The sequence below is a fragment of the Falco biarmicus genome, chromosome 16 (genome assembly GCF_023638135.1).
Source record: "Falco biarmicus isolate bFalBia1 chromosome 16, bFalBia1.pri, whole genome shotgun sequence".
NCBI classification, from domain to species: Eukaryota; Metazoa; Chordata; class Aves; order Falconiformes; family Falconidae; genus Falco; species Falco biarmicus.
Genome location: NC_079303.1, coordinates 9756227 through 9825562, shown reverse-complemented (window position 1 = coordinate 9825562; position 69336 = coordinate 9756227). Strand labels below are relative to the sequence as shown.

The 69336-nt window shown below is 49.9% G+C and overlaps 3 protein-coding genes and 1 long non-coding RNA gene across 4 annotated transcripts; all 4 read left to right on the top strand.

Annotated features, from left to right (window-relative positions):
* Positions 1-16531: 16531 nt before the first annotated feature.
* Positions 16532-21159, top strand: LOC130159865 (heat shock factor protein 5-like). Its single transcript, XM_056361897.1, has 3 exons — positions 16532-16683; positions 17193-17710; positions 20545-21159. The coding sequence occupies exons 1-3, from the start codon at positions 16532-16534 to the stop codon at positions 20991-20993; spliced, it is 1119 nt and encodes a 372-aa protein (XP_056217872.1). The 3' UTR covers positions 20994-21159.
* A 16673-nt stretch (positions 21160-37832) lies between these two features.
* LOC130159627 (maestro heat-like repeat family member 5) lies at positions 37833-43618 on the top strand. Its single transcript, XM_056361435.1, has 15 exons — positions 37833-37901; positions 38234-38326; positions 38701-38805; positions 39243-39411; positions 39979-40076; positions 40488-40637; positions 40834-40988; positions 41326-41470; positions 41586-41723; positions 41929-42102; positions 42199-42354; positions 42531-42632; positions 42911-43013; positions 43330-43389; positions 43477-43618. The coding sequence occupies exons 1-15, from the start codon at positions 37869-37871 to the stop codon at positions 43611-43613; spliced, it is 1818 nt and encodes a 605-aa protein (XP_056217410.1). The 5' UTR covers positions 37833-37868; the 3' UTR covers positions 43614-43618.
* A 4967-nt stretch (positions 43619-48585) lies between these two features.
* On the top strand, positions 48586-53212 carry LOC130159642 (uncharacterized). The gene is made up of 3 exons (XR_008825808.1): positions 48586-48680; positions 49882-50079; positions 52643-53212. It is a non-coding gene; the product is annotated as an uncharacterized LOC130159642 (long non-coding RNA).
* Positions 53213-63886: 10674 nt separating this feature from the next.
* LOC130159637 (ankyrin repeat domain-containing protein 26-like) lies at positions 63887-68631 on the top strand. The gene is made up of 3 exons (XM_056361453.1): positions 63887-64021; positions 65965-66178; positions 68353-68631. Exons 1-3 carry the CDS (start codon positions 63895-63897, stop codon positions 68543-68545), a joined length of 534 nt encoding a protein of 177 aa, XP_056217428.1. The 5' UTR covers positions 63887-63894; the 3' UTR covers positions 68546-68631.
* Positions 68632-69336: the final 705 nt, after the last annotated feature.

Sequence of the window (69336 nt, the reverse complement as noted above, 5' to 3'; positions counted from 1 at the left end):
GTATTACCCAACCCTTTTGATTTATTTTGAAAACCGTGTGTTAGATGTAAAGTAAATTCAATGAATCATTTGACAACCAGTAAACAACAAATAACAATTTCTTAACAAACATGAACTAGAAGTTGAATAACAGAATGACAGTCCAGCAAAGTCTCATGTGAGGTGGAAAACAGGCTTCTTCACTCGTGAGTCCAGCACGGTCCTGAATAATGTCAGGGTGGTAACTCCATCTGTTCCCTCCACGATAGTCTGTCTGGTCCTTGGTATTTTTCTTCACGAGGTAACGAAAATGAACAGAAACAAATAACAAGTCACATGGTAACTGCTGGAGATCAACAGTTTTCTTTTGTTTATGTAACAGTCTCTCGCACTCTGCTTTGGTATCCCATGGGTTCCACTACTCGGGGCGGATTGCGAGGAAGAGATCCCACTCTTCTGTACCGGCGTGACCAAAAACACTCACAAAAGCACATGCTGATGGTTACTGTAGTCACGATGAGGCAAAGGCTGAACAGCAAAACCGTACAGAGTGTGTCGTCTCCTGCTCCCATCTTTTCCAAAATGATAAGGATTGTTTGTGGCGAGACAAACAAATTGGTCCGTGACCCTCCTGGTCAAGATTCAGGCTAATGCCCTGACCAAAACTGCACAATGAAAACGCATGCGCAGCCTAACCTTAAAGGGGCATGAAAATTTACCCCTTTAAATGCCCACCTCTTGGCTCTTGATTCTTAACCCCCACAAACAAACCTTATATATGCTAAGAAATGTTGTATTGTGTTTTGTTATGTAATCCTGTTATGATAATGTTTTGAAATTAGCTTATGACATGTTTGAGTTTTGAGTTGTTAGCTAACGTTTGTTAGGGATTTGTAGTTCTTGTTAGTCATTTGTAGTTATTGCCTGTTACTGTTTATTGATAATGGTAAATGGGTTTAATGCTTAGATAAAGATTGTTAACCTCCTTTGTATAGTTGGCAGAATCTTTTCTCTATCTCTATCTATGCCACCCACGGAGCAGCAATGTTGAGCCACGGGGCGGTGTGAAGGACGTTATTGGGACATCGCTATCTGTCTCACCATTGCTGGCTGACCGCAAAACAACACAGAGACGGAGATACCCGAATCACCCAGAATAGGAGATCTCCGGGGAATACCCTGCTTAAAACACCCCACTTCCGGACATTCATGTTGGGTTGCTTGCCAATGTCTAAATTGTGATAGGGATTGGTCCTGTGTTTCATTTAAGAGACAACCTTACTGTATGAAATGTCACAATGATTCGATACGTACCAGGGGACCAGAGGATCAAGTGGAAATTTGTAAATTATTTTGTGGATGGGAACTGTCAGTACCTGAACTTTGGGAAGTACATGAAACAGACTGGTGCAGAGTTTTAAGACTGTACTATAAGATTTGCCTGGAAACGGACACAGCAACCAAACAGGTGGAAATATATTTAAGAGATAACTAACTCTTTAGACCTTGGAAATTATTGACAGGATAACAGCAAAATTCCCCTGAAGACTACCTGCTGCTGCCAAGAAGATATTGATATCCCGTTGTTCTCTGCAAAAGAGTGGACGAGGAAGGCAGAGAGGTACTGAACAGTGGGGAAATGAAAGCTAGTATCCTATTAATGGTATTGGTTACCATGACTTTAAAAAAAAAAAAAAAAAAGAGCATTACCCTTCAATTGGACCTTAGGTTGATGGGAAGATTCAATAGAAGTTCGGTATAACGATATATTTGATCCCCAAAATTCCAAGTTAAATTGGAAGATTTAGTCTTTTATGAACTAGACCTACCCGGTCGAGGAGAAAGAACAATAAAACCTTTTTATCTCTGCCCCAGTTCGAATCCAGGGAAAAGCTATTGCAATTTCCCTAATCACTATTACTGTGCATATTGGGGATGTGAAACCATAGCTTCAAACTGGGACGTAGCCATTAAAAATAGATTCTTAAATATAACATGGGGACCCAGAGGATGCAATCCACCAGCTCCTAGCTGGGATAGACACACAGAGGACCCCCATCTTGGCAGCTGTAAGCACGTTATGTACTAGAAATCCTGCAGCCTAATGACCACGGATGGCTATTAGGACGAACCTGGGGAATAAGATATTGGGAACCTGGAGCTGATAGAGGGGTCTTAATATTTATTCAGAAACATGAACTAAAAACGCCACAAGCAGCGGGACCCAACAGAGTTATTAAAGAGCAAAAAGGTAAAAAGGAAAAGAGAGTCATTAAGAGAGTTCAGCCAGCACAGCCATTGCCCTCTATCCATTTTCATGACAGTTAAAGCCTGTACACCTTTTTGTTCAGGAATGCTATTATCTTACAGATTCTTCCATTCATGTAAAGGGGCTCTCAGCTGGGCAGTAGGCAGTAGGTACTATCACAAAATAAGAGATTCATAGGAGCAACGGCCACAAATACCTGACTTTCTAGTATAAAAATCTTGGGTTGTTGAGGCAGCATGGTGATGTTACAACAAAAGGCATAGGGAGAAGTGTAAAGGGAAGCTCTTAAAATCAGTCCAGTTTTAATGAAAACAGAATCCCATCAGGTTGCTTTGTCTTTCTAGCTTTCCTGTTCACTGGAACACTTGAAGCACACATCTCTGTGTTGTCCTCATCAGTATTATAAGCTGTCCTTGTAAATGAAATTGTGCTATTCTCCTCAGGGATGAATCTGAATTTCTCAGTTCATTTGGGTCTGAAAAGAGCTTACTAAGCTTACTCTGCCATTCGTGTCTCCCTTCTGTTGCTCTGCACAAAACAGGGTATGTATTAATGATGCTGGCCCTGATCCTGAATGTCCTTTTTGCTGATGGTGGGACCAGGGGGGAGACCTCGTGTATGCTGAAATAATCACCAAACCCCTTTGATCCACTTCAAAACTCCCAGGTCTTTTTTATCTACTTGTGTTTGAACTAGGAGACATGACAAGTATATACTCACAATTAACACAGTCCATGAGGATTTAGATGGGGAATGCAATTCGTTTGCCTTTTAACTGTCCAATTTTGGACATTTTCATAAGGGAAGTGAGAGAATTACTTTCAGAGGACTGATAACAAGCAATCTGTAGAGTGACAGATGTCAGAAACAGACAGCACCATCCTAAAATGGAGTGGATGCAGAGCACCTGCATCTATGTACACCTGTTCCTATACACATATTTCAGGAATGGGATTGCATCAATAGATAAAATAGATATCGCTATGAGACTCTGCATCTCAAAACTCCTTGCAAGTCTGCAGGAGGACTGACCAAAAGTCTAAAGATCAGATTCAAGGCTAAAAAAAATTTGCATGACAGTCAAAGACCAGCACTGATTTAAAAGAACTGCATGTGAGGAGGCCAGTAACAGAGGGAACACAACCTAGAGACAGCACTCCAAGTTTTACAGCCTGTTTCATGGCCACATGTAGGTGTGGCAGTTACCTGGAGGACACGTGCTCTCCTATCACAAAGAGTAAATGCCTCACAAGTTTGTGATCCTGATGGAGGAAAGGCTGTGCTACTGCCCCTTAGCCCCAGCTACCCTTATGCCTTGTCCTGTTTAATGGCTGCTTTGACTGTGTTTTGGAATTGTTAAATAGGTGAAAACATTGTCTGTTTGTTATTTCTGTTATTGCTGTTGTCATTTCATAGAATGCTAAAGGCTACTCTCAAAAATAAAGATGAGGTTTACCTTCCTATTTGATCCTTACAGTGATAAACAATTTTAGGTTGCCATAATTTCAGACAACCAAGCTTAAGAAATCCTAAATCAGTCTGTGCAGTGGGAGAGAGGGCACTTACTCAGCCTCTCATGACAATGAAGCAACATTTGAGGACTTACGAATTGGATATGCCAAAAATTTCAGCCTTGAAAACCATTAAGTGACCTGTGGAAATGCAGGCCTCCTTAGGACAACAGAAATACCTCTGTTTCATTTTGCTTTCCAGTTCTAGTGGAAGCAAATCAGCTGTTCTGTAACATGCTGCTACCACCACAATCAGTTCTGGTGCTTAAACTGGAGTCCCACTGTTATAAATGCTGGTGAGCTGCTGGTCAGGCACTCCGCACAACACATTTTTCTTTGGATCTCTCTTGGTGATCTCACCAGTTAACAGCCTAAAAATTGTATGGTTCAGAAGACAGTGGTAAGTTCATGTTTTACCCTAGTAGCTTTGTGAGGAGAAGAATTCTGAATCCTGTTGGTGCTGGGAAGATTAAATTTAACCTCCCATTTTCTGGATTTTGTTGGGTGTGAAGGAGGAAGAAGAGTTTGAGTTTAGTAAACATGAAGAGACTCTTGATGAATGTTCTAGAAGCCAAAGAGCTGTTCTACATTTTTTTTACTTTACCATCAAATGAAGAAACATGGGGTTCTGCTCCCCATAATAACAACTCAAGCATCATATAGCTGTAGAGATGGCATTTGAAGTATTTAAGTAGAGTCTAAAAACTGAGGCAACAGAACAGGAGATAAACTGCAAGCACAAAGAAATCATTGGGACCATGCCCACGCATTTCAGAAGCGTTATCAGCCAAAGGCCAGCCTTAGAAAAGCCTTTAGGTACCTTATACATCTGTTGATGTACACGTAGGAAACATAAATAGAAATAAATTCCCTTCATCTTAGTAAATAAGCAAAGGTATTCTTCAGAAATGCTAAACCCATGTGTTTGTACGCAATGTTGAGGGCTAAGCTGACAATGCCCCAATAGCACTCCGAAGGTTAATTCTATAGATAACCCCTTTTCCAGTCATGCACGGAAACAGCCCAGGAAATTCAGCGCCTCTGCAAACAGTAAGAGTAGATCCCAGGCAATATACAGTATACTCTCATTCCAGGTAGCTGAGGTGTCTTTTATTTCACTATACCTATCTGTTCTCTTGTTACATAAGAAAATTGTAATGATAAACCTAAATGTTCCTGTGACCTTAAAGATGTAATAGCAACAACTCTTTGTTTTGACAGAGAGATGACTTCGTGGTTGTAACAAAGAAAACAAAAGTCTGTTCAGCTCATGCGTTGGTATGATAAAGCCTGCTGTACTCAGAGCCAGCTTAATGAACCTTGGACACAATCAGTCTTCACTTAATAGCAGGTCTCCCTTTAGTGTGTTGACAAGAGATGCAAAGTCAACAAGTTTAAATCTTCCCTGAGCAGTGGGTTTTGGTTCATAATTACCTGGTGAATGGAGCCTGGTGGCTGTTACCGCTGATCTCTTAGGGGGTGAGACAACAGGCCTGTTAGCATCCTGATCTTTTTGTACTTCTTTCTCCACACCTTTAGGGAAAAAAAAAAAAAAAGGTAGAAAGAAACCTGTTTTATAATTCTGTTTGCAACTGTGCAGAACTATGTCACTAAGATACATACCAGAATGGCGAAATACCAGTATTTCATCCATGCACACCCTGGGCTTTGCACAGAATGATACTACACAGTACTTCTGTGTTGGATGTCAACCTGCCCCTTCTGCAAGCATGACTGTGTGCATGTGGCTGAGCTGACACGCACAGCACTAAAGAAGGTCAGAAGGTGCCTTACACACTATCTGGGTTCTCCAGCCACCTGCACGGTGGCAAATGCCATTAAGGCACAAACAGCTACATAGGTAGCCCATCCTACCTGTTCTGAGCTCTGTGTTCTCTCTCTTTACCTTGCTGTGCATCCTCACCCTGGGCTGGAGGAGAAGCTGAGTAGGACTATGCAAAGCTGACTGAAGTTACCTGCAGGGCCCTGCTCTATCAGCTTCTTCCCCAGGTTGGGAAACGGCCTTTTCTGGTGGCCAGCTTTCCCAAGAGGGTCTCACACAGGCAAGAGACGGGCTTCTGCAGAACCAGAAGCAGGCAGGCTGTGTCGGGGCTGTGCTGGATGTGGCGTGCCAGACAGGAGAGGGGGTCTCTGCCTGTGCACTAACTCAGCCAGGGCCAGAGAGGTGCAGCACAGGCAACGCACAAAACCGACAACACGCTGTGCCAATGCAGGATACAACAGGGCCACATCATTTTCTTGATGTCCACAAGGCCGAACCAAAACCTGGTTCATGCTCATCTATGACCCAGGCATGTTCCAGGCTGTCTGCCCTCCCTCCTCTCCGCTCTGTGTGTGTAGCTCTCCACATTACTCTTGACCTCTGCATTGATCCCTTTTTTCTGCAGCCACTAATTCTTCCCACTGACAGCAGGATGCCCCAGAGCTCTTGGATTATGACCTCCAGAAACTTTGCGCTAGCCTTTCCTCTTCCTTTAGTTTTCCAGAGGGAGGCAACTGGGTGTCTGTTATTATCCCTCCCATGGCTGGAGCTCTCTGGTGAGGGGCTCAGGGTGGTCTGTCAGTTGTCCAGGCTCTGCAGCCGCCGACTGCCTCTTGTACCAGGGAGATCCAGCTTCATCTGGAAGCCAGAGCGGCCACCCAGGCTCAGCTCACCCCTCCCGCCCACCCACGATTCTCATCAAAATAGCTGTGGGGACCATGCTGAGTGCAGGAACGTGAAAGACTGGCCCTGCTTGTTTTTCCATGGTGTGACAGTCAAGCCACGGGATTTCATGTGGAAAACGCTGAGGAAGTAAGAAGAAAGAGCAAGGAAAAGCAAATCTCCGAGACGGTAAGGGATTTTTCTGTATACTTTCCTTTTTTATCGTTAGTGTTTGTTGGGGGTTGCATTTTGGTCTGCAGGACTGTGTCACAGCCCCCGGACACACAGGAGAAACAGACACTTAAGGCAAACAATGTTTGCCTCATTAGCTTGCCCTTCTCTTGAGTAAGTTCACAGACGGCTTGTAAGAAAATGTCAACGTCCCACAGAATCTGTAGTATCTGAAGCAGGAAAACACACTCCTATTTTCTTGCTGGTGCTTAAAGACGGTGACAGTCCAAAAACTAATGCTCTCTTCCATTTGGCTTAATGCATATGTGGTACGTCTCTTTCAATAGTGGAGAAAAGTGATAATTTTATAGGGAGATCAAAGCTTCAGGCACACTTACTGCATGACTAGTTTTCTGCTCTTTCCAAAGCCACAGCTAGTCACAGCTGCAGTACCAGATGCATCATTCACCCTGCCACTTCCGTCTGCATCGGGACCTGCAAGCAGTGAGCTGCAGACACAGCATTTGCCGAGCACCGAGCTTCATGTTTTCTAGCACCACATCTCAGCATTCCCTTGCAGAGTTCTGCGAAGAACACGTGCACACCCACCAGCCCCGAGCCCAGCCATCTGCAGGAGGATAGCACAAGAGGAAGTCTAAGACCCTCTCTGACTCCCTTCCACCACTCAGAGGCAAATCACACCATCAGTCTTCAGGGGCTGGTAAAGACTGAACTTTTCTTCATACCTTTACTTTGGTCCATCTCCATTTTCTCTGCTGTTTATAAATTTGACATGTTGAGGCTACTGCTCTCATTTGTCATTAATACCTTTCACAGTGAAGTGACTAAGAATATAAATTTCTTGTGTCTGCCACCTACTGCACTGTGCTTTACTACAGAGCAGGACATAAAACAAGTTTATGGTGCCGTTTTATCACTAAGGACCAAGTGAAAGCAACCTGAGATGGGAGCTGTGAGAGAAAAGCAGAGCTTGTTTTATAAGGTATGGTTTATATTCTTACAGATTTGAGCATTACTTTTTCATGGCAATGAGACTTTGGGTTTTTTGTGGTTTCCAAATTAAAAATACGATGCACAAATGGGCCATACACCAAAGTCCTCTGTAAATTTTGCTATGGCAAATGTCAAACAGGGACAATGGTAGGGAAAGTGTGTTTTCCTTTTGCTTTCAGGAGTAACAAGGGGCATATAAATACTTAACTACTTTTGGGTTTGGGACATTTTCAATAAGGAACACCTGGAGAACTAGTTCAGCTTCTTAACCTTAAGCACAAAGCAAGGAACAATTCCCCAGTTAGAGCTCAGGCAGAAGAAAACAGAGCAGAGGCAAAGCCGCCCAGCAAGCCCCATTGTTCCGCAGGGGGCAAGGTGAGGTCTGCGGAGAGCAGCAGGAGCCACAGGCAGGTGCAGGCAGTGGTGCCTGGCAGGGGCGGCTGCATGGGCGACATCGGCCCTGGAAGGTGGGAGATCAGCAGGGCGAAGGTGGAAATAGTATCTCGACAAGGACAGAGGAGTAGGATTAATAGCAAGAGTGGGAAATGAGGATAGCCACCCTCCTTCAGTTTACAACATCAGGAGAGCTCCCAAGGTCTGGTAGGGGCAGCAATGCAGCAACTGGGGAAGCGAGGAGGGGCTGCGTAGCAAGGGAAGAGCCAGCGCACCTGCTGGGAAGGGTACGGAGAGAGGGGCACATGCAGCTAGCAATTACTCAACTTCTCCTTCACAACTAGAAGGGTCCTGGTGGCCTCTCTGTGGCCCTCATTAGCAGGGAGGGATTTGGGAAGCACGCAGCTAGCAAAAGAAAGGACAGTCCGCAGGAGCAAACCGTTCCCGTTCTGCTGAGCTCAGCAGCCACAGGGAAATCTTAGCTGCTTCCAAAGCTTTCAGTGAGCAGGAGCGTGCTGCGGCTGGACTAAGGCTTCCAAACAGAAATGACCTTACGTGTTTAAAACCTGTGTCTCAGCCTGAACTTTCTTGGCCTCAATATACAGCTGACGGGTCTTTTTGTAACTTTGCTGACTGGGATATCATCAGTTAGGCACAACATCTGCTGTCGCTTAAGAAGAGAAGCTGTTCCAAGTGTCCTGAGGGGAGCAGACCATAAGAAATGGCTGCACCGTGTCTAACCCTGTGTCCTGTCGCCAGTCGTGGCCACCAGCAGGTGCCTGGGGATGCAAAGCCTCCAGTGACACCTCCTGGTATGCACTCTTCCAAGAATGTGCAGCTTATGGACCTCTCCAGAGGGATTCAGGAAAATCTTTGCATTTAATAGCTCAACAGGATTTCCTGTCCAGGCTTTTACACAGTGTCCTCTTGAGATCGTGTAAGTGCTATCATTCATAGCATCCTACAGCAAGGCTTTCCACCAGTTTAACTACATATTGTATAAAGATTCACCCTGTTTTGTTCAGTGTGAACTTGCCTCCTGCGAGCTTCATTGGCTGAACCCTAATTGTCCCACAGGGAAAGAAAATAAACAATAAACTTCTCTGGCTATTTATGGTTTTATATGCCTCTGTCACATATTGGAGCTTTTCTGGGCTGAAGAGTCCTGGTCTGCACAGTCTTCCTTCACATGGAAGATACTCCATACCCATGATCTTTGCTGTTCTTCTATGAGCTTTTTCCCACTCTGTCTTTATGAGATGAGGCAAATAAAGCAACACATTTAATAACTGGGTGCAAAATACATCTAAACAGTTACTCAGTTTTGTTAGCAGCTTCTTCAGTCCTTGACAGTTGCTGCATCCTGAATAACTTCATACTATTTGTAAAGACTGATACCTCATCTGTCGTTGATACCTACTCCTAAGTTGCTCGTGAAGGCGAAAAACAGCCTTCTGACCACTTATTGAACGTTTACCCTTCTCTTCTGTTCCCTGTCTTTTACCCAGTTATTTAACCATGCAGCTGCCTTCCTCCTTATAATGTCTGAATTTCCGTAAGAGCCTTTGGTGAAGGACCTTGCCAAAAGCCTTCTGGAAAACCAGCAGTCAAGCCCGTATCAATATGCTTGTCAACTCCTAGAACCTGCAGGTTGGTGAGACAGGACTGCTCATCACAAAAGCCACACGACTCTGGCTCAGTATCTTATATAATGGTCCAAATCTGCATTAGATACAAATTAAACTTCTAATACAAAACCAAAAAGTCCCAGACATTTGATGTGCGAAAGGAAGAAGACAGAAACAGTGCAGTCAGTAATACTATTGGAGAAGAGTGCTTCAGCAGAGATGGTGTAAAATTATGGAGGATTAAGAAATATTTCAGAGGGAAATAGAAGTAGCAGTGATGAAATTTAACTTGAAGTAAATAAACACACATTAGCCTGAAATAATCCCATACTTCAATTACTGAGCACAATTACTGTGCTCTGAGTAGGCAGAACCTCTTCATAGGAGCAAACATAAATAGCAATATCAATTTCTGCCCCCCCTCCACCAGAAGTTAACAATACAGATAATGTATTTTTTAAATGAGCAGCGGAAAATCAAACATATGACATCTTTATATTCTTCAATGCTACTGTTGTATTTGAAATTATTTGCTAAAACAAAGATTTTAAGACAAAGGGACTAGCTGAAATGGTAGCAGGCAGCAGGAAAAACAAGCTTTTACTGTAATATTTAGCAGTGTGAATGGAGAGAAAGAAAAGGAAAGAAGCGGTGTGTTTTACAATTATTGGGAAATATATTTAACATGTGTAAGTAAACTGTGGGATTCACTGCTGCAGGAGGCAAAATGTCTGTGATGACCTTGAATGATTAAATGATACATCCCAAAATATTGTGAAGGAAATCATATGGGCAAGGCCACAAACAGGAGTCAGAAAAAGATATTCCACATTAATCTGTAATATTAGAGAACTGACTAACAACAATAGGAATTATTAGTCTTTGAAGAACTTTTCACTGGATGGATCGGGACATGGTGGGGGGGTGATTTTCCTTTTGAAGATTGCGAAGTAATAAATATGAAATGTAAAAAAGTTTCTAGTTTTCAAATGCTAACTTAATCCCCCCTAAATTATAGAAGCAGCTAAGCCAAGCAATGTGTGATCAGCCAGCTAGCTGTCTGCAATATTTATGGGTGTCATGGGAATAACAGTAAATGTCAGAACTGAATGTATGCTGTCATGGCCACTAATGCAAAGTCACAGCAACTTAATTCTTCCGGTCTTCTTTTTAGTGATACAAGGCTTAAAATGGTTTTAAATGCATTTAGAGAGTTCTTTGTTAAAAACCATATAAATGTCCAAATGCTGGCATGTTTAAAAGATTTTGGAATAACGTATTATGCTAAACTGTTTGAGAATGGCTATGCATCGTTGTAAGTATCAGTCTGGCTTATTCATCTCCCAGACACTGTGAATTTGGACAATGAAGCCAAATCCAGAATTCTCATTTTGTTGTACCTGCCCTGACTTCAGTGGAGGACCTTCTTGAGCATGATCACAGGATTAACTGAATATAGGAACTTAAGAACACATTCTGCGTGATGGTGAATGCCTTTAACTTGGATTGATTTCAGAGGAAATTAACTTTAGGAAGAGCTAAGAATCCTCTAGGGATGACCTCTTTAAAAAAAACAACCACCAAACCAGCCACGACCCCCTACTCCCCCAAATACAAAATCAGACAAAATTCCTGACAATACGAGTATAGAAGTCCTGATTCGGTCATTCTACAACCTTGGCGAAGAGTGGGCTACCAACTCTTCCTTGAAGATGATCATACTCTGATCTCATAGCCATTGATACATGAGAGTTTCAAAGATGTGTAAAGAGAGCAATGAATTTCACTGCAACAATGATGTAGCCAGGAGATAGCTTTTAAGGACCAGATTATATGAGCATGTAACAAAGCCACTGACTTCCCTATTGTCATATTTTGTTTGCCATTTTACATGTAGTCATATTACAATAACGATAATTTTTCATTTGTGTGATTGATCTGTGAGGAACAAAACTTTGGGTTTATCTTGCCTGAGGTAGTTCAGATATTTACCCACCTGGATCTGAAATATCTATGCTCTTACGATCCAGCCACTTGTCCTACATCTTGGGAACACTTCAAAATTTTGCCAAAGTATGTCAAAAAAGAAGATCTGTATGAATGGATAATTACAAGAGACAGTCATGTAAGGCTTGTCCTACCCTTAAAACTTTTTGTATCAGAAGATGCTTATCTAGCCAAACTGCTTTGCAACTCAGGCTGACCAGAACACACCCGTTGCTGCTGTAGCTCAGCTGACAGATAGTACTTTATTAAGATGCATTAGCTGGGTGGATTAGGACCACCGACTAAATTCCTGCGCTCTGCACCCAAAAATCATGATAGTAGTGCATGAATTTTTGGGAGCATGAATTTATAGAGCACTCATCTTGATAAACATCAAAGTCATAAACCTCTTTCCTCCACAGACAATGGAGTAGAGCCCTATGCTGGGAGCCCTCACCAGCATCTTCTGTTCTGGTTCTCAAATGCTGACTTAGGGGGGCTGCCTGTCCTTGGAGCGAGTGTGCCCTGGGCTTGGGGGGTGTCACCTCGGTACCCTTCCTGCCCGCCCCCCCGCAGACTGCTCACCCACCAGACCCCAATTCACAGCACAGAAGGGTGCTGTCTGCATCCTGCTGACCCCACACCAGGGAACAGCAGGGAGTGAAATGAAACCGGTTTTATAGAGGGTGCAATTAAAGGAAGCAAGGGGCAGAAGTTCATCATCCCCCTTTAACAGGTGCTGAGTTTAGGTAAGCTGCTCTGATGACAGGACTGCTGTGCAGTTGGATAGCCACAGACTTCTGAACTTTGTGGAAGATAGGTCTTTGGTTTACATTTTGGTCACAAAGGATTTTTCTTCCCACTGAAAAAACACCTCAGTTACTTGTAATATTATTTAAATGCAGTCATTTTAGTACTGGCGAACACTGCAACAGACTGACAGCATGATAGTCTTAACAGGTCTATCCTGTAGAAATCTTTCTAATGTCTCAGAACACATTTTACAGTATTTCTTAGTGTAAAAATATCATCTTAAACCTCAGCTTTTAAAAAGGGGGGTTTTTTTGAAAGAAAAAAATTAAAAGAAAAAAAAAATCCTGCCACAAAAATAGAGAATTCTAACATGTTTTATGGCAACGGTTTTAAATTAAACTGTTTCAGAATTAAAAATCCATTAATAGTGGAACAAAACCTCCCAGCATAAAGACATCTATCTAGGGATTCAATTACTGAAACTGCTTGCAATCAACTTACTTCAGTGGAATATCCTTTTTTCAAGCTTACAAGAAAAAAAAAAATTGAAATAAATCAGAGAAGTCAACACCAAAGTTTCTCTACGTCACAAAGCAATAAGGCAATTTAATGTGGTATTAACACATGAAACAGAAGTTAACTATGCTTTTCAAAGATCACTTAAAACAGAACTGAGAAAAATGGGCTGATGATATGTTCTTAGGCTCCCGTTCTAAAATTGTCATGTTCCATAGTTTCAGATGAGTCAGCCGAGTAGGAAAGTTGGTTGTCTTGTACTATGCTCGTGCTTCCAGACCTAATCCCATCCATAATTAAAAATAGAGATTATTTGTCAAAATTTGTCAAATCTGAAAACAGTTTTGAGTTTCGCCTTATCTGACTTATTAGCAAAGCATCTAGGTCCTTCTTTCCTTCCTAATTAAGATGACATGGATAGAAATATTCAATGTTTACTTATGTTGATTCAGAACAAATTAAAATGTAGTAGTATGAGACTCTGCCTTAGCTGTGTTACAAGAGGTCTGGAGCTCAAAGATTTGTACTGCTATACATCAATAAGAAAATAATATCCATCCTTCTGCACTAGCTAATTATTTCTTTAACTAGAAAAAAAAATGTAAGAAAAATCACTTTTCTTCCAAAATGTTAATTCTCTAGGGAATGTTTTTCAACTTTCTTTGTTACCTTCCTAACAAAACTGAAACTAATTACAGCAACACTTCTTACCACTCACAGATCTAACAAGCATATAATCATGGTAAGAACAGTTATTTTCCAGCTTTATAGTATATATGTACATTCCTCTTATGCATTTAGAGGTGGACTTTTTCAGCCCAGGAAGGGTGACTGTACGTAGCGTGTCTGGCCTTCTTCAAATTACAGGCTTGATAACGTAAACTGGTCACTTCCTCAACTAACTGGTAGCTGAACAAAAGCACACATTGATTTAAATTTTCCAGGTGATGAAAATTCCTCCACTTAACCTGGTAAGACCTTCCAGGGATTAAGTGCTGCCTTTACTAACAGTAGTATGTCCTTGGATGGTAGTCAGGGTCAGCACACCGCATGGAAATGCAGCTGTCCTTGCCCTGACATACAGTAGACAAGCTAACAATACCATTTTTGTTCAGCTCTGCAGAATCAGTTTGCAAAATGTGTAATTTACATCGTTCAGTTGGTAGGGGTTTTTACTATATATATATATGTATAAGCAAGGGAAACACAGAAAACTAGGAGGTTATTACAAAAGGTTGGAATGGAGATTAAGCACTGGCAGGAGAAGAGGATTATGAATTTCTGGCAAAGGCCCACCTTCTCGTGTGTAAAATAGGGACATCTCTGGTGTCCCGCAGCAGGGAAGGAGGAAGAAAGCTAGCTGCAGAGAAAGGCACAGCTGTGAGAGAGGCAGACACCAGGGAGTAACTGCCATGGTACATGGCAAATAGGGGCGTGCGGGCTAACAGCAATTTGAGTTCACATGGGTGAAAAAGAAGGAAAGCACTGAGTCCATAACACAAATTAGTAATAAGCTATTTCTTCTTGCAGCTCCCATCACCTTTGGCTAATAACAATCTTTGACAGCAAAGTAACGATTAAAGTCCTCAGGACCAAATTTAACCCACTGACCATGAAGTGGCAAATGAATCCGCTCTTGTGGCTGAAGTCAAGAATGGCCAGTGGTACCAAAGGGACCGATGTTTCTGTGTGTTAGTTCTAGGGAATCATGCTCTGCATTTCAGTTATGGACTACGTATTGCTGGCTCTGCCCTGAGTTACGGATGATACACTAAAAACCTCACCTGTCCCACCATCAGGTAGTCATGGTCTTCTGGCACTCTCGCTGCACAGGGGGAGAGAAACCCAGATTCATTTCACTGAAGTAATGCAAAAGACAACCTCAGGAATGCCGAGAAGAATTTTTTGTGAAGTGGACATTTTTCTGGATTTTTCAGATTTGCATTCAGTATGCTTTACTTAAGTTTTAGCTGTTTACACTGAGCAACATAATTCTTAATAAATTATTACCGAGGGGAAAAAAAATGCAAAGCCTCTTGGGAAGACGACAGCATGAGGTTACTAGAATCGCAGGCCGTTAATTCCTTGGGTAAAGCAACATCCTTCTGTGGTGCTGGATTTAGCTTTGATGACAACATTGACAAAATTTCTGCTTCTGGTTTAATTTGAAGTGTGAAACTCTGTTAGCCACCCCGCCCAAACACCATTTTCCTCACTTCAGCTATGCGGAAGAGCAGAGGGATATTACTTTCAGTTTAAAAATAGGAACGGTTTCCCATCAGTTTATTCAATTTTGCCCCCTTTCTGGAACTTACTGCGCTTTTACTTGCCTTGGTGGTTAGGGGCTGTGCTGTAAACCAAAGCAATAAGGACGACTTTAGGTAAAGAAGAGGTTTGGGTTTGTACCTTCTTGCTAAGAAATTTTACGACAACTCCAAGATAATGTACTTGAGGTCACGAAACACACAGGTGCTCAGTCTTCTCGCTACTGTCTTGCTTTGAGGGCAGCCAAGAGAGAGGAATGTCATTTTCTTCCGCCACTGCTGGTGACCTGTGGGCTAGATGCAAGCAGAGAGAGAGATCACCACACTCTTCCTTCCCCGGCTCCCTGCTCTTCTTTGCCTGTTGGTTCGTAGCAGATTCCTGTTCTGCAGCGGTAAGGATGGTTCTGCTGGTTCCTGCAGTCTGCCTGCAGTCACAGCTGGCAGCACAAGGCTGAGGAGAGGGCAGATCTGCACCAGTGCAGCTCAGGCACCGCCTCAGAGCTGTGCCAGCGCACAGTGCAAGCACTCGCAGTGACAAAGGTGCCGCTTAAGAGTTCTGGCCTTTGTGAATATAGCTAATCTTGTTCTTTTTCTTTTTTCCTCTCTCTTTTCTTCACACACACGCACACCCCCACACCCTCCCTTAGCCAAGTAACATTGTGGTACCCAAAACATCCTGTGGCAATTAGTTCCCCGGTTTCCCTGTGGTTAAGTACCTGATTTGATTTCTCCTATTTGAAAACCTCCAGTAGTCGTGCTTGCCTCCTTTACACTAACTACAACTTTACTACCTATGTTTTTATACAATAACCGCCCCTCTGAAGATTCCTTCTTCAGTTATTTCCTTCCGCTGAAGCTAGCTCTTACCCTCGCTGCTGATTTTCTCTGCCCCATTTTAACCCCACCTGATCTGTTCTGGCGTGGGGATCAGAGCTGCACAGGTCTGGGGGGGTTTAGGGCAAATGTGACACAATTCCCGATTTGTTCCGCGTTCCTCTGCGCTCCTCATAAATTTGCTTTTCCTTTTGTGAACTGCCAGTGGTTTTTAAGCCGACACTTTGCAACACCTGCTCTGCCGGCAGCATTCCTCCCGGCGGGGTAAGCACCAGCCCGGTGCACCCCCGGCACATGGAGCAGCTCCCCAGCCCCCCGCTGCCCGCGTCCCCCTCTGTCCCCCCCGTCCCCTCCGTCCCCGCCACCCGCGCCCCCGTCCGTCCCCTCCGTCCCCGCCGCCCGCACCCCGCGACAGCGCAGCGGCCCGGGCAGGTCCGGCTGCTCAGCAGAACCCGCCCCCGCCCCGCCCCTCCCTGGGATGCGAGGTGTCACGTGGCCCTGCGGCCCCGCCTCCTTTCCCGCGCGCGGTCCCGGTGCGGCGGGCAGCCATGGCGGGGCGCGGGGCTGCGGAACGCGTGCTCCCCGCTCTGCCCCGCCTGCAGCCGCTTTCCACGGCCCGGCGCCCGCCCGCGCCGTGGTTCGAGGACCTCCAGGCTGCCGCCGGGACGGCTCCGGGCTGGCGGCGGGGCCGCCCCGAGCGGCAACTTTCGGCCCCGGGCCTCAGCCGCCCGGTCGCTCACGGAAGCTAGGGGAGATGCTGGTGGCAGCGGAGCTGAGGGGCCGGCGGGGTGAGGGGACCGGCGGGGCGGAGGGGGTGGCCGAGGGGACCGGCGGGGCGGAGGGGGATGGCTGAGGGACATGGCCCGGCTGAGGGGACTTGGGGAGCTGAATGGACGGCGGGAGCTGAGGGGGATGGCGGGGCTGAGGGGGGCGGCGGGGCTGAGGGCACCGGCGAGCTGAGGGGGGGCCGGGCTGCGGCCGTGCCGTGCCGAGGGACCGGGGCGCTGCGCGGACCAGCGCCGCGGCGGGGCTGAGGGCCGGGGGCCGCGCGCGGCGGGCGGCGCCTCGCAGGCGGGGCACGTGCCGTTCGGCGCGTGGCGGGGGGAGCGGAGGAGCGGGGCGGCGGTTGAGCGCGGCGTTGGCGCCACCTACCGACACGGACGCGTCGCAGCAGCCCGGCCCCGTCAGTGCCGACACCTTCCCCGCCAGGCTGCGGCGGCTGGTCAACAGCCCGCGCTGCCGCTCCGTTCGCTGGGGCGCCTCCGGCCGGGGGCTGGTCATCAACCGGCCGCGCTGTGAGTGCGAGCTGCTGGGCGCCGGGCCGGCCGTCGCCGCGCAGCCGGGTGGCCGTGGGGCAGCGGCAGCCGCCGGTTTCTTCAAGACCACGAACTTCAGCAGCTTCATGCGACAGCTCAGTCTCTATGGCTTCCGCAAGGTGGGGGTGTTGCCGGGGAGCGGTGTGCTGGGGCCGGGCCCAGAGGGTGGACAAGGCAACGGTGGCAACGGCACCGGGCCCCTGCATCGCTTCCGCAGCCCCCACTTTCGCCGCGACCGCCACGACCTCCTCGTCCACCTGAAGCGCCTGACGAAAGGCAACAAGGCGAAGATGGCAGCGGGCCTGGATGTGACCAGCCGCCCACCCAACCGCTTCCAGCGCTTGCTTGGCACGCCACTGGCCGGGCAACCGCTGCTTCCGCCCTCGACGCTCAGCAATGCCAACAGGCCTGGTGAGTCGGAGTGGGCCGTGTGGGGCCTTGGTGGGTTTTTGAGAAGCGCTGGGTGGCATGGGATTTGGAAATCAGCACTCCCCTGAGGGAGAAGGGTTACCTGTCCTTGCCGGTGGCATCTCAGTTCACCTGGTGTAGGGAAGCTGTCGTTGTTTATGCAGGTAGATCTGCTGCCAGTAAGCATGAGTAGCATGGTTCACATGTATTTCAGGCTGCCTGTAGACTATAGTACAGTCTCCATTGCGTACTACACTAAGAACACCCTTGCCCGATCTCTGTGGAGCTGGCACAGCTCTACCAGATGAACGTTACCGCTTCATGCCCGTCGGTAAGGATGCCCATCAGTAGGGGTGCTTAATAAGCTGTCATTAATTGTGTGCGAAACAGTGAGTCTTGTGAAGTGATAATTAGAGCATCGTGTTAGTTTTGTGCAAAGGAGGCAAGACCTGGTAGTAAGATTTTTGTCGGTTGTCTCCTGAAAAAGAATTCACAAGCTATGCAGTTTTTAAAACGGATTGCATGAGTAGGTGAGAGCTAATTAGAAAATAATACTGCTGAAAAGCTCTAGAACGTGTTTTCTTTTTTCTAATGCTCTTTGAGAGGATCTGAGTTTTCCCAAGACAAGTCTGAGCCCTCAGGATTATTCCACACGTTTTGTATCGGCCCGAAAGCTTTGTAGCTGGCGCTGTGTAAGGCAGATGTGAATATCTTGCTTTGCAGTGCTCTTGGGCTGCTCTAACTGTGGGCTGCTGCCAGAAGAGCACTCCTGCTTCCCATTCCTTTGGTGGCGTGTTAACTGTCATCTTCCTTGCAGCTGATACAGCAACATGTTGGTTCAGCGCAACGATCGGAGAAGACTTCAACAGCCTTTTTGTGGCTGGCTCCTGGACCCGGGTGATGCACCCCGTGGGTGCAGAGCTGTAAGGCGCGGTGTAGGAGGAGCGGCAGGACTGTGCGACCAGGGGAAGGGGAGAAGCAGTTGACGGTACTGCTCTCTGCAGCACCGGCTGGCATTTAGAGCAGAGTAGGGTATCACCATGCTCGTGGTTACTGTGTCAGGGTAGGGACTGTCATCTAATTCAAGTGGTGTTTTCCGTGATGTGTGTGGAACTGCACGTGCAATACCAAGAAAACAAAATGAAGCATCGGAGAAGGGATGGAACTTATTTCGGTAGGGAGGCTAGGAAGCATTTAAAGTAATGACTTGATGTTAACGTTGTTAAGGCTAAGGTGAGTCATTGCAGACTTCAGTGACATGTGGTTTGATGTAATGCAGACCATTGGTAAAGGAAATTATTAGAAAGAGATGACCTGTTCATTTTTTGTCCTCTGTTTTGATGGCTGCAGTTTCAGAGTTTTTGCTCTAGGAGTCTCATTTTCTAGAAAGACGAACAAGGAAAACACTGGGGTTTCTATGCAGTCAAGTTCTGACAGGCTGACAATGCACTGTTGCGCTCTGTACTGACTATTTAGGGACACGTCTTTGCTGTAAATGTGAGGTAATTTGATAGATAAGAGATACTTGTGTTTGCAAAGCGTCAGTCTGTTCCCAGTGTCTTGCAGCGTGTAACGCTGTGTTAAACATTCAGGAACAATTCCTGGACAGCAACGGGAGGTGGGTAACTTGGCATCCTGTGGTGTCTTGTGTATGTGTTAGAACTAGATAATCTTCATGTCCCTATCCAAAGGTAAAATATAAACAAAAGGATTTTCATACCCCTGTTCCTTCTCTGTTTATAAATGGTGAAAGTACTGAACAGGAAATAAACGGTCCTATACGTTAAGTCTTAGCAAATCTTCAGGGTCAGCTGGTATTTATTTAGTGATTCTTAATGGTTAAATGTGAACTTGCAGAATAATGACTGTATGTTACTGATTTCTTGAATTAGCGTCCGTCAGAGGAGTGCCAGAGGTAAATGTGAGGCTATTTTTTTTAAAAAACCTTTTGAGTGAGAATTGGAAACTACAGGTCTGAGAAAGCCTGGCTTCTAGATCAACCCTATTGATGTGAACCATCCTGAAACTTGTAATTCTCATGGCTAAATGCAATCCTGCAGGGGAGTCACAAATGCAGTAGTTCTTAGAGAAATCAATGAGCGCAGGCGTTCGGGGTGTTACTGTCAGTGTTTCAAGAAAGGCCCCGAAACAGAAATTGGGCTGTCATGGTATAAAAGCAAATACCATTTCATGAAACAGTAACTGTCTGAGAGAGGAAACTGTAAAATAATAGAGAAGAATAAAAGGACTATCTAGGAAATAACAAAATGGCAAAGTCTGGCATATTTTAGTCTGCACTGAACTAGTTGAGCTGACTGAGGAAAAACTGGCTTTGAATTTTTTTTCTTGACCAAATAAATGACTTGTCATAAAGTACTTGCAAAGTCCTTTGGAGGATTTTGACATTGCCCTTCCCTTAGCTGTTTGTGAGCTGTCAGTAGTGGAGTTTGGTCAAATCTTGCTTTATGATGTCCCTTTTTTAAAACGTATTGTCTGATTTAACACACAGTACTTTCAAATTGCTTTTGTTTGGTTTAGTAAGTTACTACACTTTCCGATGTATGGCACATTTCTAAATATGGGTAACTCGTTACTGCCAGTTTAAGGAGGTTGAATGCTACGCAGACACCTGTGTTGGCGCTTCACTCGTGTGCCGCACAGCAGTTACTGCATGCTCGGGTCTAAGAGTACAGTCTCCTTTCTGGGTTAAGTATGCTGGAGCAAAGGCAGTCTTCCCAAATCATGTTGTAGAGCCTTGGCTCCTCATATTGCCTTTCTTTGCCTGTGAAAACTCCTTTCCTTAACACTTGTTTCGCTTTATTTTGTACCCACTGCAGGACTGCTGACTGTAGGACAGTTTCATCAACTTTACGGTCAAGGTGTTTTCCCTCCTTACTCCTACACGGCAACCTCGTGCCGAGCCCCCAGCACTTCACCAGCACAAAGATTAGGTCCGACTCCAGTCCCTTCCACTTGGATCCAGCAGGGACCACTTGGGTTGCTGCCAGGGCAAGGGGCTTCCCCAGCTTTTCCAGATAAAGGGGCTGCCTTTCCGGTACTCCAGACGCTTCCAACGGGAGCCACGTACACACTCCAGCCTGTGGCTTCTCTTCTGCCACTTCAGCAAGGGACTCAAAGCGTTGCCGCATCCATTGCAAATTGTAGCAGCTCTGCATCTTCAGTGCCGTACTCACAAACCTGCTATCCAACAGGTATGGAAAAAAATTTCTGCATTTGCTTTTCAAAAATAGATTTTAAAGTGAGACTTTCAAATATTTTTCTATAATACTCTGCCATGTGTATATCTCAAGTGAGAATTAGAAAGTGTCAAGTCTAAAAGGAAGATGGACCTTTAAAGCAAAAGGAGTTTCTGTTTGCTATTCGTGTCCTTCCTCCAGATTTTGCGTGTCCCCTGGTGATTTTCTGGATAGCCTTTCTGTTGAGGTGAAAGGGCGAGGAGAAAGACATTTGTCCAAAACTAGTCGGTGTGAGGCTAACTTTCATTTTTGTTTTTTCAATTAAGCAAAACTTGGACAATGATATTAAAGCACTGAGACCTTGTTAAGAAGTAGTATCCTAGGCCTTGGTCTCATGTTTTTCCAGGTTAAGGTTTTAAACCTTAAAGATCAGTCAAACGTATTGTGTAGAACAGGGGTCCTCAAACTTTCTAAACAGGGGGCCGGCGCGCGGATTAGGTGGCCGGAAGTCATCTGCGGCTGCTTGGTTTCCCCCTCCAACCCCCGGTGGTGGTGGTGGTGGTGTGGGGGTTCTGTAAATACGGGGGGGCGGATTGAGGACCCTGGGGGGCCATATCTGGCCCACGGGTCGTAGTTTGAGGACTCCTGGTGTAGAATATTTCATTCTGCTCGTACTGTTTTTGTATCTAATTTTTTTTTTCTTGCTTAGCTTCTTTATGTTGTATTTTTTTATGCACTGAAGACTAGAAAGTACAAAAGTCTTGGCTCCTTTCTTTTTTCGAAATTATTTCTGCCACAATTGTCAGTCTCACTTAATCACTTGATTACAAAATAAATCAGTCTCACTTCAGTGTTTTTATTCTTCAGAAGAGGAGTTGAAGCAAATTACTGTTCTTTTCCTTGCCCTTACCTTGAATTGGAAAAATCACATGATAGGTTATTTTCTGGGGAGTGGTGGTCTGTTTGTTGTTGTTTTGTGGTGTGTTTGTTTAATTTCCCTAAAACTTCTGAAATTCAGAACAGTGACCCTTTCCTTGAACAAACTAAAGCTCAGTTATTATTCTTTCCTTCTGCCTGCTCCTCCTTTGGCAGCCGCACCTTCACAAAGACAGCTATCTGTCCCTGTTTAGAAATCCTACACAGTGAAATCATTACATCTTTTGTGCATCTCTTCTGAGACCTCTGCTGAGAACATTTCAGGCAATAATCGCTAGTTTCCATAACGTCATTTTTGTCAAGGAAGGGTTCTGAGGAGCTGGGCATTTCTTGTAGACACACTTAAATGTTTAAGAGACAGGCAACTTCTGCCACGTGCTCCTTGCCTTGTGCCCCTTATGCAGAGATTACTGTGGTGGCCAAAGTGTGGAGCCTGCCTTACCAGCTGCTAACTATTAAGTCTTCTCCCAGGAGCAGGTGTCCTGAGAATCACAGAATGGTTTGGGTTGGAAGGGACCTTAAAGATCAGCAAGTTCCCACCCCCCTGCCGTGGGCAGGGACACCTTCTATTAGTCCAGGTTGCTCCAAGCCTCATCCAGAATACTTGCTTCATTAGGGTGGGAGGTGGGAGGTGGTCCCCGCTTTGCGTTTCTATTGGTTACAGAGCATAGGCTGAAACTCATCATGATGAATTGTAGTTGTCTCTGTCTCAGCTAAGGCCCCAGCCCTCTTCCGTAGTCAAGGGAAGGAAAGGGGCGTCTCGGGCGCGGTTCACGTTGCTCGGTTTAGAGTTTGTCTTGGGGTAAGATTCCTGGTGTCCTGGAAGTGCCTGTTTTGAAGTACTGCCTGTAGGGGAGCTGAGGGAGACCAGCGTAGATTTAGACATGAATATGGAGATCTCTCTCGCTGGGTGACGCTCGTTGCTTTAAGTTTAAAGGATAACTTGGCTATGTTGCTCAGGTAGAATCTTCTGGGGTGGGAGGTGGGTGTGAGAATGCGGTGAAAACATACCAAATTTTGCAAGGTGTAATCAAAACTAAAATGCAGAAACTTAGGGAATCTAAGGCGTTTGAAACCCCCAGTGAATTAATTAGCGTTTCTGAGAGTGTAAGTGACATTTCACTGGAGTATGATAAATCTTTTAATTTTCACTGTCACTCTAGGACTGTCTCAGCGGTTTTACTTCTGTGCCTGTGTATCTCTTAATCTCTCCGCTATCCTTTCTTCTGTATATTATAACATACAGCATGCTGAAAGCGTGTTTCTTCATATGTCCACATGAAAAAGTCTGGTTTCCTTCATCATGAGAGCACAGCAGCAAGATTAGTTTGTTTGGAAAGTGATAGTTAACCTTAAGATACGTATTTAATAAGTGAGAGAACTGAAGAATGTATGTTCAATCTTATTCTTGACTCTCCATTTCACTTTTGAAGTCCCATTAAATGAAATCAAAGTAGAACTTTCTGAAAAGATTTCTTTTTATGTGTATTCAAACTTGTTTGTTAACTTCCGTGACAAAAAAATTCCCTGGTTTTTCATTATGATTCTTATTGAAAAGTCAGTAAAATAAAATATGCTCGTCTAAGTCTCTTTTTCCCCACTAGCCTTAGACCATAATTATTGTAAGGATTTAGTTCTGTTTACTTTCGGCTATCTGCAAAACCTTTGACAGTAGTAGAATCGGGTGAAAGAAATGCGTTGAAGCTTCATTATCTGAGAGTGTCTAATAATGAAAAATCAGTCATGGAGACCATGTGAGACACATTAGTTATTGGTGCCACCTGACAGTGCAAGTCCAATCGCGCCTTTGGCATACATCTGTGCCTGTAGGGTTCATTTACATATGAAAACCTTTCTGGTGAGTGGTAGTTCAGGAGTAGTCATGATATTCTTCGGAATGACACACTCTCGGTTAAGATAATTCATTTTCTTTGTAAGTCTTAAAATTCACATGGTCACAAGTGTGTATGTGTGTATGAACACCTAGGCTCAGCTATGTGAATGCACTTTGTGGTGTATTGTGACAAGAAACTCAAGCAGCCAAATCAGGGAGGTGATATTAAGACAGAAAAGACTGATGATGAAGTTTCTGCATGTATGTGTGTGTTTTATCAATTTTACAATATATATTTTTAATATATCTATACATATCTTAAAATAAGTATTTTTAAGATTAAGAAATTGGTCTTAAAATGACTTGGGAGGTAACAATAAATTTCTGGAATTTCGCTTACTGTGTGATTATTGAAATGTTTAATCGAAGTAAGCAATAGAACTGCACACCAGACACAAGTTCCGGCAGTCTGATAGCTGTGTTTGAATTCTTGCAGCCACACCAGAGCTGTTCAGCAGCAGCCCACACAGATCCTCTGGCTGGCTGTGCTGGTCCTACTGCTTCAGCGTGCACCCACGACAGCTTTCTCCAGGTGAGCGTAGCCTACTGAAAGGAGGTGAAAGCGAAGGAGACTGTATGAATGAGCTGCAGGTTTATACACTTGTGAAATTAAGGATATAAATTTGAAAATTGATCTGCTTGATAAAGTGAAAGTGATGTGGTTTACAAATACCTATTTCAAAGAACCACTGAATGTTAAACGGGTAGTTTTGTAATTCAGGTTAGGTTTCAGGGTAGCAGCATAGTGGGTGTCCTCATCAGCGGAGTGTTTTTTTGCTTGACTTCACCAGAATCACTTTTAGTTAATGAGCCTGCATTTGTATTGGAAGAATGTTCTTGCCTGGACAAAAAGAGATTCTTTAATATTATGAAAATACTGAGAAGCAGCTCCAGTTCTTTGTCCCGGACAGCTTCCTGCAGTCCTGAGTTTCATTTGTTGAACGAGAAAAACTAAGGTGACTTTGTGGAATGGGCCCCGCCTCAGAGATCTCTTATTAAAGATAACTCCAGTACTTCCTGTAAATGCGTTATGTAATTCTAGTGGAAACTGCACCTTATTTGGAGGGCCTGGCTTATCAGATATCAGAAGATCTTTAGTAAGAATGCAAGGGCTTCCTTTTCTATTACAGCGTAACACATATACTTTTTTCCCCCCTCACAGAGGACAAGCGAAGCAAGTTATGCTTATGTGTGTTGAAAAAGGGTTGACCTACCCAAGCTTGATCATCCGGTTTCCTATCTTGCAAATATCAACCTTTGTCTTTTATTCATGAGTTTTTTTAAAAAATAAGCTTATCCAAGATGGGCAGGTTATGGCCTGGATAACTCCAGCTGCTTGCCAGCAAAGATCAGCCGCTGCTGGTTGGGGGGAATGCCTTCCTTGTCCTGGATCTTGGCCTTCACATTCTCAATGGTGTCACTGGGCTCGACCTCAAGGGTGATGGTCTTGCCAGTCAGGGTCTTCACAAAGATCTGCATGCCGCCCCTCAGACGGAGCACAAGATGGAGGGATGTCCCTGTTCGGGCGCCACATTGACGAGCGAGGGGAAGCACGCAGCCGACTCAATATGAGTGATAGAGCAAGCTTCGATTTATTACGGCGCGATTATGTCATATATACAGTTCCAGTTAATTATGCCTACTAGTCATCTGCTGATTGGCTAAGCTCTAAAGGGTTACATTTTCATACGTCCTCCTACTTGCGGTTTCTGCGGATAGCTAGCTACATATTTTTTTTTCCTCTCTTGTCTACGCAAATTCCTCAAAGTTATTTACAACATTAGGCACAAGGTCAGTGTTTTTCTCAGCTTCCTTATCAGCATGCCTCAGCATAGCTGCAAGGCCTGCTTCAGCTAACTTACGCTAACTTTGTTTCACAAAGATCTTTAAGGGAGTCATGGCCATGATCACACAGCCATTCTGCAACAGATAACACGTTAGTGTAAGGCTATAAATAGCCAACAGCCAGTCATGCCGTCGATATTGTAGTATTTATTTTTCGCGCAGTGCATCTTTGTCCTCTCACTTTGATCGTGAGCTGCTTTTTTCATCCAGGACGCGAGGATCCATCTGAGCGATGGGAAGTCACAATTAAATAGCTTATCTCGGAAGGCCGAGATCAATGGGATAGTAAATCATTCCAAAGGAGTTGTCAAAGGTGGTGTTGTGGCTAGATTGAAGGGTAATATACGGTGTCCAAAGGGTCTAGTAAAACTCAGTTGTTTGGAGAAGCAAGTCCGTGGGCAGTGTGTGGAGTCAGAAGAGCTTTAGGCCACTTGCTAGTGGTTGCTTTGTTTCCTGGAAACCCCCAGCAAAAAGCTGCCGAGCATCTGGGCAGAGACTGTGGGAAGGCGATCCTCTGCGTGAGAAGGCCAAAGGGGAGCAGTGCCCTGTATCAGTTCCACCAGGTCAGTAACCGGCTGTCTCTGAGCAGGGTAACACAGCTATTGTACCGCGTGGATCAACGGGACTTCTAGAGATTTCTGAGTCTTAGCATAGCCTAGGTCATTTCTCCTGGAACGTGGTGACAGGCTGTGCAGGTGGTACAGAAGACAGCAGTTTGCCTGCGGTTCTTGCTGAGCTGTGGGGAATAATCAGTTTGCCTTTTGTGTGTTCTGGGGCATATACTTCCCCAAACTTCTGCTGGGGGATGTGGCAAGCTGCAGTATTGAGCATCCTGCCCGGCTGGCGTATTGATCATCCATCAGTAACCACTTGCACAAATCCTCAAAAGCGGTAAAATTCATCAGCCCTGGCTGACTAAGCATTTTTATTGTTCCTCACAAAAAATAGAACTATTGCATGGTATATTTCCTATCGTTCCACTCAATACCTTCCACCAGTTGCAGGAATTCAGTGCAATGCTGTTGAAGCGTGGTTTGCGGGGCGTTTTAGGCTGTTTGGTCCCGCTGTGCGCTGCTAGATAGGAGTGGCAAAGCCTATACGAAACTGCCGGGCCAGTCCCGAAGACAGCGAACCGTATCGGCGCACTAGTAGTCAGCAAGCTGGTTACCAGCCCCGTTTCTGTTGGATCCAGACGGTGCTTTGTGGTCTCAGAAGGAAAAGCTGGCACTCTCGGACAAGGAAGCTTAAACCTTGTGCTGTTCTTACTGGGTCTTGCAGAGAGCATCACTTTTTAAGTTTAGGAGAGATTAAGACAGGTGGAGTTTCTGGGTCTTGGAGGCCAGCTGCTGGGCTTGTACAGTACGCACCTGAGCTGCTGAAAGTGTTAGGTGACCCTGCCTGGAACACGGGCAGACCAGGCCGGTAACTAACTGGTTGGTTGGCTGCAGTTTGCTCTCCAGAAAAAGCTACAGAGAATTACTGCGTGGAATGGCAAGGGGGCAGAGGTGGTTATACCCAGACATGGTGGCTGATGATGGTGTATCTCACCAGGTTTCTGAAATCGGGGTTTCAGAGGTTTGTATTACACTCTCATCACAGTTGGTTACAAAACAGGGAGCTCGGGTACAACTTCTTACCCGTTTTCCATTAGGGTTCTCTTAAGTGGGGTTTGGATTAGTGTGATGAATCGGTATCCTTGGGTAGGAATGAGTCTTTTGAGAGACCTCCTGCTATCTTCTGCAGCAGCAGTGCTGGCAGCTCACAACCATTAGCTCAATACTTCCCCACTGCTTTATCATAGATGTGAACTGAGGCTACATGTTGGATTTCAGCGATTATTTTTTTTTTCCTGCCCTCACCTCATTTTTTTTTTTTTTTTTTTAATAGCAGCCCTGCTGTTTGATTATTGCTATTACCATGGTTATTAAGCTGTCAGTATTTCCTTGTGGAACTGAAGCAAGAGGTAACAGGAAATGGAAGAAATAAACGTGCAAGAAAAAAGAAGAAAAACTTTCTGACCTTAAAAGCGAACTACTTAGGACTGCTTTTATTTGTAATAAGGAATGATAATCAGCCATGTTATTTCAAAAAGAAATCAAGTCTGAACTAATTCCAATTGCCCAAGCACTCAAGCCAGATTTGTGTAGTGCTAGCAGTCCCTGAAAGTCCCATGTAACTCTGTTAAACATTCAGGAACAATTCCTGCACAGCTTCACTTCACCCGCTTCAGCACTTCCTGGACCATGGCCTCAGCCATCTCTTGAAGCTCCTGGTCTTCTGCCACCATAGTTCAGCAGCCTAGGCGGTGTGCTCTTAGATGCTTTTTGTCCGGCAGGCTTGGAACGCTAAAATGGGGAACAGCTGATGAGTCAGTGTGTTCCTTCACCTCGATTTGCTTTCCTCTTCCTCCCAAGACCCACGTCCAGACAAGTCCCTAGCAGTCAAGCTTGAAAAAATCTGGTTTCTCTGTACGCCACCTGGCACACGCAGGTTTTGAGAGCACAGAAGGAAACGATCCTTTTCCTTGCATGACCTGGCTGTAAGCCAGGAAGTGTTCTTGGGACAGGAGGCGCTCTGAAAGTCCACCGCAGGCTGCCAGCCTCACGCAAAGTGGGGAAGAAGTCACGAGTCAAGAACAGAGCCTGGCAGCAGCCCAAAGTTGTCCTCTCCCATCAAATGCTCTTTTGCAGCTTGACAGCTTGACTGCCATGGCAGAAGGAGCCGAAGCCTTCACCCTGGCACAGATACCACCCCACACTATGCAGAAACACTTCCAGAGAGGCTCTTGCAGGGCATGGAGCCAGGCAGCTTTTAACGGGCACCCTGCTAAGGAGAACCGGGCAACAGCAGGCTCTCCACTAAGCTGATCAAAGACCTCCTTGAAGAGAAAACCAACTCACAAATGTCCCATCACCGGCACTGTCAGGTTCAGGGGTGCTGCACCTTTGGATGCAGAAGTCTTTGGATGAAAACCAGAGTTTTCACCCGCATGTGAAACCAGCACCATGGACGCTAAGCCCATTGAGTGCAGCTCACAGGTTCATGCTAAATGTGAGTCTGTGCACAGACAGGACCACTCAGAGTGCCCAGGCACGCTTTTGCATCACAAAGGGCCTAGTGCCTCATGTCCAAGACGCACAGGGGAAAAGAAATGATAGAAGGAGGGAGACGAGCTAGTCCCCGGCGAGGCAAGGAACGGGTTACAACCCAGTGGGCTGGCAGAGCAGACCCAGGATCTGACAGCCACCCTCAGGTGAGGACACATGGCACACCAGCCAGTTGCCACCTCCTCAGCAGCCAAGCACTTGTCGCAAGCCCCGAGCACCTGTGTGCATGGCAGCACCTTCTCCCAAGGCCCGGCTACCAACGCACTGCTGCACAGCAGAGGCAGCCCCCGGCATCCACCCGGCTCCTACTCACTGGCCTCCCTTTGCTGGCAGGCTTTTTGGAGCTGCTCTGGCTGCCTGGTTGTCTCCTCTTTCCCTGCTGCTGCTGTTCTTGGCCCTCAAGCTGCTGGAGGCGGCGTCGCTCTTTCTCAAGAGCCTCCAGTCCTTCAGTCCGCTTCTCGATCACGGTGAGATGCCTGTCAAGAGAAAGGCAGGCGTCTGAGAAGGAGCCGCTCTGTCCGTCTTGCACAGGCCATTTTCTGCTCAGCCACTCCTGTCATCCTGCTACGTGTTGCGCTGCTCCAGCAGTCCCTGCAGCAGCTTACAGCTGCCTGTCCAAGGCTCCAAACACAGACCCCACCGATGGGTTCGCAGCCAGCACAGGCGCCTTCCACCGCTGGGCTTCGTGTGTTTACTGGAACGTGAGGCTCCCGGACTTTGATCGGGGATCACGGGCCCCCTTCAAGAGCAAGCGTTACTTGGCCTTTTCTTACCTCTGCCTCTTCTTTGCAGCTGGCAAACTCCTCCTTTGCTCCTGCAGCAACCACTCTCGCAGGCAAGAAACATCAGTCCGTCCTGGCAGTTTGGAGGTACCCTCTAATTTGGCCAGGTCTTCCCAAAGCTTTTTCTGAAAGGTGACACCAAGTTGTGGCTTGCTGTTGCCTGGATGAGCACTCCTGCCCGCGTGTGCTAAGGCATCCCACAGGCCCAGGGCAGCGCTCTGCTCCAGCCACGCAAGGAGGGCAGAAGAGAAACGCGGCCCTCGGGGCTCTGCATGCTTGCATGTGACTTTCCTGCCTGCGCCCTGCACTAGCTCAGCCGCTGCAGAGCCCAGCCCGGCAGCACAGCCCTCACCTCTCCTGCACTGACCGCCTCCCCAAGGTGCCACAAGTAAAGCCCCAGCCCTCGGCACCATGCATCCACAAACACTCCGCTTTGCTCTACCTCCTCTCGGATGAACATCTTCTCTGCCTCCAGCTTGAGTGTGGTCAGATACTGCCTGTAATCATTGAACTCCTTCAGAGTGCAAACCACCTATGGAGAGATGAGGGGAGACATCCCTCAAGAATTTGCCAGCCAGCTACGCAGACTGCCTTCCCCAAAACAGCCCAAACCCAGCAGGAGGGGAGATGCTCCTCTGCTCACCCTCCCCTCCCCTTCCCGGCGGCAGGGCCCCTGACTCTTCCACCACGCCATGGCTGAGCGGTGCTCCTAGCTGCAGCGCCAGGCCTCGCACCGGCTGCCTCCTCAACACTCAGGCAGTGCAAGGCGGCCTGAGAAGAGCCGGAGTGGGACTTGCCAGAGGGATGCTGGCGCTGCTTCTGCTCCCAGGGAAACGAGCCCCACAGCCCTGTGCTCCCCACCAGCAACAGGCAGCTGCAGCAAGCGCTCTGGGAAGCCTGCTTGAGGAGGGCTGCTTTTATCAGCCCCATGTCCAGACCTACTTTGTTGTCACTGGTGATGTAACCCTCTCTCTTCAGCCTCTGCAGGTTGTCCTGGCGCTGGTGGTAGGCCCGCAGGTGCGGGTCATGCAGGCTCTTGTATTCTGTGCTCAGTAGGCGGCAGTACGGATCTCCCAGATTGAAATAACCAGAGGGCTGGTGAAGCTGTAGGAGAGATTTTCCAGAGTGTAAAGGAGGCAGGAGACCACAGCTAAAAGGTGCCAGGTGGTGCTTGTGAAAAGGTAAAGGTCACTTGAAGACCAGCGCTCTGCTCCATCCTTCTGAACGCACGGAGAGCACCACAGCCAGACTGTGGGGGCCAGGCTGGGCTGGGCTGGGCTGGGCTGGGGGAAAGACCTGGACACACTGCAGACAGGGCCCGGGCCACACACTTTCACAGTGCCAGAAACCGGTCCAGAAAACCCACAAGTCCTCCTCTTGATCACCACACCAGGGAGTCAGGAGCTTCCCTCTACTCTCCAGTGCTGCCACATGGAAGGGCTACAGCACTCGCTGTCGAGCAGGTGGCCACAAGGACTTCTTGGAATGGTGGGGACACCATCAAAGCGGAGAGCTTTTCTACCCCTTTCTACTTTACCTTTTCCCCCAGCCTTGTCCTGTAGAAGACAGGCCTGGAGCTAGGTGACACGGGGATCTTGACCCCAAGTGGGAGGTTCAGCAGCCTAGTAGCTCCTTCTGCCAGTGGCTGTCTCCTGTTGCCGAGCTAGAAAGAGGGAGACACGGGCACTGAGGCACTATCTCCGTAAGCCTGCTGCACAGCGCTCGCAAGGTTCTTGGAAGACTCCAACCACGGGGAGCGCCAAGAGCAGCCCAGTCAAAAGCTGCTCTCTGCTTCCTTGCCCCCCTCCCCACAACTCCCATCCCTTCCGCAACCCATGTCTGTGTCCTTTTGCAGCAACCCCTCCCGCCTGCTTAGCCGTAAGCCACGCTGGGCAGAGAGGCAAGGCTGCCTGCAGACCCTCCCTGCTTCCGCCCAGCTTTCCATCCTTGTCAGCTCCCCAGGCACTTCCTGAGCCCCTGGGGCAGGCCTGCATGTTCCAGGCTCCCAGGCTGAGCCCTCCCCATCGGCTGGTTGCTCACCTCTCCCCTCTTCCTCAGTGCGCTCAGCTGTGCATCTACATTTCGCGCACCACCAGAGAGACGGTGCTCCATGGCTCCTTCCAAGAGCTCTCCTGGAGCTCTGATCCTGCGCTGGCACCCCTTGCTCCAGAGGCACCCAACTGTGGCCACCACGGCTGGTCTCCCAGCGAGATGCTATATAGAACAAGCGCACATTGTTGCATCATCACGTTGTCATGACACCACATTCTGTACACCTGCATCCTGGGAGGACCCCACGCCAGAGCAGGATGCCTGAAGGAGGCTGTGACCCCACGGGAAGTCCACGCTGGAGCCGGCTTCCGACAAGACCTGCATACCCATGGAGAGGGGAGCCCACGCTGGAGCAGGTTTGCTGGCAGGACTTGTGACCCCACAAGGGACCCCCACTGGAGCTGGGGAAGGGTGTGAGGGGTCCTCCCCCTGAGAAAGAAGCGGCAGCATAAACAACATGTGATGAACTGACCACAACTGCCCTTCTCCCTCCCCCGGCGGGAGGAGACAGGGAAATCGGGAGTAAAGTTAAGCCCGAGAGAAGTGAGGGCTGGCAGGAAGGTGTTTCAGATTTGGGTTTATTTCTCATTATCCTGCTCTGATTTGAGTGGTAATAAATTGAACTAATTTCCCCAAGCTGAGTCTGTTTTGCCCACGATAGTACCTGCTGCGTGATCGCTCCATCCTTACCTCGACTCATGAGCCATCGAGCACCTCCAGCCCAGAATGCGGCCCCAACAGCGTCCCCTTCCACAGGCTTCCTCCTGTGTCTTCTGTGGCCCTTCCTGCATCTGCCTCCCCATGGGTACCCCCTGCCGTGCACCCCCACATGTCTCCCCCCACCTCCCGCCCCAGCAGCTCCACACAGGCCAGAGCAGCGGAGCCGGGCGCTCCTCTGACTGGTCACAGCACCCATGCCACGAGCTCTCTGTTTTGCTGATTGACTGCATACCAAGCACAAATGAATTCCAAGTCAACTATAAGAATGAAGGCCACTTACTAGATTACAGTGTAATACAGGAAAATAGCATGCAGTATGATAAAAGGAAACGGTACTGGTTCCGATGCACAATATCATAGAAGAGCAACAGGAGCGAAGCATCAAAACGTTACTGCAAAGCATGACAGAGTCTAAGAGAAGGATACATCACCAATTACCACCTGAAGGTCATCCAGGCCCGCCCTTCGGCTGGGAGCCCCCTTGCAGCCAGTGCCACAAGTCTCTCGGGAACTGGGACAATTTCTACATGGTGCATCCGCACATCCGTGAGGCTTCTCGCCCGGGCCCGCAGCTTGCCCGCCTTTATACTCAGCAAAAACCAAAAATACCTTACATGTCTGGCGTATGTATGTCAATTTCTAAGTTTAGGCTAAGTGCAGGCGCGCACTATCTCATGCTGCATAAGGTTCACACACGCCGGGGCATCGCCCAGACGCCCGAGCGCGGTGGAGTGACCACCATGACACAGCTGCGCACAGTATCAATTGTCCGGATGGCGCTGCTCACATCTCGCTTGTTCAGGGGCTCAGGACAAACACCACCTGCTCCTTACAGTTGTCCTGGAGCTCCCCGAGTTCACTGCCCAAGTGAAGCCGTGCCTAGTTAAAGACAAAGACTTTTTCATAAATATATTTTACAGTATTTCTTAGTGTAATAATATCATCTTAAACCTCAGCTTTTAAAAAGTTTTTTTTTTTTGAAAGAAAATGGGGAACAGCTGATGAGCCAGTGTGTTCCTTCACCTCGGTTTGCTTTCCTCTTCCTCCCAAGACCCACATCCAGACAAGTCCCTAGCAGTCAAGCTTGAAAAAATCTGGTTTCTCTCACAGCAACAGTGTGATTAGAACTGTAGCACTCTTCTTCCTTCCAGACTTCAGCCATCAGCATCATGCATCTCCACCCCACTGGCCCTGCAGCAATTACTCACCGATATTTTAATATTTCCTCTGCCAGCTGAAGTAAAGCTGATGTTCCACACTCTTCTGTGAAAGCAGAAGGACCTGAATAGAATGCACTTGGAGAAGTTAAACAACAGAGTGGGGGTGGCCCTGGACCAGCTGTGGGTGCTGAGCAGTGGGAAGGAGGCAGCGCAGGAGGAACGAGAAGAGGAGGAGAGAGGCAGTGGCAATGACAGGACCTCCATCATCCTTGCCATGCCCAGTGGCTCCTCCGTTTCCACTTTTGGGTGAGCGTGGTGCCACATCCCACGGCCGGGCAGGAGAGGTTCCCAGCCGTGCCCACACCATCCCATGAATGGCCTCTGCCCCCCATGCAGAGCATGGGCAGGGGGCAGGATGCACGCCAGCAGGGAGGGAGGGAGGGGCAGATGTTTCCATGTCTTGCACCCACTGGTCCCCTTTCGGTTTCCAGAAGGGAAGGGCTAAAGCAGCTGCTCAGGCAGGACGGAGCAAGCCAGGCCTTGGGAAATGTCTCTGTCCCACCCCATGGGGCTTTGTCCTGCCCCTGTGCCCTTCCCCATGGGGCAGGGCCGTGCAGGCACCTGCGTCTGCCCAGGGCTGGGGGTCAGTGGGGCCTGATGCTGTGTCTCCTCTGCCTGCAGCTCCTGGGTGCTGAAGGAGCTGTGGGTGGGCACACTGCTGGGGTAACTGGGGGGATGCTCCAGGCACAGCAGGGGGAACCCAGCCCCGCAGCTGGGCACAGCTGCCCCTGTGGCTGCAGGCAGCTCTCGGGCAGAGCTGCCTGACAAGAGAGAAGAGGTGACTTGGGGCTCACCCAGCTCTCTCCCTCTCCCTTCCCACTGCACAGGCCACCAGAAGGAGCCAAGGGAGCCCGGGTGACCTGTCTCCCATCAGTCAAGCTCCTGGAGAAGGAGCTGAGCTGCCACTGTGCCATGAGTGTCTCTCTGCTCTGGGCCCTGTCCCCAAGCACTGCTCCTCCAGCCGAGCAGCAGACCCGTGGCTGCTCACCTTCTTCCCCTCCTTCTCTCCCGCCCAGTGGAGGACATGAAGTGCCAGGAGCCTGGAGAGGCTGACGGAGGCACAGGCAGAGTTGAGAATGGCTGCCTCGCACCTGCCTCTGGCTGCGCTGTAGATGTGCAGTGAGTGGTATAACCCTGCTTTGTTTGGAGGGAGGGAGGGTCCCAAGGTGCCACTCAGGGAGCAGACAGGGCTGGGGAGCCGCCAGGAGTTGTGGACGACAATGAGGAGTGAAGTTGAGCCTGGGAAGAAGGGAGGGGTCGGGGGAAGGTGTTTTAAGATTTAGGGTTTTTTTCTCATGACCCTACTGGGATTGGGCTGGCTATCAATTCAGGTAATTTCCCTGTGCCAAGTCTGTTTTACCTGTGATGGTAATGGGTGCACGATCTCTCCCTGTCCTTCTCTTGGCCCGCAAGTTTTTTGTTGCCTTTCCTCTCCCCTGTCCAGCTGGGGGGGAGAGTGATAGAGATGTGCTGGCAGGCACCTGGTGTTACACTGGGGTGAAGCCAGCACCGACTCAAAGGCTGCAGACCCAGGCAGAGAGGCTGGGTAACAAGAGGAGGCTGCTGTCCTGAGGGAGAGGTCCCCACACCCCGGGACAGGCCACCCACACCCCAGGCACAGGCACTCGGCACCCACAAAGCAGAGCAGGCGGCCCGAGGAAAGGCTGCCAGGCCTGGGGAACAGCAGTGCCAATGGGTATCTTTATCGACAATGTAGACGAGGGGATCGAGTGCACCCTCGGCAAGCTGGGCCAGGGGATGTTGATCTGCCTAAGGGTAGGAAGGCTCTTCAGAGGGACCTGGACAGGAGATCCGTGGGCCAAGGCCAATTGTATGACGTTCAACACAGAGAATGCTGAGTCCTGCCCTTGGGTCACAACAACCTCCTCCCACAATGTTACATACAGGCTTGGGAAAGCTGCCTGGACAAAAAGGACCTGGGGGTGCTGGGGGACAGCTGGCTGACCGTGAGCCAGCAGTGAGCCCAGGTGGTCAAGAAGGCCAACAGCATCCCAGTGTGTGTCGAAAAAGTGTGGCCAGCAGGACCAGGGCAGTGATTGTCTTCCTGTACTCAGCACTGCCAAGGCCGCACCTCAAGCGCTGTGTTCCGTTTTGAGCCACTCACTACAGGGAAGGCGCCGAGGTGCTGGAGCGTGCCCGAAGACGGGCAGTGAAGCTGGTGAATCAAGCACAAGTCTGATGGGGAGCGGCTGAGGGAGCTGGCGGTGTTTAGCCTGCAGAAGAGGAGGCTGAGGGTGGACCTTCAGACTCTCTACAGCTACCTGAAAGGAGGCTGCAGGCCGGTGGGGGTTGGTTTGGTCTCTTCTCCCAGGTAACAAGCAATAGGACAAGAGGAAATGGCCTCAAGGTATGCCAGGGGAGGTTTAGATTGGATGTTAGGAAAAATGTCTTCACTGACTGGTTGGTCAAGCATTGGAACAGGCTGCACAGGGAGGTGGTGGAAACACCATCCCTGGAGGTGTTTAAAAACCCACCTAGATGTAGTGCTTAGGGCCATGCTTGAGTGATGGACTTGGCAGACCATCAAGTTAATGGTTAGACTTGGTGATCTCAAAGGCCTTTTCCTGGCGGGCATGCCGGGGCGTCTGAGCAAGGGGCTCTGGGATACACTGGAGGTCAAAGAGGGGCCTGGAGGCACCCCGAGAGCACCCAGGTGCCCACGGCTGAACCAGCCCCATGCCCCCCCCCGGGGGCTCCGGGCCCCTCCCTCCTGGGCCAGTGGGTCACAGTGAGGTCTTTGTGACCTCATCTGGTGACACCACACTGCAGTGCATGTACTCACCACGGCCGTGGCCCCAGCCCACGGTTTCCATCAGGACAGCAACGGGACAGGGCAGGAGCATGGAGCGGGCGAGGAGCCCCCGAGCACAGCCCACGTCTCTCCCTGCTGCACCCAGCAGCCCCACGGCGCCCAGGCGTCTCGCCAAAGCTTCCCTTTTCCCCACACCTACCCCTTTCTGTCCTGCAGGATGATGAGGAGATCCCCCAGATTCCCCAGTGTAGCCTGGGAGAAGGATGGGGCTCCCCAGGAGAGCAGGTCTCCACCGGAGCCCCACGAGGTGTGCGTGGTCCAGCCACTGGTGACTGGTGAGTGAGGGGCCCTCTCGGCCTGGGCAGGGCTGAGGCCAGCGAGCGCCCCATGCTCAATGCCATGATAATCTTTCCGTGGCACACTGGCAGCAGGGGTCCCATGGCTTGGGGACACGATGCTGCCTGGGTGACAGGGCTGCTCAGCGCTGGAAGTGGCCCCAGCACAGCCTGTCCCAAGGAGGGAGAGAGCAGAGGGGGGGACCCAGCTCCTGGCCTGGGGCACAGGCAGCCAGAGGCAGCGGTGCTGTGGGATGGGGACCTCTCCTGCCCGTCTGCAAGCCAGTTCCTCAGCCCTGGGCACCGGGGCTTTCCCCACCGCACCGTGCCCCAGCATCACAGCCCATTTGCCAGGCACCCTCCAGCCCTGACACACACGGGATGACTGGGCCAGGGGAGTGGGCACGGGCTGGACACAGGGCACATCTTCCTCTGCTCTCCTGCCACCCGCAGCCTCTCTACAGCCCTCCCTGCTCTCCCCCTTTATTAGATGCCAGCTGGTTGCCTGTGTACACACAGGAGAAGCAAAGCGTGGACTTCATCCAAGCCTTTGCCAGCAGCCCAGAAAAGGTAACCACGGCCCTTCCGAATGTGGCTGTGCCAGCCTCGGCAGACAGGGGCTCTGCTGCCGGGCTGGGCAGAGCTGCTTCTGCCAGCTCTCCTGCACCCCCAGTGCTGTGGTGCTGCTGCCCCTGTGTGTCCCCCTCTCACACTCCCCGTTTGTCTCTCTGTCCCCCCGCTGCCAGGAGGAGGGCCAGGAGATGAAGTTTCTTGAGAGCATCTGCAGCCTGTGCAGAACCGCCAAGCACCATGGCTTGTCACAGGGCCTGGATATCTTCTGCCACGGATACGAGCTGGCAGAGAAGGTCAAGGTGAGGGGACACCCGGTGGCTCTAGGGAAGGGGGCAAGGACCCCCGGCACTGGCACCCTGTGAGGACAATGCTTGGCCACGGCAAGGGGCTGGTGGTGCTGGGTGCTGGCAGCTGCCAGGTCCCATCTCGGTTGTGCTCTGTAGGAGCTGGTGGAACAAGAGCCCAGGGACCAGCTGCGCACAGCAGTGCGGCAACTTGCCATGCTTGCCATCGCCGAATTGAGGTACCTACCCATCCCTGCTGGGGACCCCTTCCTCAGAGGCCTGTGTGCACCCGCGCGAGGCCTCGAGGCACTGCTCCCAGCATCGGTGTCCAACTGGCCCCTCTCTCTCTTTGCAGCTCAGTGCAGACGGTGCTGGAGGGCAAAGAGAAAAGCAGTCTACGTGCCTGCTGCTTGAGTGTCTTGGGGCTTCCTCCAGCAGAGGAAATGGAGGGACTGGACACTTCCCTCTACTTCAGGGTACGTGCTGGGTACTTCAGGGACCTGCAGGAGCGCCCAGTCCCTCTGGGCTGCTCCCTGATAACCCTGTGCTGCCATACAACCAGAGATCTGAGGCAGGGCAGGCTCTTGCCTTTGCTTTCCCACCCTCGTCCCTTTGTGCCCTTCCCGTGGGCCTGGCCCCATCCAATGCCACAGGTTGCTCTGTCGGCAGCACACTGTCTGCCCCTGGGTCTCTCCTGGAAACTGCGAGGCCGTGTGGGACTCCTGCCGTGGCTCTGGGAGTTCAGATCAGTCTCCTGGGGGTGGAGGAACAGTAGAATCGCTGCCACAACTCTTTGTCCTCTCTGCAGACCCTGAATGCCATGGACACCATGCTGGAGACAATGGTGCTCAGCTCTCCTGCCTCCAGAGTCAGCAAGGAGAACTTGCAGAGTATCTTTCAGGTCTGGCATGGGCCAAGAGTGGGCTTCACAGGGGCCATTCCTCACCCTGGAGGGAAGGGGGTGCCCACTCCTGAGTGGGTGGTCCCCACGCCAGCGCCATGCAGAGAGACAGCATGGCAGGGAGGGTGCGCACCTGCCTTGGGTAACCGGGGGCTACCCACCAGGCTCTTCTGTAGCACAGCGGCTGCAGTGGGTGGCATCTGCCTTCCTGCCTGGCCACAAGGCAGGCTCGGGGCATTTGTCCAAAGCCTGTGAAGGACCCTAGGGGCAGGAACACCACTACAGGCTTTGCCCCAGATCAGAGGAAGCATTGATGGACTGTGCAAGTCCAGCCCTGGAGCTGCAAGGCACACCAGCAGCTTTTCTCTTCCAAGGTGCTGTTGGCTTTCACCAGCTCTGAGAGACCAGCTGTGCTTGAGAGGACCGTGGGCAGGATTAGGATGCTGAGCCATTTGCTGGCCAGCTATTCCTCGCTGGAGGTATGGAAGGACCAGGTACTCTCCAGCCAGGCCACCTCCCATTCCCTGCGCGCCAGCACAGCTGGCAGCTTTGAGGCGCCTGCAGGGCAAGCCTGGGCACAGGTCTGGGTGCTCTGCCAGCCTCTGTGCTGAAGTGGGGGTCTTGGTGCCTCTGTTTCCCATGGGCTTCTCTCCCCAGCCCCCTCTTTGCCAGGAGCCAGCTTTGCCCCCAGTCCTGTGTTGGACGGGACTGCCCAAGGAACATGGTGGGAGGCCAGGCCTGGCAGCTCTCCCTGTGCGGGGCTGCCACCCAGCTAGCTGCTTTGGGAGCCGCGGCCAGCATGGTCCTGCAAAGCTCTGGCACACCTGGGTCCAGCCCTGGCCACGCTCTTGGGGCCGGGGCTCTGGCCCCAGGCGCCTGCCCTCAGCCCTTCTGCTCTTCTGCCTCCCTCACCCAGGCTGCTCAAAATGAGGACAGACATGCCTCCTGCAGAGAGATCCTCATCCCAGTCCTCGGGCAGCTGCTTGGACGTCTCCTCCTGCTCGTGTCATCTGGGGAAGAAAAGACCAGCCGTGTGGCTTTGGATGCCCTTTTCTCCCTTTTCCTATTCACCCGCCAGCAAAAACGTAAGAGAAGCAGTGGTGGGCTGCCTCCCCCGCCCCTGCACAACGACATCAATCGAGCCGTCTGCTTGTCTTCCTGCGCGTTGTGGCGGGCCCTTCCTGTGCTTGCTGGAGGCACCACCATGTCACCAGCACCGCCTCTCCCCTGCTCCTGACCCACGCTGTGTCCCACACAGCTGATCGTCCCGTGGAGCTGAGCTGCTCCTTCACTCAGGAGGCAGCCCCACTCCTCATCCCCTCTTCCTTGAAGAGCTTGTACCACTGCCCCACAGCACTCCATCCATGCGAGCCGTACCCCACGTCACTGTTACTCCAACCACAGTTTAACTGTGGGACTGCATGCAGAGCTCTAGGTCCTTGGAGTTGACCAGGCCAGGAGCATTGGCATAAATACACGGGAGGCAGGTCACCCTTTCATTTACATCTCTCTCCACCACCTCCTCCTTTCACTGTGGGTCATCACCTCCCTTCTCAGCCATTCCTAGATCAAAGCTCTTCTCAGGAGCTGGTAAGCTTGCTGGCAAAGCAGCTGGGTCTCACGCACTCTCCTGTGTTTGCCCTGCTCTTTAGGCACGACACTGTCAGAGGAGAATGCACAGCTGCCAGCGGCTTGGGAAGCTGAGACCACCTCCTTGTGCTGTTCACCCACCGCCAGAGACTTTGCCATGGTAAGGAGCTGCCCCCGTGCCTTGCCTGTGGCATCAGCAGGGCTCTTGTGTGAGAAGGCATCCAAAATGAGCGGGGCTGGCATGGCCTCCCTGTCCCTGCTCTCAGCAGGGTTTCTGCTGTCCCCAAGCAGGGACAACGCGAGGGCTGCACTCCAGTGCCCAAGCAGCATTTTCCGCCTGGCCAACAGCAGGCCCTGGTTCTCTGTAGGGCCAGCACACTGTGCCCCAGAGCCCAAGCCTCCTCCCTCACCCTGGGGGCCCTCTCTTCTCATCCTCCCCCATGCAGTGACTGCAGCCTCTGCTACCAGCACTGCTGTGCATCTCTCACCAGGGCTGCTCGCACTGTCCAGCTTAGCAGCACCATCAGGGCACTCAACGTGACATTCTTCACTCCCTTCCTTCCTGCCATAGGCCTTTGCAAAATACCTTCAACCATCTGAGAGGACAGACATCGTCCTCACAATCATTGATACCCTGAGAGAATTAAATGCCAAGAAAAAGCCGCTGGGCAGCAGTGTGATGGACGTGGTCATGGCAGACCCTCACGTCTGGCTGACAGATGTAAGTGGCCTGTGGCTGGATTACCCTGTCCTTCAGCCCTGGCCCGCCTTGTTCCTCCCTCCATCCCTGCCTCCCGCCCAAAGCCAGGTGTCTCAGGCACCTGAAGCCACCTTAAGGCAGGAGAGGGATGGCAAGGGCAGCTGGGGCAATGGCTGCCCTCCAGTGGCAGCACCACCATCACTTGTGTCCCCTCCAGGTGCCAAAGATCATGAGCTGCATCTATGAATCCTGGGAATACGTGACCATGGAGTCAGGCCAGCGTAGCATGGAGTCACTGCTGCTCCTGATGGCTAACCAGTGCCCTGGGGACGTTGTCACCACGCTGCTGAAGATCGCTCCACGAGGAGACAGGTAGCGGTCCTGACAGCCAGGAGGGCTTGCTCCTAGTGGTGAGAGGGACCCGGAGACTCTCTGGCTGCCAGACCCAAGGAGTACCGCAGGACACCCCCGAGGAGCGGGGCCCTTCCCCCGTCCCAGCACCCATTCCAGCCCTGGTGGGCTGGCCGCGTCCCCAGCACCAAAGCCAGCCCAGAGCCTCGCCACCACCCTCTGTCCCACCCCATGGGGAGCACAGCACCTCAGCCCTCTCCTGCCTGCCCAGGGAGGAGGGTCTGTGTTACGCAGGGCTGGCCCAGGCCACAGTACTGGGGATGGGGTCACCCTGCTGACAGAACGCTCTGGCTTGCAGCACTGCCCTGGCACTGTGGGAGGTGATGCTCTCCACAGCCCAGACCTTGGAGAAGGTTCTGAAGGAGCTGTTCATCAAACTCCAGGACCGGCAAAACAGGCTCTTCTACACATACCAGGAGGACACCTGTTTCGTTCGCTTGGCTGTGAGTTACCAGAAGAAGCCCCAGTGCTCTTGTCCTCAGCTGCTGATGGGAACAGCTGCGCGGTGTGGGGAGTCATGCTGGCTCTTCTGGTCACTCACCGCTGGCTTTCTTTCAGCTGCTGACCTGCACTGATTTGGAGGATGAGGAATTCTCTCCAATGTACAAAGTCTTGAGGTTTCTGAGGGATCCAAGCCCAGCAGTGCTCTCATTGGTGCTCAGGAGCCTCATGACGCTGTCAGAGAGAGCTGAGATGGTGAGCAGGGCATCATCAAAGGGAGCCATATTGGCAGCCAGGGGCTGGGGCAGCGGATAAGCTGGTGGATTGGCCTTGGCTGGGAGTCAGGAGGTTGGGTGACTGCTCCAAAGGCCCTCCTGGCCATGGTGGGGCCTGGTGGCTGCCTGGGGAGCTTGCTGGGCATAGTCCTTTTCAGGAAACAGAAGCTCTGTCTTTCATGCAGGCAAGAAAAATGGAGGTCTTCATGCCAGACATGATGAAGGTCCTGGAGGACGGCAACACAAATATCAAGATGAAGTCCCTGGTGGTCTCGCGAAACGTCATAGGTCACCTGAAGACAAAGGCCAGCCCCATCGCTGTCCAGCTGATGGAGAAGCTCCTGCCCCTCTTTGCTGCGGTAAGGCTGATAGGGGAGCCCAAGCCTTGTGTCCAGGCGCTGGTCGGGGACAGCTACCTACAAGGACGCAAGTCCTACTCTGCTTCTCTCTACCAGGGCTTCGGCGAGGTGAGAGAGCTCTCCATCAGCCTCTTCAGAGACCTAATGAAGACTGTGGTGAGGAAGAACAAGAGGCAGATGAAGACAAAAGTGGAAATGGGCTTGCTCCCTCTCATCTTTCACATGAGTGACCAAATCCACAGCGTGGCCAAGGTACAGATTCCAAAGCTAAGCAGTGATGTAGGGATGAAAACCTGAGATGTTTGGGCCAGGGTACCTCCCAGCTTCCTAAGGGCAGGATGACCCCAGGAAGAAAGGAAAAGGCAGGGAGATGCCAGGTCTCCTTCCCCAGGCCGTGGTGCCATCTCCCAGTTTCTGCTGTTCTGCAGGCCTCCAGGGAAGCCCTCCTCGCTGCAGCAGAGCTCCTCAAGTGGAAAAAGCTCAAACACCTGCTGCAGAGCCATCAGACATGGAGGATTGCAGAGTGCTTGGTGAGGACAACCACTGGAGGAGCGCTGCGCCACGGGTCTGCCCTGCGCGCTCTGCAGCTGTGCCTCACCTGCCCTGCTGCAGCCCGCAGCCCACAGCCTGGAGCTGCATCCTTGTTCCCTGTCCTCGAGAAGAGAGCTCCAAGGGCTCTTCTCCACACCCCTCTCCCCGCACCCAGCGGGAGGGAGGGCTCTGGGCAGCGGCGGGTGCTGGCAGGCGGGACTGCTCCGGCCAGCTGGGGAGGCTGTGTGACATGCCCATACCCTTGTGCTCTCTCCAGCTACAGCGGGACAGGCGCAGGACCGAAGAGTACTTGAATCAGAGCCTGCCGTACCTGGAGGATGCTCAGGCCACCTTGCGAGCAACGGCCGTCAGGTTCATCGGTGAGCCACAGCCCCCAGGGTCCCACTTTTGGCAGCCCAGCCCCAGTCCCGCCACTGCACCGGCAGCAAGGAGCAGCCCGGTGTCTGCCAGAGCCTCGGCTGCCCCGTGCAGGGCCTTGGCCTCTCTCTCCCACCCTTGACCATGCAGGTGGGCTCGGTGGCTGCCTTGCTCAGTCCCACCCGCCTCAGCTACTGCTCTTCCCTGGGGTCAGCCTGGTGAGGGGGAGGAGGGCGTGCAGCCCAGCCAGCTGCGCTGGGGGCTGTGCTGCTGGGAGCATGCTGGGGAGTGGCGGGTCTGATGAAGCTCTGTCCTTAGGGCTTGCTGGGCAGCTCCTGAAGGACCAAAGGGAGGAGAAGCTGGCTGAGATCTGCCACAGTGAGTAGGGAGCATGGGCTGGAGGGGATGCCCGGTGGTTTTCGCAGACACGGCAGTTCATCTCTGCTCCGTTTCTTTCCATCACAGCCCTTCAGACCTTGGAGGAAGACAATGAACCCTCCATCTGTTCCCTGGCAGCTCAGACCACCTCCATCCTGAGCACTCCAAGGGTGCGGCAAACGTCACGATGCACCCTGCGATCACTGTGCTGCTGGTGCTGCTAAGCCAGGCAGAGGTGCGGCTTTTCTCCAGAGAACGGCTGCAATTCAATAAAGCTGGAACAAGAAGCCTGAACCCAGGGTGTCTTTCCCAAGTAGAACTGACGGGCAGCGAGGAGAGGGCATGGGATGGGTGGTCCCAGCTCTGACCTCCTTGTAGTTCTCCGGGCACCCCAGCGACACCACAGTATCTGCTTCTACTGCACTGCCACGTCCCTGCACCATGATGCACTCGGGAAGGTTTCCATGCAGAGTACAGAGGTGCTAAGGGGGCCAGAGGGACCCTGCAGGGCTCCCTGAGGGACGGGGGGACAAACAGAGTGCCTGGGTCACCATGACTGCCTCGGGAGGGCTCCCAAGGTCTGGCTAGTCGAGCAACAGAAGGCTCTGGGGCATTACAGACACCTATGGAGGAGTGCCGCGGGGACTCGAGTGGAATGGTCAAGTCTAGGGACCAGGCCCCCAGTCCAGCGGGCTTCCTTTGAGTGCTTGAGGCTCTGCAGAGGGGTCTGGGGTGCAAGGAAGGTCTCAGGACCTGGGTGGACTAGCGCGAGCCTAAGACAGCTCCAGGGCAAAGACAGCTCCAGCGCACTGCAGGGTAGAGGGTGCCCAGTGCCAGGTGGCCTCCACAGCCATCAGGGACCTGGCAACAGGCACTGTCATGCGGGGAGGCAGGGAGCGTGGCATGGGCTTGTGCTCATCATCTCCTTGCCCCTTTGCAGTGCCTTGATGTTGCAGCTAGCCCAGGCACTGCCCCCCACCAGCACAGGGACCCTTGCACAGCACTCCAGCTTAAGATCACTGGCACCGGCTGCCCAGAGAGGCCTCTGGAGACATTCCAGCACCACCTGCACAGGATTTTGTGCAACCTGCTCTAGCACAGCCTGCTTTTGCAGGGCGTTGGACTGGATAATCTCCAGAGGTTCCCTCCAACAACGACCATTGTGTGATTCTGGGACTCGCGGCACTTTGGCTGAGGAAGAAGAGGTCAGGACCCTCAGGCCACCCGACACCTGACTGCCTTCCCAGTGCCTGTCCAAGAAACCTGCCAGTCCTCACTAACAGAAGTTGGACCTGCACACGTGGGCTTGCACATGTGCATGAGCACTGCAGGGCAACAGCCTTCTCTCTCTTCCCCGTCCTCCACTGCAGGGCGAGCGCAGATGTTCTGCCAAGGGAGCACCAGTCCCCACGGGCCCTGCTGCCCTCCCTGTCATGCACTGGCCGTTCTACCTGGGCTCCCTCTACTGTGTCCCACACCACTGGCCTGGTGTGATGGCAGAGCCAGTGGCACTACCCGGCTCTGCACCTTCCTGGTCCATCAGGGCAACCTGGGTGCCAGTGGGAAGCTGGGAATTGCCCTTGGCCAGGGCCTCTCCCTGGAGCTGCCAGAGGAGGAATTCCTTGTGGGTGGCAGGGATGCCAAAGCATGAGGAGTTCCCCATTGGATGGCAGGGACAGTGTGTAGAGCCCCATCGATGTGGAGCCACCCCCGGCAGCCCCTCAGCCATGGCCATGGTCACACAGAACCTCACTGGGGAGCTCATCCATATCGTCCAGGACACCCGTATAGTGACCAGGCAGTACCAAAAGTTTCTGCAAGTAATGATGGCCAAGTGGCAAGAGGCGGTCTGTAGTGGGACACACACCATGCACACCACCACCCCACAGCTGTCTCCCTCCCCCCTGCCAGGAAAGAGGAGCAGCAGGAAAGAGGAGCAGCTCTAGCCAGGGCTGCTGGAGGCCAGAGGGTGGCCCCAGGTCCTTCGAGTGGAGCTGCTGGGGGCAGATGCGCACATGGAGAAGATGGCAGATGGGGACAAAGGCCAAGGGGAGGACACGGGGCCAAGCAGAAGCAGCCCTGTGCAGGTGGGCAGAAGGAGCCCAATGGGGATGAGGAAGAGGAGCCCCATGACACCAGACAGAATCAGCTCCATGGGCCTGGGCAGCACCATCCACGTGGGGCCGGGCAGCAGCACCCCAGCAGAGCCCAGGCCCCAGCACCATGTCCCCGTGGGCAGGGCACGTGGGCAGGCAGCCTCAGGACTGTGCCGGGCAGGACTGTGCCTGCAGGAGGGCTGCTCCCACCTGTGGGGCTGCCCAAAGGCTTGGTGGAGATGCCACTGCCGGCTCCATTGTGTCCGTTTCTGCAAGCCCCGTGGTGGCAGCGCTGCTCCCACAAGAGCAGTGGGTTCCCCTGCCAGTGAGCAGCTGGTGGGGTGCAGGGCTGGGACCCCCCTGGCCTGCCCCCTCATCTGAAATGTTAAATCTTTCCTCTATCCATGGATCTATCTGTGGAGCTCATCCATCCATCCCGCAGCTGGGGCTGCTTCACCCTCAGTGCCTGAACCCAGTGGGGATGGTCTGGCATTGAGCACTGCTGGCACCCACAAAATGGGGGGTGGGGGTGTCTGGTACCACAGTGGGTGTGCTGGGAGGTGGGGACCCAGCTGGGCTAGAGAAAGGGGCCAGCAGGAACCTCATCAGGTCCAACAAGTGCCAACTCTGGCCCCTGGGGATGAACAAGCCCAGGCCCTGGCACAGGCGGGGGCCACCTTGCTGGAAAGCAGCTTGGCAGAGAAGGTCCTGGTGGGCCCCTCAACGAGCTGCCTGCTGGGCAGGGGATCTGTGCCCCTTGCAAAGGGGGGATCCAGTATGTATTGAGACCCCACGGTGAATCCATACACCACAAATAGAAAGGCATGTTATCCCCAGGTTGGCATATTCAAATGGATAATAAATGGGGTATGGGCTTGGTGCCTTAAACATTTTAGTCCAAACTAGATAACAGAGTTGAAACATGGGAATAAATCCCCCACCCCATCAGAACACTCCACTCAGGAAATGTTCATGAGCGATTTGTTGTGAATCGTGGAATAGAACCATGGCATACCCCAGACTTGCGAACCCTTATTCCAGGCATGTGTCCTTGTTGGGGTATCCAGGCACCAGGGTTTAAACTGCATAACACGTTTGCATAACAGGTTTGCAGGTCTGCAGATCCCACGTGTTATGCAAAAACTACCAATCAAGGAAACACATTGCAATATGCAGTTTTGCTTACCCACAAAACAAAATGAAATTTTGCGTGAGAAGGAAAAAAACCAAGCTACGACCCATCAACACGCTCCACCGTTCAATATCCAGCCCCTCAGGGTCCTTTCTGAGCATGTTCAGATGGGAAGATGTACTTTGTACTACCTACTTCCTCAAAATTATTTACATATGCATAAGGCACTTGCATATGTCACTTTGTTCCTGGGGGCCTTTCTTGGGGTCTTTAGAGATCGTTGGTGGTTAACAACCTGGTGAACTTCAGCTGAACTTTCCTGGGGCACCTGCACTCTACTTGTTGTTATAGAACTTCATTTATTCTCTGTGCTGTATGGTCTTGAAGGCAACACACCGTTACCCCACTACCCTCGTCTATTGGTATAGCCCAGGTACCTCAGAAAGCTTGCCACCCCTTACTGAGCTTATTCAATAGGTGGAGTTAATCACTGCTTTAGCTGCAGCCTCTCCTAGTGATTCTTTATAACTTAATCCTGTCAGCGAGAAGTGTCCAGCTCTGCCACTGAAGGCAGCAGCCTCAAGTCACCAGGCTGCTCCCTACAGGAAGCAATCCCGACTGCCTGGATCTCGCCGCTGACAGGCTGTATTTAAGAATGGAGTGTTTTCCAGCAAGGGAAACAAGGCTTGAGCACTCATACTCCGTCTGGTGACTCTCCCAGGCAGCTGCATATTGCCAGTCCCTCAGCAGGGCAGGTGTAGCCAGGGCCCTGCCGGAGTCAGCAGAAAAACACGCTAGCCCTATTCCTGCAGGAACTACAAACGCCGGGGTGGCTCTGGGGCCTCTTTCCCTCCTTAGCTCTCAGCTCACCCCCAGGGCTGCCCCGGCCGGGCCTGACTCCAGCTGCCCCGGGGCCTGGCACTCCAGGGGGTTGGAGCCTCCCCACAGAACCCCCGGGCAGCCAGCAGGCAGCAGACACCCCTGTGCCAGCCCAAGAGCATCCCTCATCCCACGGCCGGCCACAGGTCCCCTCAGCCCGGCCACAGCCCCAGCACAGGCTGTGCCTGCCCAGCCCAACATGGCTGCCAGGAGGGTGAGGGTGGGAAATGGCAGCTGCCAGCATGCCCTGGGAACAACATGGCTGCCAGCAGCCCCGGGCCTACAGCTCCCAGCATGCCCTGGGAACAACCTGGCTATGGGGCAGCCCTGGGCCTACAGCTCCCAGCATGCCCTGGGAACAACAAGGCTGCCAGCAGGGGCCTACAGCTCCCAGCATGCCCTGGGAACAACCTGGCTATGGGGCAGCCCTGGGCCTACAGCTCCCAGCATGCCCTGGGAACAACCTGGCTATGGGGCAGCCCTGGGCCTACAGCTCCCAGCATGCCCTGGGAACAACTCGGCCATGGGGCAGCCCTGGGCCTACAGCTCCCAGCATGCCCTGGGAACAACCTGGCTATGGGGCAGCCCTGGGCCTACAGCTCCCAGCATGCCCTGGGAACAGCCTGGCTATGGGGCAGCCCTGGGCCTACAGCTCCCAGCATGCCCTGGGAACAACCTGGCCATGGGGCAGCCCTGGGCCTACAGCTCCCAGCATGCCCTGGGAACAACCTGGCTGCCAGTAGCCCTGGGCCTACAGCTCCCAGCATGCCCTGGGAACAACCTGGCCATGGGGCAGCTCCAGGCCTACAGCTCCCAGCATGCCCTGGGAACAACATGGCTGCCAGCAGCCCCAGGCCTACAGCGCCCAGCACACCCTGGGAACAACCCGGCCATGGGACAGCTCCCAGCATGCGCTGGGAACAACCCGGCCATGGGGCAGCCCCGGGCCTACAGCTCCCAGCATGCCCTGGGAACAACCTGGCCATGGGGCAGCCCCGGCCTACAGCTCCCAGCATGCCCCGGGGCATGGTGCCCTGCAGTGGGGCCCTGGGGGACACCAGCCCCCAGCCCCGGCCCTGCAGGCCCCATGGCCACTGCCCGGGGCTGCCCGAGCACAGATCCTGGCCCCGGAGCCCCCATGGGGCAGGGACGAGGGGAAGAGAGGCGCCGAGCGACAGGGAGACGTGGGTCAAGGCGGAGGGGTGGCCGGAGAGGGACAGGAGGGGGCCAGAGGGGCAGGGGGAGCGGGAGGGGCTGGGCAGGGATGGAGAAAGGACAGGGACTGGCGAGGAGCGGGCAGAGGGATGAAGTGGGACAGAGACAGAGGGGCAGGGGGGTGCCGCAGGGAATACAGGATCAGCAGCAGGAGAGAGGGACAGGGAGAGGAGTGGAGGGGCAGGAAGGGGAACAGAGGCACAGACCAGCACAGACAGGGTGAGGGACCAGGATGAGCAGGCTGTGACTTTGGCAGTGGGCGGCAAAGCTGCTTCTGTGGTGTGCCTGCTCTCGTGAAAGGAGCTCCTGCACCAGCCTGAGGGCAAAAGAAGAGGGGCAAGGAGCAAGGTGTCGCAGTCCTTAGTTTGCAGGTTTAATGTATCGGCCCTGTTCAGAAAACACAGCGTGTATGTCTGTCAGTGGTGCCGGCAGATTTTTATTCTTTATAGCAATTTCTTTAAATACCGGTCTTCATGCAGAAGGTTCACACGGTGCCGTGCTTCTAGTAAACAGAATTCTTTTATGCATGCTGCAGTCTGGAGGTGGCAAGTGCCAGGTTAGAGATGAAGATGGAAGTGAAAGCAAGTGACGCACACGCAGTGGTGATCCTGCCACAAGCATGCTGTGTATTGACCTGGGAGAATGCTGCAGGGACTCTCACAAGTCAAGGTTTTCAGTGCTGTTTCTGTGTTTGATACCCAAGGGATGGTTTCCCTCTGCGTGTGTTTCTGTGCAGGCATGTGCATGGAACATGGTTGTGTCCCTGTGCCATAAGTGGGACTGATGGCAGCTTTTCATTTCATTCCAACTCAAAAGTAAAGAAAGACTGTACCTGCAAAAGAATTCAAACAGCCGTCTTTGTTTCCCAAAGCGAGCATAGAAGTGTGAGGGAGCGGTTTACAGGTTCAGAACTTCAACCAGCTCTGGATGGTAAACCCTCAGGAGAGGAAAGAGAAGCCCCACTTTTTTAACTACAGCTCTGCTTCCCTTAATGTGTCTTCTTGTTAGATTGTGTCAGCAATCAGATTAAAAGCACATGATTAAATTGTGCTTGTTTATGAAGATATTTGAGGGTTATTTACTGTCTTAAATCCTCTTACGAAGTGAGGCACACTGTTGCCCTGTGGGCAGTACAATGTTGTGGCTGGTAATTTTCCTTTTCTTCCCTAGTGTACGGATGCATTTATGAAGGCAAGTGTTGGGTCTTATTGGTGCCGCACAAGAAACCAACGTGTGAAACCCAGACATTCACTGTTAGAAACAGGAAGAAGCTATGGGCCCTTGCTGCAGATTCTGCAAAAGATGTACCAAGGCTGAGGAAAGTGGCAAAAAGGGAAGAAATGCCGTAGCATAACTTTGGGATGGCAGGTGAGGTTTCCATCAGTGTTCCTCAAATGTAGCAGCCTCATTTTGTTTGCGGATGTGGTGTTGGACTCAAAATGCGAGACTAGTTTCCTTTATTGTGGGTGATACTATAGCGCACGTACCTTTCACGTCCCAAGTTGCCAAGGCTCTAGTTAAACTTCTGCAGAACCACCTCAAATTTTCCTTAGTGCGTGATTTCCTTCAACAGTCAAGTCCAGGTCTGTGGCACACAATAACCCCTACCCCATTTGGGATCTGGATGTGGCTGATTTTTAATTTAGACTTATCTGCTGTTAGAGATTTTCTTTTTTTGGTCCAAATAGGAAAATGCTGATTGTGTGCATTCTTTTGCTTTTTCATAGTATTGTTCCATGTTTAGTCATTTGTTCCTTACAAAAATAATGTATGGGTGTCTATGAAGCTGGAGGTGTTTACGTTCTTGTGGCTGAATGTAGCAGTGGAGCTATCTTGCTGTATTTAAATCAAGAGGAACATAATGTAACTTCACTTAAAATCTGGTCTTGGTAGGCAGATCCTACCCTGATAAGCATTTAAAAAAAAAAAATTCAAATCTGTGACGAGGTATAGGTGGAGCACCTGAACTGGTGCAAGGCAGCAATTCTCTCGCTGATATCCACACATTGCAGAACTGTTGCCATCATGACCTTGAAATAGTGAGCCATTAATGTTAACTACTAGCAGCTTGTGAACCTAACAATCAAGGTAGAAAATAATTTCCCACTGCCACCTTTTTTAAATTTTCTTTTATGTTTTAAAGTTTCTGATTTGATACTTTCTGATGTATTTGAAACCTGTGTCATATCCTGTGTAGTTTGTGACACGTGTGTGGCAGATGGGACTTTTCTGCTTGGAGAGGTGGTGAGATGGAGAGTGGAGAATGGTTTTATGGCACAAGTGTAAAAGTATAAAAAGGGATTAAGAGGCTTGTGTACCTTGCTGCCAGTTCAGTGGCATGAGAATTCCTGTAATGACAAATTCCTTCTGGCTGAGTTTCCAACCAGAGCAACACTAGCAACGGATGTCGTTCCCAAATGGTGAGGTGGTTGTAAGCTTCATCAGTAGTAGAAGCTGTGGAGAAAGTCACGAATCACCTGCCGTTCTGCAAGTCAAGTGCTTGGCTCTTTTGTCACTAGTGTTGATTTAAGGGTACGTTGCTTATAAATAGCACTTGACCTTTGTAATTCTTCATACTGCTAAGATCTCGGTGCCATCAGAGAACCATTGTGCTGTGAAGGCCCTGTAAACATACGGCAATGTTTGTGTTTATCCATTTTGCCCTCCCTTAGGTGGATTATTTTATAATTTGAAACCTTAGTGGCAGGATTTGGGGCTTTATCCTGATCAGCCATCTAAGGGCCAGCTTTCGGCTGCAGCTGCAGCACAAGTATTCAGGTGGTTTGAGCACCAAATGAAACTTCCACTTGGCTGTCATTTTGGCTTTTCCCTTCCTCTTAATTTTTATATTTTAATAAAGAGTTTTAAGTATTTGGCTTCCTTACAGAAAAAAAAAACAAACAACCCAGTGCTATCCTTGTCCTGTTATGATAAACCCCTAATCTGGAGGGCAGAAAGCTGAGACCACCAGGAAGATGTTGAGAGGAAGGGGAAGAATGTTAGAGCCATGAGTTGGGTGTTCTTCAGCTGGCCAGATCTGAGGAGATGGAAAAGGTGCCTCAAAGGTAGCTAGAGGGAAGCACGGGAGAGCAGCTGGGAGCCAGAAGTGTGGTGTGGGCATACGGAAGTGTTACACTGTGGTGTGTCAGGCAAATTATTTTCAGGAAGTTTCACATTTGTTGTCATTTCCCAAGCTCCTGAGGTGCAGGAATGCTGGAGGCAAGAAGCTGCCAGCATCAACTATGTGGAGAAAGAACACTTCTATCTCCATTTTACTTTCCTCACTTCTGTGTTGCGGTGGCAGGGCAGTAAAGACCCTGACCCTGACCCTGACCCTGTGAGTACGCAGGCAGCTTGTGTGGCCAGTGCCGGTGTGGTTCTGGCACAGAGGATCAAGCGCTTCACGCTTCAGAGCTGTCAGGCTGACACTCTTCAGCACTCAATGAAGCTCTAAATTACAGCTAAAGGAAGAGAGAAATTTTGCTTCAGAGCTTCATAATGTCGTTCTGATCCATCCTTTTGCTTGTTCAGTGGCTACAGAAGGGAGCCACTGCCTTGGTAGGAGCATCCATTGAGTTCTTCCTGTGTGATATTAGAGAATCATTGTGTCTGTTTATGCATGAGATCATTACAGTAGGTGTTTTGAAGATGTTCATGTGTGGTACATAAAACCTTTGCCAGTAAAACAGTAAATCCACGCAGTGGGGTCTAAAGCACGCAGATCCAGTGCAATCCTCCAAAGGGCTTTGAAAGTCTCTCCCTGAGGGTACAGACCTGGCTGTTGGTGATTCTGTTGACCTGCCTTTTATAGCAGGTTGCTTGGAGAAGTTGCTCTGTCAGAAGTCGTCTTCTGCGGGCTGGATGCTGCAAATGGTAGGATGTTAAGGAAGCAAATGAATAACCTTCAGACTTGGTTTTATTCTTTTAACAGATTGTACACAAATGAGTAGGCTGCTTTTAGCAGGGGAACATGACCTGACTGCACAGGAGGCAAGGAACTCTCTTCTTCTCACTGACCATGAGCCCTCAGTTTCAAGGCAGATCTGAAGAGGAATATTTGACCCATGGGAAATGCAACTTCAGATACGTAACTCAGGTGGGACCGCCGTGTGTGCCCTGTGATAGGAGCCGTGTATCCCAACCGTGAACGTAGAGACTGGGCCTGGTTTTTAGCTTGGTTCAATATGATCTCTGCTGACTGATTCTGTGATCAAGAGCAGGCAAGTCTGCCCCCTGAGAGGATGTTGTCGTGGGTGGAAGGGTTGAAGTGCAGTGACTGCGTCAACAAACAGGTGGTTTGAAAAGTCTTTTGGGCAAGGGTCTGGTACGCTGGTGTAATGCCTTTTCCCTTTACAATGGTGTCCAGTAAACACAAGTGTTCCTGCATGTGTCCAGTAGCGCAGAGACCTCTGTACTTTCTTTGGACTGATTGTTGTGTAAGATCTGGGGGTTTTTGGACAGCTCTGAAAATTGTTCAAAAGGTGTCTTGTATGTTGGGTGAAATGGGTCATCACTTCCATAAACCTCTAGCCTGTAAGGAAGAGCCGTGGAAGTAGGGAGATTTTCTTTTTTTTTTCTATTTTTATTGTTACTGGGAGGAAAAGCAGTGATTAACTATTTGACCTGTGATACTCCCAGATGCAGGCTGTGCAGTGCATTTGAGGTGGATCACTCCTGTACTGCCAAGACTGAGCCCAGACTCCTCAATGCTTTGCACACTGGCAGTGGAAGTCCTTGTGCAACTGTGGGTACTGGCTTTCTGTGCTGTAGCGTGAAAAATACAAAGCACTGGGGTTAAGGTTTGCAGAGAAGTGGGAAAAAGTTGATTATTTTGTGCTAGGAAGAGAATGTCCTGTAGTTTTCAAACTTTGAATGTCTCCACTTGGAATTTAAAAACTGCTTTTAACTCTGCTGCTATGTTTCAGTGGGCGGGAAGGTGTCTTGTAGTTACAGATGATCCATTCCCTTAAGAAGGATCTTTGCCTTCTGAGCTGAGCTTTCTTGGCTTTACATGAAAAGTGCCTCAAGCTGTATGATCTCACATGGCAGTGAGGGAATTACATCTCCGTGGGGATTTAGAGAGAAATCCAGAAGTATGTTGCCTTATTGTTTCAGTATATGAATTTTTCTAAACAGGATTTTCTGGGTTTTGAGCAAGAGACCCACTTCCCACGTGCCTACATAAACCCCGTTTTCTCAGACAGACACATGCATTATGGTTTGTGATGCAATACTGACTTGATTCGTAAGCCGTACTGTGCTGTGCATTTCTGGGCTTGTCGTAGTCCTTTGAAACACAGCCCTGCGCATCAAAGGGGCAAGCTGTGTCATCTGCTTTCCCCCACAACAGAGAGCAATGTAGCTGTCGTAAGTACAGGCAGAACAAAACTAGTTGAGGGATTTGTGGGCTGCTGTTCGAATCATGGTGGGCCAGGAATCAGCCCATGCTTACTAATACGTTTAATTGTCCTACTGCCACCTGAGGGGCAGGACAGTGTCAGGGCATTTTCCCAGGGAATAAAACTGGACATGTCTGCTTCTCTCCGAGGGTCCCCTATGTAAAAAAACATCCTTCAGCACCATCTGGGTGCTTGGTGTTCTCAAAAGGACCCAAAGGGATGAAGTTCACTCCTGCTGCCTGCGTGACAGCAGAAATTATGTCTGCAGCTGTGCTTCTGCGCACTTTGAAACTGCCTCCGTTTCTTTGCTTGGCCAACCAGAAAAAACCAAAAAAACCTAAGCTGAGTTGGCAACAGTGTCTTGCTGTCCTCTCTGAAGGAAGTAATTTACCATCATCTCGCAGCTTGTCAAACGTGCACCAAGTGTGAAGAAGAACATGACGTGCACTGTCCTAAGCTCTCAGCAGGTCAGGTTTTGCTGTCCTCTGGAAACTGTCTAGCTCTTCAGCTTTTCTCCACGAAGGTCACATTGTTTGGAGTAGTGATGAGGTGCCCTCCCAAATGCCCCAGCTTTGTTTCTAAACGCTACTGAAGTATTTTGCCTCCTGAAGAGACTGTGTTCCTCATGAGGAACAGTTACTTCTCAATAAAGTGACCCCCTTTCCGTCTAAAGGGATGGGGCTTGAGACTGTGGAGGTGGAGGTGCTTGGTGAGGGAGGCAGTCAGGCAGGGCCAGTCTGGGGTGCCCAGCTGCGCAGGGCAGTGACGGCACCCGTGTGCCTGGCGAGCGCTTCTCTCGCGGTGTTGCAGGGAGAAGGTGTGAGGGTGCTGGGAGAGAGCCGGCGCCCCTGGGAATGACAGCAGCTAAAGGTGAGGGCTGGCTGCGTGGGCAGCAAAGGGTGAGCCAGCCACTCCCTTTGCAAGTGCAGTGGAGAGGGAGGGAGCCCCTCCATCAGCACAGCAACGTCTGCTGGGGCAGGGCCGGAGGCACCGGCGCCCAGGGCAGGGCTGGCAGGGGGTCTGAGAGAGCCACTCCGCCACCACCTTGCTTACTGAGCCTGCGGGGAAATCGCTTTGGGGGGCAGCGATTAAAAAGTACATGCAAAGTTTTTAGGTCCAGTTGGAACACTGAGAAGGGGTTCAGGGCCTTTCTCAGAGCGCCGCACGTTGCATAGTCATGTGTCATACACAGGTTTGGTGACTGGTTTCTGGCTTCTAATGCAAACGCGTACGCATCCTCAGTAGCACTGCTGAAGTGTTTTACGGACTACGCATGCTCCCCAAGCGGGATTTTGGCCTCTTTGGGGCAGAACTATTTCAGTTAGAGGTCACCATCTCCCACTACCACAATTATCTTTGTCCTACTTTAAACTCATTTTCTGTTGATGTCAGTGGATCCCAAGACCTGATCAGCTTGTGTTCTCTTGCAGCCAGAACTTTCCTCATTGGAAGTCTTCCTCCTGCGCAACTTAGATAACGGTGCTCTTTTCGCTACCTGGTCTTTTTTTCTCACCCCTGCCAAGGCTGCCTCCCTTGATGAGAAGTCCCTTCATTTGTAAATACTCTAGAGAGTGGGTCAGCTCGGTGGAGGTGTCACCTCGACAGAGGGGAAGGTGGAGCGTCAGATCTCTGCATGTGGCAGGGGCTGCATTAACCCTCATCTCCCGCTGCGTGAATGACCGCAGGCAGAGGCACTGTGCAAGGAACATCAAGCCTTTAATGAATTAAGACAGACAGATCTGGTAGAGGGCTGGGGTTGCAGTGGGTGGGTCAGAGGGATCTGTGCTCCACACCTTCTCTATCAATATATCAACGGCGACTGGGGCAGCGTGGAGCACCTTGTCTCCTGGTGTTCCTCAGGGTTCTGGCTCGCTTGGTGGGCACATAGTCACTATTGGATGCCCTCTGCTTGCTGCTGCCCCCCTGCTCCCCACTACAGCCCACCGCCGTGGCATCCCTGTCCGGCTTCCCCTCCCAGAGGGTTTTGGAGCTTTTTGCCACTGGGCACACCACCATCTTCTTCCTCTTCTTGGGTGGCATGCTGCCCTGTGGGGACGTCTCTGGCATCCTGAGGGTGTCAGCCAGTGTGGGGCACTTGGCCTGTTTGCCAGCAGCCTTGCCTGATCTGGGCACCACCCGGCAGGAGGAGATGCCCGGTGGTGGTGGCAAGTGGGTCAGAATGACCCGGGGCTGCCTCCGCAGCACCTCCTCCACCAGCTGGGCCATGCGGGGCGGATGATGCTGGGGTGCAGTCGGGGGGCTGGCCAGGGGACTATTCAGCAGGATCTGCTGAGGACTCTCTGGGAGACCCTGGTGGGGACCCTCTGAGCATCCCTTCAAGGGGCTCTCCTCTGAAGTGTCCGTAGGACCCTCCTGAGAGGGCTCCATGGGACTCTCTGGCAGCCGGGTGGGGAAGACCGCTGCCAGCCCACCCTGCTTGCCTTTGGCGTCCAGCAAGGGGGATGTTGCCACCCTCTGCCAGGAGGGGTTGGTGTCCTCCTGCATTGCAGCCACCACTTGGTCCTTGGGACAGTCGCCCTCCATCATGCACTCTTAAGAGGTCAGGGATCCTGTTGAGGGTGGTGGTCAAGACAGGGACATCAGGGACACCATGGTTGGTGTCCTCGCTGTCCCCCAGCCCTGCCGCCAGTGATTGCTCCTTAGAGCAGCCACCCTTTGCCACGTACTGTGAGAGCTCTGGGAGCTTGTTGAGGATGGTGGTCAAGGAGGAGCCACTGAGAACTTCAGAGAGCTCCAGGATGCTGTAGAGCCAGGTGAGCAGGTCACTGCTGTCCATGGTGGCCGAATGCTCATCCTGAAACTGCAGATTGTCCTCTGCCAGCTCAGGAGAGGCCTCATTGAAGGCATCTGGCCCCAGCTCGGGCAGGTCCAGGAGATTCTCTGGGCTTGCCAGGGTGGTCACCACTTCTGAAAAAGCAGACGAAGCCAAGCCACCCCCAGGGTGATGCAAGCCTTCCTTGGTGCAGGTCACCCCCCTATGGGCTCTGCCACCCTGCAGACCTCACCTTGGTGCTTGGTCCTGCTTCTGCCAGAGAGCATATCCAGGGCGGGCTGGCAGGAGGTGGCAGCAGGGATGCCATCCTCACTGGCCACCACGTCGTTGTTAAAGGCCTCCAACAGCTTCTGGGCGCTGCCAGGATGGGTGTGGAGCACAGGGGAGACCTGCACGCAGTGCTGAGCCGCAGGGTGTTGGGGGTGGCAGGGGCCCAGCATGGGCAGGGACGTTCAGCACAGTGCAGCCCGTAGGGTAGAGGGGCTGCCCCTGGCCCACGTCCCATGGGCCCAGCCCCACTGGCTGGTGGGGCACAAGTGTCCCCATCACCACTTGCTGTCCCCGGCCATAGGCAGGGGGACAAGGAGCAGGCAGAGGGGGCAGCTGCACACCGCTGGGGAGCTGCAGCACGTGTGGCAGCTGCACAACCTGCCCCGAGTCCCCCAGGGGCCCCTGCACACCCTGCCAGGTTGCCTGGGCGGGCTGGTGGGTGATGGTGTGGAGCTGGGAAGGCCGAATGGTGATCAGCAGCCCTGGGACAGAGGGCAGCACACCAGCAGTGACCGGTGGCGGCATGGTCAGAGTGGTGAAGCTTGTGCTGGGCACCTCTGGTCCTGTCGGCAGCTGGAGGGGGAACCTCTCTGTTGGCAGAAGCGAAGGGGGGTGATGGGGTGCGATGCTGGCCGGCACAGCTGGTTGGGGGTTACCCGGAAGGCAGGAGCACCCCGAGGAGCGTGCTGCTCTATGCCGCGGCAGTTGGCCAGCGTGGCGTTTGTTGGGGCAAACAGTGTTCTGGGGTTCCATCTCCACGGCGATCATTCCGCCAGCACCTGGGTCAGCCAGCGTTGTGACAGTTTGACTTTTAATGACAGAACAACTTCCCATTTCAATGGTTTCCCATCCTGCTGATGCTTTCCTGCCCCCAGCACTGATTTCCCACCCCCACCATAGTTTCCCATCACAACTGTTTTTTGTTTGGGGAGTCGAGTTTCATGTGAAAGGGGAGTTTTCACCTAAATTTCTGTTGATGTCAGTGGATCCCAAGACCTGGTCAGCTTGTATTCTCTTGCAGCCAGAACTTCCCTCATTTGAAGGCTTCTTTCTGCCTTCTTTCAGCCAGGGCAGGGCTGGGAGGGAGTTTGAGAGAGCCACTCCTCCACTGCCTTGCTTAGGGACCCTGTGGGGAAATTGCTTTGGGGTGGGGGCAATTCGAGAAAACTGGGACCTCAGAGAAGCATAGTATTACAGGAAGCTTTTTAGGGTAAGAGACAGCTGTTGCTTTCAGGATGGCCGGCATTCACCATCCTAAATGTGTGCTGCCACGGCTCCCTAAGCAGCGCAGCCTGCAACCTCAGCACGTGCTGACAGGAGTAACGGGGGCTGGAGCGGAGTGGAGACCCTGCGGCCAGGCTCTGTTATGCTCCTGCAGGAAGGGGGACTTGATGGTACCACAGAGCTGATGAGATGTCCACTGCCATGATTTTCCCTTTTATAACAAATTCTACCAGGGACAAGCAATGGCAGAAAAGGCAGGAATATGGTTACGCCAGTACTTCACAGTCCCTTGAACTTGTTGTAGTTCCAGCGTACTGGATGGACTGTGCCCAGATTCGTTCTTTTCCAGTGTGTCTGGTGGAAGAGAGGCAGCTCCTGCAACCTCTGGTAGACTCCTTGGAATTTAACTTCTCGTGCTGGCCCTTGGCACTTTGACTCTGGGACTTCCAGTCCCAACTTGATTAGTGTTGCCCAAATGTTTTTCATTGCACCTGTAATGCTTTCTGGCCCTTCTGCCCCGCTGAGGATGCCATCGATGTATCGATACACTGTGAGGCCAGGTGGAATGGTGATCTGTGCTAAGGCTGTGGCCAGAGCATTGTGAGCGATAGTGGGGCAGTGTTTGTATCCTTGCAGAAAACTGTTTGAAAACATACTGAGTCCTACTCCAGGCAAAGGCAAACTGGGCTTTTTCTTGTGCGTGGAGCAGAATCACGAGGAATACATCTCTAACATGTAAAGTGTTGGGGCTCTTGCTGTATTGAATGATTATACTGAACTCTGAAGCAAGTGGAAAAATACTGAAGAGATAAGACGAGGTTATGGCCAGAACAGTGGGATGAAGAAAAAGGAGCAAATTGCAGATGTTGGCATAAAACCAAGGCCAACGGGACGTGATAAGAGGAGCTGGGAAACCGCAGAAAGGAGCCTACGTGCCAGAACAAGCAGAAACAGAAATCTTCCCAGTAAACAATTGTTAACCAATCATATTATTATACGCTTGTAAAATAGCCAATCACATTATTGCACGCTTATAGAATGCCTTATAAAAGTCTACCTGGTTTGTACAATAAACGGATCAGATCTTGAACTCTGTGAGTATTTGAATCTGACTCTCGCTCGCCCGAAATGCCCGCAGCATCTGGTGACCCCCGACGTGATCCGATGAGGGTCGACAGGATCGGTTAAAAGGTCAGGAGGATTCATTAAGGATCGTGTTACGAGCTGCGGAGCCGGCGAGGATCCTGCTGCCAGCGAGAGAGAGCTGGGCGCCCGAAGAAAGGCGGAACGTGCACGGCTGACCGGTGAGTCAGGAAATTTAAGCAGGATGGGAATCACTGCATCAGTGGTGGAAAAAGCAACTGTAGACAGTTTGATGAAACTGGCAGAAAAAACTGAAACGCCAGTCTCACGGCAGGCAGTAGTTGATCTGCTATGTTGGAGTCGCCGCCGTGGTTACCTTGCTTCTACGCAAGATGTATATAATAATGAAACATGGAAGAAAGTAGGAGAGGACTTATGGGAATCTGTGCAAGTTGGGACTAAGGGGGTAAAGACTTTGGCTCGCACGTATCGAGCTGTACGGGGTATGGTCGCGCAATTACCACCCTGGTGTCCTGAAAAGGAACAAGCGGCGAGCGGCGGCGTGCGGCCCGGCAGGCCCCGTCCCGGCCGCGGTTTCTCTCCAAGGCGGCACCCCCCCCTCCACCCCCCCCCCCCCCTCCGATCGGCGCCATGGCGATGCAAGCGGCCAAGCGAGCTAACATCTGGCTGCCCCCAGAGGTCAATCGGATCCTTTATATTCGGAACCTGCCGTATAAAATCACAGCGGAGGAAATGTATGATATTTTTGGGAAATACGGACCTATTCGACAAATCAGAGTTGGAAACTCTCCTGAAACAAGAGGAACAGCTTAAGCTTCTCAAGGAAAAATACGGACTTGATTACAAACCCACCCCCCCCAAAAAAAAAAAAAAAAAAAAAAAAGAAGGAAAAAAAAAAAAAAGAAAAAAGAAAAAAAAAAAGAGAAAAAAAAAAGAAAAAAAAGAAAGAAAAAAGAAAAAAAAAGAAAAAAAAAGAAAGAAAAAAAAAAAGAAAAAAAAATGAAAAAAAAGAAAAAAAAAGAAAGAAAAAAAAAAGAAAAAAAAAGAAAGAAAAAAAAGAAAGAAAAAAAAATGAAAAAAAAGAAAAAAAAAGAAAGAAAAAAAAAGAAAAAAAAAGAAAGAAAAAAAAAGAAAGAAAAAAAAGGAAAAAAAAGAAAAAAGAAAAAAAAGAAAGAAAAAAAGGAAAAAAAAAAAGAAAAAAAAAGAAAGGAAAAAAAGAAAGAAAAAAAAAGGAAAAAAAAAAGAAAAAAGAAAAAAAAAAGAAAGAAAAAAAAAGGAAAAAAAAAAAGAAAAAAAGAAAGAAAAAAAAAAAGAAAAAAGAAAAAAAAAAAGGAAAAAAAAAGAAAAAAAAAAAGTGCTTCAGATGTCACCTACAAGAAATGCGTTTCTGCTTTGAACTAGCTTTTGAGCCTTTGGGAGTAAACTATACGGCTATAAATCAATCATATTGGGGTTGGTTAGGTAAGAAGTATAATGACATGAATCATGGCCTTGGAGATAACTGTACCTGGTGGAATACTACACTTGTTAAAAATATGTACAGTTGATTTACCGTTTAAATGTATCAATTTATTTACCTCAACAAGAATTGAGGGTGGTTGAGGGATTTATTGAAACAAGGTCTGTCTATATTGTTGTTTGTTATTCTTTTGTTACTTTTAGTGCCTTGCCTTTTACAATGTTTTCAGAGCTGTGTGGAACGCAGTATTAATGCTGTATTTAAAAAGAAAGGGGGAGGTGTTGGGGCTCTTGCTGTATTGAATGATTATACTGAACTCTGAAGCAAGTGGAAAAATACTGAAGAAATAAGACAAGGTTACGGCCAGAACAGTGGGATGAAGAAAAAGGAGCAAATTGCAGATGTTTGCTCAAAACCAAGGCCAACGGGACGTGATAAGAGGAGCTGGGAAACCGCAGAAAGGAGCCTACATGCCAGAACAAGCAGAAACAGAAATCTTCCCAGTAAACAATTGTTAACCAATCATATTATTATACGCTTGTAAAATAGCCAACCACATTATTGCACGCTTATAGAATGCCTTATAAAAGTCTACCTGGTTTGTACAATAAACGGATCAGATCTTGAACTCTGTGAGTATTTGAATCTGACTCTCGCTCGCCCGAAATGCCCGCAGCAATCTCTAATTCTTATTTGTAGTACTATGTAAGTGTCTTAGGTTTTCTGATACTGTGGTAGTTGAAGTAGTTTCCTCAGTGGTGAAAGCCATAGTGAGCAGTCCACTGCTTCTCAAAAAATGAAGAAAAATCCTTTTTTGACAAAATGAAGCGCACGATGGAGGTTCAAATTTATGGCCTGCTCTAAAAAAAGAAAAGGGGAAACCAAAAGAAAACCCCCACCTAAATTCCTGTGATTTCCATGTTAACACTGAGGTAAAATGCATCTTCAAAACCAGAACTGAAGACTGGAAAAAGCAGTTATTTTTGTAGGAAATGGCCACCTAGAAAAGAAAAGTAGGAACTTGGGGTTTGCTACTACTCCCTTTTCTAGGTGATTTTAGTGATCTCCGTGCAGTTGGTGTTTTCCTTTTCATTAAGTTAATATGCCCTTTGTCAGGAGAGGGGAAAAGATGATATTACCAAACCAATCTCAAAAGTCTAAAGAAGGCACACATATTTTTATGCAGACCTAAGCAGGAGCTTTTTCTGTCTGTCCTTCAAAGGAATCTCTGCTCTAGGTGCTTTCTGTAACGTGGCTATTGGGTATAGTCCAGCTTAACCTGGATCTAGCTCAGATTCCACGTGTCCCCCGCACTCCTAGGGGAAGGGTTTTAAATACTTGGGCATATTCCATGATCTTTACAGTCAAGTCTGTGATTTTATCATAGATATTTTTTGTCTCAGTTGTTTCTGGACATCATCTTAATGTCTGTTTCACAGAAATATTTTTTATAAACCTAGTAACTTGGTGATTTCTTTCTTTCTTTCTGTGTAATGCAGTAAAATTGCCCTGAATGCCAAAGTTGCAAAGAAAGGTAAAAGACAGCCTTCAAAGCAGAGGGCTCATCAGCAGATGAGCTCTTCCAGTGGCAATCATGGTCAAGTACCGGATGAGAGCACTTCCAGTGAAACATCTGAGGATGAAGGAAGGTATGCATGTAAGGAATGTTGAAAATAAAACTTACTTAATGATAAAAATTGGCCTGAGAGCTAGAGGCAAGTTTGGGTTTTTGTTGTGTGTTTAGGTTTTTTGTAAACCTGATGCATATGAAGATTCTTGTTCTTTCATGTGACCGCCTGATGTTCTTTCTTGTTCTTTCTTGTTCTTTCCTGTGACTACCTGATGCGCTTTGTGTTGACAAACAGTTCACTTTTGTTTAGAGTGCTTTTGAACATGCTGGCCAAGTTAACAATAAGGTCACGTGCACAAATTCTGATTCATTACATGAGTGTGTGTGCACAGGCATAGAAGTATTTCATGTGTTTAAAAAGGGTGAGGTATCTCAGTTTTTTTCACGGCAGGTATCTCAGGATTTTTTGCCCTGCTCCCCACTCCACCTTTTCTCTTGCAGCTGCGTACCCTCCTGACTTCTTGCCCACCCTGAACTTACTTGTGTGGGTTGTGGCAAAGTGAGAAAGAGCAAGTTGTTGACACTGTTCAGCCCTAGCTAAAAATCTGGTGTGTTATCAACACTGTTTTGGTCAGAAGTCTAACACACAGCCCTGTGTGGGCTGCTGTGAAGAAAATAAACTGCATCCCAGCCAGACCCAGGACACCAGAGAATCCAAAATTACAGTTCTTTGACCTGTAGGAGAAGGATTCTCGGTACTGAAGAGAGCTAAACCCCTGGTATTAAACAGGGAATGCACATAACCGTATAGCTACATGTCTGTAGCTGTAAGATTTCTGTCACTTTGCGTGAAGTTTAGGGAACAGTTATTTCAACTATTTGCTTAATATCTTGCGGAAAAATTAGCCTTCCAGTAGACATTAATAGTACACAATAATTGTTTCAGTCTTGAACTATATCTAGCAAAGTTACTATACCAGATTTTAGTTTAATTCAGTTCTGCAATTAAGTTTTCAAAGCTACTGTAGGTATTATTCATAATGCAAAGTAAGCATTTCAGTACTGAAATATATTTCTGTTTTCTAGACCTGCAGCAACACCCAGGAGTGAAAGGAACGAGGTACTGTAAAACTAGTTTCTTGGTAAACAGTCTCTATCAGCTTTTAATCACGTAGATGGGAGCAGTGTTTATGTAGTGATCAACCAGATGTACAAATTGCTGCTGGTATGCAGCTTTATTGTATTTGAGACAAATCTGTGGGCTGTGAAGGAGAGAATGAATCATTCATGCATTTGTAATGGTCTGTAATACTAGACAGTGGAATTACAGAAAGTACTGTATTTTTTGTAGGTCAGCATACCAATGGAAGTAACTGATGGCCCTGGTTTAACTCACTCATCTGACCCAACTTCAGAGGATGTCCGGTTGGAAGCTTCAACCTACAAGGAGACTATGCTGCTGTTGGAAGAGCTTGGTGTGGTTCATATGGGTATGTTTTCAAGTCTCTGTCTTCAGCTGTTACAAGTTCCCCTTAAAACATGATTTCTTTGTATGCGCTCCTAAGTATTTTAATTTCATATTTTGATATAGTATCTCTTTGTGACTAGAGATCCCCCTCAAAAGCTGTGAAACTGTCACCTGACCTGAGATGTTGCCTGCATTACCAGCCGATGTGCCTTACGTTATCATTGGTTCTCTGTCTAGTCAGAGCTGGAGAAGCAGTTTCTTGCAAAGTACAGTTCAGCTCCTTCTAATGCGGTCATCAAAAGTCAGCAAGAGCTTTTTCTTCTTTATATCCCCTTGATGTGGTTTACGCCCAGCCACACCTAAACACCTAAGCACCACACAGCCACTCACTTGTTCCACCCCAGTGGGGTGGGGGAGAGCATCGGAAAGGGAAAAGTGAGAAAACTCATGGGTCGGCATGAAAACAGGTTAATAGCAAAAGCCACGCACGCAAGCAAAGCAAAGCAAGGAATTCATCCAGCACGTCCCATGGGCAGGCGGGTGTTCAGCCACCTCCAGGACAGCAGGGCTCCGTCACGCATAACAAATACTTGGGAAGACAAAGTGCCATCACTCTGGATGTCCCTCCCTTCCTTCGTCCTCCCCCAGCTTTATATGCTGAGCATGATGCCGCGTGGCATGGCACATCCCTTGGGTCAGCTGGGGTCAGCTGTCCCAGCCGTGTCCCGGCCCGGCTCCTTGCGTACCCCCAGCCTGCTCGCTGGTGGGGTGGGGTGAGGAGCAGGAAAGGCCTTGGCTCTGTGTGAGCGCTGCTGGGCCGTAACGAACACATCCCCGTGCTACCAACCCTGTTTGCGGCACAACTGCAAAACATGGCCCCGTACCAGCGACTGCGAAGAAAATTAACACTATCCCAGCCACAACCAGCACACCCCTCAACAGCTAATGACAAAGAGTACAGCAAAATAATGGCTTTGCTTAAAAATAGTAAGTACATATATATAACAAATTTCAACTGTCATAAGATGCTTGCATATATGCACAAGGCATTATATAAACATAAGCATCACTTACTAGGGCTCTTAAACTATGCTAAAATTTCATTAGGCAAGTGTTAACCTTGGCCGAAGGCCAAACTCCCCCCCCAGTGCTGCCACTGCCCGTCCTTGACAAAATGGGGTGAAAAAGCTTGTGGGTCAGTGTGAAGGCAGGGCTGTCACTTCCCAGGGACTGTCACTGGCAAAACAGACTCCACCGATTAAAATACATTTGGATAGTGAGAAACAAAGACCCCAAACCTGAGAAGGACACGTCGGCACCCCCCCTGCTCAAGCTCTGCCGCGCTCCTTCCCTGCCACCTCCCCAGGCAGCGCGGGGAGGCTGCGGTCGGCAGTCGGGACGTAGCAGTTTCTCTGCTGCTCCTTCCTCGTCCCTTTTCCCTGCTCCAGTGTGAGTCCTCCCCCAGGCTGCAGTCCTTTGGGGAAAATCTCCTCCAGCCTGGGCCCTCCATGGGTCGCAGGTCCTTCGGGAAGGATCCGCCTGCTCTGGCACGGGGTCCTCCGCAGCACTGCGCTGTGGGTATCTGCTCCAGCATGGTTCTCTCCGGGGCTGCAGGGGAATCTCTGCTCTGGCACCTGGAGCAGCACCTCTCCCTCCTCCTTCGCTGACCTGGGTGTTCGTTTGCAGGGCTGGTTTTCACATGCTTTTCCCCTTCTCTGCCCGTGTGGTGGTTTCGCCCTTTCCTACATTTGTTTTTCCTGAGGAGCTGCCAGCACGGCTGAGAGGCTCAGCTGTGCCCTGCGGTGGGTCCATTGAAACCGTCCATGTCCAGCACGGGGCGACCCCTGGCTTCTCACAGGGACCTTCCCACTAACCTGCCACCTGCACCTAATACAGCAAAGCACTGAACAGCTTATCCATTGGGCAGTATTTGTGCAGCTTTGTGTCTTTTCTGTCTCAAAACAGGTTCTGCTACTTTGTTGAAAATGCAAAACATACTTCTTGAATATGAACGGAGAATAGAACGTCAGAAAAATCAGTATAAAGCGCTCTCAAGAGAAGTAAGGAAATTGGAAGACGAAAGGGAGGAGTCACAGTTCAGAGCGGAGAAGACTCAAGATTTGAAATCCGTGTTGGCTCACCAAGAAGCAGAATGGAAAAGGGATATCCAAAGCCTTAAGTATGTAAATTGTGGTCTGATAATGTATTATCTTGGTAGTGGTTTTGTTCCGAAAGACACTGATGGTGCAGGCAACAGGATGAGAAGTTTCCAGGCTTTTGGGTTTGGGTTTTTTGAATCCCGTGGGCCAGTTATGCTATGAAGTACATAATGTGAGAGGGGAAAAACGTCCGGATACCAGCTCCATGTACAGTCTTCTGGATGTTGTTCTAACTTTGTTTTCTAGCAAGAAAAGAGCAAGAGAGTGTGTACGGGGAAATCAGATTTATAAGAGAGATTTGAGAGATGGTTGGGTGTTTGGTTTTTTTTCATTTTGTCCTTGCAGCTTCAGTTGGCCTATAATACTAGGATTTCTGGTAACTCCACCCAGTGCAAGTCAAACCAGAGCTTAGAGCATTTGTTTGCTTACCTGTTTGTTTGTTGGAAGGGTCAAGTTTGGGATTGCCCCTTTCCCCACACTCCTGAGCTAGACCCGGAGGCGTGAGGTTTCTCATCGCTGTTGACATCACGTCCGACAGGGGTGGCCAGCAGGCACCGTAGGCAGTTGAGCAAGGACAACTGCAGAGCCCTGGCCTGGGAGGGGAGATCTCCTCGTGGTGATCCCCGGTGGGATGGCGTGGCTGGGGAGCTGGCCCAGCAGGGCCAGGCGGCCCAGGCAGAGAGCGAGCTCAGCAGGAGCCACCGTGAGCTGGCAGCTGGGGCGGCCCGCAGCGGCCTGGGCTGTCTGGGGGGCAGCAGTGCCAGGGCACTGGGGGCAGGCAGTGCCCACCCCTCCTCAGGGCTTGCTGAGCTGTGTCTCGAGCCCGGGGTCCGGTTTTTGGCCGCCCAGCCCAGGAGATCTTGCCCAGCCCGTGTGAGGTCGGCAGGGAGATGCCGGGCTGGCCCGGGGGCAGGAGCACCAGCCCTGTGAGGGGAGGCTGCGGGAGCTGGGCCTGGGGGAGTTGGGCCTCCCAGCGCGGGGGAGGGGAGTACGAGGAAGACGAGGCCGGTCCCAGCTTGGCCTGGGTTTGACTTCAGCAGGTGTTCAAAATCCTCAAGCATCTGTCAAGTATAAAGAAGTAGTATTTTCATTCTAAGTGAATTCTCCAAGCAGCGTTAAATTTATTTTTAATTCGCAACTTTTTGCGAAATTACACTAGAAATTACATGTAAAGCTTTTTCCTTGCAATATACACCATTCAAATACAAATGCTTCTGTCAGTCTTTCAAGTAATTTTAGTGGTGGTTGATTCTTGTTTTGCAGAATTTCTAAAGCAGGCTTTCAATTGGCAGTTCTTCCCTTACGTTGACGATTTTTTTTAATTTATTTTTTTGTTCACTGTTGCGAGTATATGGGAAAAAATAGTCAAAATAATGATCAAACACAAAGCTGCTTGCTTGTTTGGGTACCGTGGGCACACCATGGACCGTTTTTTACCATGTCAGTGCTTATTGCTGATTGTTTCAGTTGGTAAAGAAGCTGACCTTCCATAAGGCTTTCCTTGTAAGTCAGCTTCAAAACGGAATTGCTGTAGTTTCTCCCAGAGGTAGATCCAACTGAGGTTTAAAACTGTTTTTAATCGTATTCAGCTTAAACCCCATGCATTTCTGAATCTGGTTTTGAACACTGACATCCTTCTGGAGTAAACAGAAGCTGCTTGTTCTGCCTGTGGTCAGCAGTTGTTTTAGACTTACAGAAGGCTTGCTGAAAAATTGTTGGGTCTGCCACAGATAAGTGGCGTGCTGATTCACCAGTATTGCTTCTGGTCACTGAATCCGTAATGTGTAGGCAATGCTCAGTATACTAAGAAAATGTATACTAACCATAGTAAAAGTTTGCGATGCTTTGATCTGATGAGACAACAAACTCCTTTTTCAACAAAATGGCTGTAATATGAAGATGGGTTTTTTTAATTTTATTATAGAAGTGTGCACACTGGTGTGTGTTTCCCTATACAAACTTACAAATAACTGATAAATCACTCAAAGTTTTTTTTCTGTATCTTGTACAACTGATACCGTGCACAATGGAATGAAGTTAGAATTCTTTAAAAAGTTGAAAAGTACAGTAAAAATATGAACTCTGAAAACGTTTAACATTTTTTATGGTTTGAGTTGTCTCTGCAAGTCCATCATGTGGAATATCTACTTTTATATCAGTGCTTTTGTTTCTCAAATACTCCGTTAAATCCCAGATGTTCTTTGAAACAAGAAGAAGAAAAGAGGCTCAGAGTAGAAGTGCTGTGTGAGAAAAGGAGAGAAGACCTCCGAAGGAAAGAAGATCAATATTGTAAAGAGATGGAGGAGAAACAGAAACTTGAGTTACAGTCTAGGAATTTAGAAATGGAATTAAGAACACTGAGAAAGCTCTTGAAACAGGTATATTAAATAATGAATTAAACTCTTTGTCTTATTTTCTGCTTCTTTTCAATTGTATTCCAGTATGCCTAGAGAAGGAGGCGCTTTGTTCACGGAAGAGGCGCTGGATAACAATTGTCAAATTTTGAGAACAGTAGAGTACAGTTGGTTCACAATTGGGTTGTTCTTTTTTTTTTTGCTTTGCAGTTTATTATTCCTTTTTTCCTTTTTCAAAATTTAGGTTTCATTTGTATTTCAGGCAAAGCCTGACCTTTTTTTGAATTACTACAAAACATCCTGTATTTTGCCTTCTTAAATTTTCCTAAGAAAATTTAAATTTATTTATTTATAGGTGGATTATCATAACGGTGGGGAATCAAAAATGTTTTCAAGTATGCAAGGGAGAATGGGAAGATGTATTGCTAGCTCTGTTTTTTCTTAAGATGCAAGCAGTTTTATTGTATTACTGTAGGCTGAAGAGGAACGTGATGAAACACAGAGACAGCTCTCTCAGGAAAAGAGGGCCAGAGCCCTTCAAGAAGGAATTTTGAACAACCACCTTGGGAGACAAACGGAACTAGAAGAAGAGACAAGAAGATCTATAGGAAAAAAATCAGAGGTAAGCAGATTTTTTTTCTAATAAATCAAATTTCACCATGTTTGTTTTAAAGTCATAATAAATCTTACATAGCTTTTTCTGTTTCTTGATGGTTTATTTACTGTTTACCCGTGTAACTTACCTGGGTAAATACCTTTCTTGTTTTCTCTTATGTCTAAAAGTTCTGGAAAGCAGCATCACTCCTGTATGTACCTGAATTACT

What these genes read in the sequence shown, in the direction of transcription:
- LOC130159865 (XM_056361897.1), top strand. Translation starts at nt 16,532, where the DNA reads ATGGCGGGGCGCGGGGCTGCGGAACGCGTGCTCCCCGCTCTGCCCCGC. An exon ending in CGGCGGGGCCGCCCCGAGCG is followed by an intron (nt 16,684 to 17,192) that starts GCAACTTTCGGC and finishes CTTCCCCGCCAG; the next exon opens with GCTGCGGCGGCTGGTCAACA. An exon ending in CAGCAATGCCAACAGGCCTG is followed by an intron (nt 17,711 to 20,544) that starts GTGAGTCGGAGT and finishes TACCCACTGCAG; the next exon opens with GACTGCTGACTGTAGGACAG.
- LOC130159627 (XM_056361435.1), top strand. Translation starts at nt 37,869, where the DNA reads ATGGAGGGACTGGACACTTCCCTCTACTTCAGG. An exon ending in ACACTTCCCTCTACTTCAGG is followed by an intron (nt 37,902 to 38,233) that starts GTACGTGCTGGG and finishes TCCTCTCTGCAG; the next exon opens with ACCCTGAATGCCATGGACAC. An exon ending in GCTGGCTGAGATCTGCCACA is followed by an intron (nt 43,390 to 43,476) that starts GTGAGTAGGGAG and finishes TTTCCATCACAG; the next exon opens with CCCTTCAGACCTTGGAGGAA.
- LOC130159637 (XM_056361453.1), top strand. Translation starts at nt 63,895, where the DNA reads ATGGAAGTAACTGATGGCCCTGGTTTAACTCACTCATCTGACCCAACT. An exon ending in GCTTGGTGTGGTTCATATGG is followed by an intron (nt 64,022 to 65,964) that starts GTATGTTTTCAA and finishes GTCTCAAAACAG; the next exon opens with GTTCTGCTACTTTGTTGAAA. An exon ending in AGGGATATCCAAAGCCTTAA is followed by an intron (nt 66,179 to 68,352) that starts GTATGTAAATTG and finishes GTTAAATCCCAG; the next exon opens with ATGTTCTTTGAAACAAGAAG.